Below are 50922 nucleotides of genomic sequence, written 5' to 3' on the forward strand. Positions count from 1 at the left end.
GACCGATGTGGGATAGCCTAAGAGTGGGCCGATGTTGTGTTTGCCAAGGGTGTTACATATTAGAACCACGTAACGTGGGGCAAACAAGTAAGTCCTAAACACTTTATATGAAGGCATAAGTCAACAAGGTTAGTAAGTCCATGGTTAAACCTTTACATATTGTTTGAAAGAAAAGTTTGCAAAAAGTCTATGAAGCTCAAAATGTTTTGATCAATCATTAGGGGGTCGGAGTCAATTCGGGGTGATACTGATGAACACAAAGTATGCCCGAGGTATGATGGAGTTTGTAACAAGCCGGATTAACAGGGGACCACACAAGTATTGTGCCTAATTAATACCTTAACGTATCACGGTGAAATCAAAATACTTGTTAAGTTTAAAGTGGACCAAAATATCTACAATCGACTTTGGGTTCTTGGCATAATAATATCTAAATAGAAGTGTGATCTAGGACATTATTGACAATGTGATTCCATGTTGTGATCTTTCTCGCAAAAATATTAAACCGATTAGAAAATTATGTAAATATTATTGTTATATAATATTAAATTCATCTTTACTCATATCTTTTCCCTTTTTCTTGTTTTATTTTATGTTTCAACTTTAAAATATTATGTATATATATATATATTCGAAATATTATAATATATGAAAATTTCAAAAAGATTTTAAGTTTTATGTGTTCGTACATAGTTTGTTAAATCTTTGTTTTATCCAAAATCATGTGTTTTGTTGTCAAGGTCGTTAATGCAAAGTTCGTTGGAAACCTGGGACTTATATAAATCATTTACAAGTTGAGGGGGTCATATTTCAAAAAAAAAAAAAATTCTTCTTTGACCCTAAGAGGGTCTGTGAATGAATCTTATTTGCTCTAAGTTTTGTGCAGCTGTACATGGACAGATAGATCAAGATCAAGTGTCCTGGGTTGCAGAGACTGAAGTTGCCGATGTTGAAGCGATTAAAAGAAAACGAGAATGTGACAGTTGGGGTTGAACCTAAAAAGGAGCCAGTCAGAAGACAAAGCAAAGAAACAAGTCGGCACAAGAAAGTCAACAAAAGAAAATTAGATGTTGAGCCTCCCGCATCTGATGTATCTAAAATTTGCTGCTGCCGATCCTTCCCAGGAAATAAGATTGAAGTTCAAGTCTTCAAGATCGGAAAATAAAGAACTGTCAAGATCCAATCTCTCTCTTGGATCAAGACAATTACTAGATTTCATGAAATAAAGACGAAGCAAAGAACTTGTTGAAGGTTTCTGGACATACACAATCCTAGAGGGAGATTGTAGGGCTAATATTCTATATTAGTTTTAGGATTGTGTATGTCTTTATAATTGCTTAGAGTCGGTGTATTACGTACCTCAGTACGTTTATTTTGTAAGGACAAAATGTAATTGTTGGAGAAATGGGGACCCTATATAAAGGGTCACTTAACCCATTTCTCAACAACCAACCATTGTGAATACAACCCCTTGCATCTTTCATTCATCCAAGTAACTTAAAAACTCTCTCAACTCCTCACCCTCATCTCTTAACTTTTGGTTCCCATAGCTCCACCACAAGATCCGAGATCTCGGTCCAACTAGTTGTTTCCGCCAACTAGTTGTGAGGTTGATCCAGAACGACTAGTAGTTAGGTTGTTTTGTTGTTTGATCCGGTTTCGGGACCTACAATAGTTGAATCATAAGATTCGACCCGCTCTGATACCAAATTGGTATCAGAGCGGGTCGAATCTTATGATTCAACTTTGCTCTTGATATTCGGGTTCTATTTCCGCTATTACCCGAAACGAGACGTTAAAGACCCGTTGAAGTTTTGGAAATAAAGTTTGAAGATCTTAGAAATAAAGTGGGAAATAAGCGTGTTTGAAAGATTTCCTTGTAGATCCGGATGTTCGGGATCTACAAGTGTCCGATCCGGGCGTTTCGAGGTCGTTAAGTCACAAGTCAAAATTCCGGCAAGCCTCGGGTTACGATATGTTTCAGATCTGGTGTTTTTCTCATACAAAGTTGTGTGTGTTAATGGAGGGTGGCGGTGGTGGTTGGAAATGTTTTTCCGGCCAATTGAGTTTCTTTTCCGAACGTGTGAAGGTGGTCGGAATGACGGATGAGAGCGGCTGCAATCAAGCATTCTCCTTGTAGATCCAGATCTTTTGGTGGCTGCTGTTTCCTACTTCATTAACAATTGGTATCAGAGCGGGTCAAATCTTATGATTCAACTTTGCTCTTGATATTCGGGTTATATTTCCGCTATTACCCGAACCGAGACGTTAAACACCCGTTGAAGTTTTGAAAATAAAGTTTGAAGATCATGGAAATAAAGTAGGAAATAAGCGTGTTTGAAGCATTCTCCTTGTAGATCCGGATGTTCGGGATCTACAAGTGTCCGATCCGGGCGTTTTGGGAACTGTTTTCTGGCGGTTGAGGTTGTGGGTGTGTTATACCGGCGAATCATTTTTCTGGTAGTTGTGTTGAGCAGTGGCGGCGGTGAACGAAGAAAAAGAAAGAAAGAGGAGAACAGCGGTCACCGGATCTCTTGGTGGCTGCTGTTTTTTTAGCCATCATAAAAAAAAGAAAGAAAGATGGTGATGGATGATGTTGGATGGTGATGGAAGATGGCAGCAGCTCCGGCACGTTTTCAGGCGCAAGTCGTCGAAATCGGCTTTCCGGCAGCCAATGGCCAGAATCCGTTTTTCGGCGGAGGAAAATAGGTGATAGGTTTGTTGTTGGCTGCTGGAGACGGTGGGGTTTAGCGCTAAGGACGGCGGCGGTGGTTGATCTGGCCGCTTAGTGGAAGAGTGGCGGCGGTGGAGTTCGTGGCCGGAGTCATCCTTCCGCTGCCGACGACCAGAGCCGTGTTTCCGACGAGTCCCCTTCCGGCTGCAATCCGGCTGGTGTTTGGTGGTTGAGGATGATAGGAAATTGATGGGTGGCAAAATCATTCTCCGGCGAGGTCATCGGAATTCAGCTTTCCGGCAGTATTTTTCCGGCGCCGAATTGACATGTGACGGCTGGTGCTATACATAACATAAAAGTATGTTGTGTTGTGCCCTAATATGAATATGGAGGAATGGGCTTGGGTTTGAAGTGTGGGCTCTCATTAAAATGAAGTATTTGGGATTTGGGCTTGTTATACTTTGACTGGGCCACTTTGTCTAGACCATATTTTTATTATGGGCCAGCTGAATTATTTTTATGTTTGAAAAATTCATGTGGAGCCGGTTCAAGCTGAGTATATTATTGTTTTTCGGGGTTGACCAACTGAAAAAGTCAAATTCGTTCGGGTTTTCGTCATTGTTGAACCGTGTTCAAGGTATGTTATTTCTACATTATTTTCGAGGTGTTCGAGAAGTTGGTGAACTTTGAACAAATTGGATACGTATTTGGACTTAAAGAGGAAATAACAAGCTTTGTTCATTTGATCGTGATCCCCGGTAGTTCTTCTGAACCTATAGTGCTTGAAGATCCAAGATGGATAAAGAAGCGATAACTCCTTCATGAATGAATTAGGTGGATCATACCTTTAGGGGGTGATTGAAGAGGCTTCGGCTTTATCGGGTTGATTCGTGAAAATGCGAGACACGGTTCAACAAAGTTTTTGATATCATAAGTCAAGGGGTGATTGTAAGGCCAATTTTAGTGACTTACGATATCAAATTATGAAATCCATTATATATTTATGGTCAAGTTAATAATTTATGTTGGCGAGAAAACCAGACACGAAACGAGAGCTTCGGTGCACGCGTTTAGCTTCAACGGTGAAGAGATCTTCTAGTTTACTTGTATTATGTTATAAATAGAGAATGTTGTTGTTCTTGATTTGTGTGTTTGTAAGATGTAAGTCACCACCCAAGGGGAGCTCACCTTGGGTGGGTCGGTTGTTAGTTTATTATATAAATCTTTTAATCGATTACGGAGTCTTTCACTATACTTATTATCTTTATATTTTTGTTCGATCGTTTGATTTACCACACCCGTCTTGACACGTTTCTCGAGAGCAAAACCGTTCGGTGGTCGTTTTGGGACCTACATACTTAATTATATACATTTTGAGTTTTTATGTCATTCACAAATTGCTGATATGTGATATGCATTTTGATTTATATTTACTTAGAAGTTTCCTTTTCTATAAAGATGTTAAATATTGTTTTCATGCATAACAAAAAGAGTGATTATCAGCTGATCACAAATGATTAAGTTTCTAGTTGTTTAGAAATGTTTGAACTTAGATATTATTTTTTACTAGTAGTTATGTACGTACACTTAATGAAACGATAACAACCTTTTATCGATAATACGTGTATAATAACATGATTACAAAAATAATGAGCTTATCTCATAGGATTAACGACATGATCGATTCTTCTAGGGAGCACTTTGCTAAGACTCGATCATATTTGAAGACACTAGAAGTTTTTACCAAATGTTGAAGAGCCCACGAAAATCTAGAAAGCCCATGATCAAGATTGATGAGAAGAACCCAACCGAAAAAACCGACAAAAGTTCCCTCCCATAAAAACCATGATTGTTTCTCGTCTACGTCATTTGTTCCTTCTACTGGCTGTATATCATAAGGACATGTGACCCAGATCTGCATACCACATAAACCAATGTTGTTTTCGTAATAATTCAACTCATCCATAGAGTCCATTTGCCCACCAACGGGAATCTTACCTGTCAGCTTGTTGTTGCTCACATCTAGAATTGTAAGCTGCTTGAGCTTCACAAGTGATTCAGGAATTGAACCTGAGATTTCATTGTGTGACAAATCCAAGCTTTCAATGTTCTCTAGATCACCAAAAGAGAGCGGAATATGCCCATAAATATTATTGTATGATATACTGAGCAGTTTTAGGGATCTGAGTCTGCCCAACGGTGACGGGATTTCACCACTTATATTGTTGTATGACAAATCCAACAAAGAGTGGATGCCATAGTTTTGGACTACTAAGCCTTGAAAACATCCCTTCCAGTTCACAATCAAGTCATAACCCCAAGAATAATACATATTAAAATATATATCATTCAAGGGTTCTGATTTGTGGAAAGGTTCAATCATTCCTAAAAGATCTGATGTTTCTTTTGGAACACCTCCGGTCAGGTGGTTATGGGAGAGATCAAGAATTCGGAGGGAACTGAGGTTGGAGATACTTCTAGGGATATATCCTTCAAGGGAATTGTTTCTTAACACAAGAACTTCAAGAGTTGGGATTTGTGGAAGGGTCTCATGTAGATTCCCCGTAATATTGTTTTCATGGATATCAAGAAGTTTGAGGTTGACCAATTTAGTCAAATTCCAAGGAAGATTTCCAAAGAACTTATTCCCCCCCAAGATAAAGGAATTCGACTCCTTTAGGAAAATACACAAAAATCTGACCAGTGAAATTGTTGTAGGACAAATCTAGGTAAATCAGCCCATCATCCAAAGAAAGATAGCTGACATCGGAAATATTTTGTAAGTAAATCTTGGAGATGGACATTGGAATTTGTCCAGAAAGAATATTATTTTACAGACGAAGAAAGTTCATTCTTATAGCTTTGCCTATGTTTTCAGGCAACTCCCCCGTAAACTTGTTTTGAGACAAATCAAGAATTTGTATATGCACACTTTCAAATAGACGAGGTGGGATTGGCCCCATGAGATTGTTTTCTGATAGATTTATTATTTCAAGTTTCATGTCCGTGAGAAAATCTGTGAATCTTCCTTCAATTTTGTTCTTGCTAAAATCAAGCCAAATCAGTTCTTTCTGTGCTGAAATCCATCTGGGAATTTGGCCAGAAATATTACAAGAAGGCATATAGATCTCGACTAGGCTACACCTTGGAACAATCTTTTCTTCGTTATTCCAAATCAAGCCGCTTCCACCTATAAACAATGCTTTGAGAGTTGTGAATTTGAATAACCAAGTTGGTATTTCTCCGGTGAGCATGTTGTTATGGAGCCTAAGGACTACCAGCTTGCTCAAGTATTGCATCGATAATGGTATCGTTCCAGTAAACTCGTTTTTGCTCAGGTCAAGTACAGTTATGTTGGATAGTCTTCCGATGGAGTTTGGAATATGCGATGAGAACAAATTTTCAGAAAAATCAAGTTTCTTTAGTTTATTGAGGTTCACAATTGATGATGGGATCTCGCCTGATAAAAGATTCTTATATAAAGAGAATTCCCTTAGCTTGGAGAAGTTTCCAATCTCTTCAGGGATTTTACCAGAAAGAAAATTAGCCCCCAAGAAAAGTGATTCAAGATTTCGAAGCCTACCAATTTCAGGGCTTAAACCACCCTTTAGATTATTAATACTCAGATCAAGATATTGAAGAGACCTGAGATCAAAGATCTGAGAAGGAATTGGGCCATGGAAACTATTGTTATATAAATACAGTGAAGTCAAATTTTGTAAAGACCCCAGTTCAGGCCCTAGTTTCCCCTCAAGATTGTTACCACTTAGATCAAGAACTTGAAGAAAATTTAGTTTGAAAATCTGAGAAGGAATCTGACCACGGAAATAATTATTACTTAAACATAGTGAAGTCAAATTCCCAAAAGACCCTAATTCGGGTCTTAGTTCCCCCTCAAGATTATTACCACTGAGATCAAGATCTTGAAGATATTTGAGTTCATAAAGTTGACGAGGAATCAAACCATGGAAACAATTGTCATCCAACCACAGGGTAACTAAATTTTGAAAAGACGCTAGTTCGGGTTCTAGTTCCCCTTTGAGCGAATTGTTGCTCAAGTCCAAGTAGCGTAAATTAGTCAACAAAAAAAGTTGGCAGGGAATGGAGCCGCTGAAATAGTTGTCTTGCATGTCTAGGTGAACTAGTTTTGTGAGATTCACAATCCCATCTGAGGGGATCTCACCTAGCAATGAATTGTTTGAGATATCAAGAAATTACAATGACATGATATGAAAAACCGGGGCCAAGATATCAGAAAATACTGGAGCATCTGGTAGCGGAACAACTAAGCCATGGAGGTGGAGCTCGGTGACGGTTTTGGTTCCCGTGCAGTTAACACGCTCCCAAGAGCAACAATCGGAAGTCTGATTCCATGATTTTAGTTGTAGGGCCTGAAAAGAAGTAAAATTGGTGATGGTGGCTTTGAAGTGAAGAAGTGCTTGTTTTTGATAGGTCGGACAAGAAAATGATTGAGCTGGAATAGAAGTGAGCATGAAGAAGACTGATAACATTAGCAGTGTTTTGCTTATAGTGGTGGCCTTGATGGTTTGTTTGATTCATTTGCACCAGCAACGTTCATTATATATAGGAAATGAGATCATGTTGGGTTACTTTTGTTTGTAATAGTTGGTTTGTTTGTTTAGTCCAGAAATGGAAATAAATACAACGCAGTTTCAAATGTACTCTTATTATAATTATTAGCTCGTTAACTATTCGATTAAATGTAGATTACAATTATTTACATCCAATATATTTGTAGCTTATGTTTAGACCTTCAATAATGGGCCTTCACATTAAATTTGCATCACCGTTTTAAAACACAATTTATTACTCCTTTTCTTATTTTTCTCCACTTGTGATTTAGTGGTAGGAGACTTGAGTTCTCTAGTGGAGACTTGAGTTCTCTAGTGGAGACTCAAGTTCGAATCTCACTTATGTCACTTTTTAGTGGATATTGACAATGAATGATTTGAGTTAAGCTTTGTGCAAAGGTTGTCAGTTCAAACCCTGAGCCCACCCGTGTTTTTATCCCACCGTGTGTTATGCTAGAGAGTTCTGCTCTTGTGGTGACACAACGTATGTCAAGTGGCAGTCGACGGTCTGGTTTTCCAACGGAACGCCCAAGCCAAACTTTGGAGAGTGAAGTAGCCTAAATACAAGAAAGTCGTCGTTCTAAAAATGATATTTACATACACGCTTTAGTGATTTATACATCGTATTTACTTTTAAGAGAGGATTCGTCTTTGCGTCCATGTGATTTGCTGGCGAGCACACATTCAGTCCCTCAAATGTAAAATGATGCGGTTGAGTCCTTTCGGATTTCGGGCGGAGCGGTTTGAGTCCCTCCGTCTATTAACAATGTTAGTTTGAGAAACAATATCGACTTTTCACCCGAATGGACGGGCTCAAATAGCTCCGCAAAAACCACATGAACTCACGTTTGAGGAACTCAACGTGCGCCTGTCAGCAAAGCGTATGATGTAAATGGGAATTCTCTCGAATTTGAATTTATATTTTTAGTCATTTTAATGTAGTAATCATGTAAAATAACAAAATTATGTATTTTTTTTATTTGAAGAATATTAATTAATATAAATTTTACACTATTGTCTTTTTATTTATGCAAAACTTAACTTATATAAGTTGTTTAACTAACAATGTTTTTATTTATTATCATAAGTAATTTAAATTTTAATTATAAATAATTTGATTTGGTATAAAAAATAATAATGTCATGAAAATAAATTGAAAAATGGTACTAATATGAAAAGGATTTGAAAGGAATATACTTGTATGGTTGAAGAGAAAATTAGTATTTCAACGTATTCTTATAAATCTGTTGTGACATATGAACCGAATGTGTTTCTCAGTGATTTTAAGAGTTTGCATTGGATATAGTCATATTGTTTTAGTCAAATATTGGATTTACACTCTTATGTTGAGAATAGATTATCTAGGTTAAAGATGTAAAAAATCTATTGATGGTGGTGTTATCATCTTATGCAATGATATTTCAGAACCATTTCATCACTCTAATAATCTTTTAAAAACTAAAACTAACAAGAACTTGTTTGTTTTTTATCCATCACTTCCATCTTAGAGTAAATCAAAATCAGTATTTTTGCAAAATATCGGTAGTATTTATCTTAAAAATAATGTATAATATATGATATCATATCTATGATATCTTTTCCTCTCATATATGGCCATATGGGTGAAACAAAATTACTTGATAACAATATTTCGTATACAATTTTGAATTTTCTTTCTAAAGCATCTGAATGGACTTGACCTCAAAGACAATGAATTGGGATGAGATCGATAACCCAAGTAATCGACAACAACCCATGTGTTGCTTGGCTTGAGTGAATTTATTGTCGTTGCAAGTATGTAAAGTCATGAGTAAACGTTATTATTTTATTATTTAGCAAGTTGCTTTAGTCTATTACATCATTTTGTTTGTATTTCTGTTTCAAATCAATTGTTTTGGTAAGTTATAAATGATCTTGTTTTATTCATAACACGTTGGTTTACTCTATTCACTCATTTCCTTTTATATGTATTCCAAAAATCGACGGTTTTGATTGAATTAAATGGTTGACACTCGTTCACTTAGAAAAAAGGTCTTCAATGACACGCATTGTTTGTCACTAAAGGGCCCTTATGGCACACAAATATGCGTGCCAATAAAGCCCCCATCATAAATTGAACATGACACGCGGGATACCCATTTGTGACATACGTTTTTGACATGCATTTTGTAAGTCCCGTGACCGGATCAAACAACACAAACAAACTAAGTACTAGTTGTTCTTGGATCAACCTCATAACTAATTGGCGGAAACAACTAGTTGGACCGAGATCTCGGATCTTGTGTGTGGATAAGGGAGGGTCGAAAACTAAGGGAGATGGTGAAGGAGTTGAGAGAGTTTGTGAGTAACTTGGATAGATAATAATGCAAGAGTTTATTCACAAAGGTTGTTGGAGAAATGGGTTAAGTGATCCTTTATATAGGGTCCCCAATTTCTCCAAGTTTACATAACATGATACAAAATAAACGTACTGAGGTACGTATTACATCGACTCTAAGCAAATATAAAGAAATACACAATGCTAAAACTAATATAGAATATTGACCATACAATCTCCTTCTAATATTGAGTATGTCCGGGAACCTTCATCAAGTTCCTTGCTTCGTCTTTATTTCTTGAAAACTAGTACTTTTCTTAATCCAAGAGCTTGAACGATCTTGAAGACTTGAACTTCAATCTTATTTTCTGGGAAGGCTCTGCAGCAACAAATTGTAGGAATATCAGATGCGGGAGGCTCGACATCTAATTTTCTTGTGTTGACTTTCTTGTGCCGACTTGTTTCTTTGCTTTTTTTTCGACTGATCTTCAGACACGATTAGTTCAGACACGATTAGTTCCTATTTAGGTTCAACAGCCAACTGTCACGTTCTCGTTTTCTTTTAAGCGATTCAGCATCGGCAACTTCAAACTCTGCAGCCCAGGACACTTGATCTTGATCTACATGTCCATGTATTGCTGCACAAAACTTAGAGCGAATAAGATTCGTTCACATACCCTATTGAGGGTCAAAGAAGAATATTCCTTTTTTTAAAACATGATCTTGGTTTGAAGTATTTGTATTAAAAACTCTGAAATTTTATTTTATATAGATTTCTCACAAAATACCAATTTCAGTCCCTCAACTTGTAAACGATTTGTTTAAGTCCCAGTTTTTCAACGAGCTTTGTATGAACGACCTTGACAACAAAACACATGATATTGAATAAAATAAAGATTAAATAAAATATGTACAAACACATAAAAACTTACAATCTTTTTGGCATTTTCAATATTATAATATTACGGATATATATGCATAATATATTTAAGTTGAAATAAAAAAAAAATGAAAAAGATAGGAGTAAAGATGAAATTATATTATATAACAATAATATTTACATAATTTGAGTAACATATATTTTTGGTGAGAAATGTCACGACGTGGAATCACATTGTCTATTGCGTCCTAGGTCACACTTCTATTTAGATATTATTATGCCAAGAACCCAAAGTCGATTATAAATATGTTGGTCCACTTTAAACTTAACAAGTATTTTGATTTCACCGTGATACGTTAAAGTATAATTAGGCACAATCCTTTTGTGGTCCCCTGTTAATCCAACATGTTACATACTCCATCATACCTCGGGTATACTTTATGTTCATCGGTATCACCCCGAATTGACTCCAACCCCCTAATGATTTATCAAAACATTTTGAGCTTCTATAGACTTTTTGCAAACTTTTCTTTCAAACAATATGTAAAGGTTGAACCATGGACTTACTAGCCTTGTTGACTTATGCCTTCATATAAAGTGATTAGGACTTTGTTTTGCCTCACTTTACGTGGTTCTAATATACCCTTTTTGTTTGATAAAATTATCAACATTTTTGTTGTTGATTTTGAATACTTTTTGAGTATTTTGCGGTTTCCTTGATTTTTCAATAATTTTTTTGATATTTTTCAATATTTAAAGCTAAAGTAAGAAATAATTTTTTATTGTGACAAATCACTAACGGGCTCGTGTATGACTAACTATTAGGATTTTTGCCTTCATTAATATGACTTATTTGGAGTCGGCAACCGCTTCATAAGAGTGTAACCACTAGCATAGGCAGATATTTAAGTTTATATCACTATGATACTTACACATTTGTAGCCTATCTACACATCAAGCAATGATCTTATTGGCTTTTGATATACTCTTTTCATGTGCTAGGATCATTAAAGAAAATTTCTTATCATTTTCCAAATGGTCGGGTCGATTTCTCAAAAAAAATTAGTTTTTATATTGTCCGACTCCCTTTAAGCAGGAGTTCCCTCTAAACAAGATAATATTTTTGATACTTTTTCAGATTTTCTTAGCAAAATAGAATTACAAAAAAATATAAAATATTTTTAGCAAGTCAAATGACTTATTTTTCTGTTTTTCTTAAAGCAAAAGTGAAAATCTTTTTGGTGAGTTAAACTTAACTCATTTCTCCCTCTAAAACTGTGACATATTTGAAAAATATTTACAATTTTATATACAAAAGATAGATAGGTTGTTTTAATAAAATTAGAACGATGGCTTTAGTGAAAAGGTCTTTAGCAAAGCTGTTGTCAGATAGACTATCCTAAACATGCATTATCACATCATATAACAAAGTTGAAGAGATTCAAACCGAAACCCAACAACTGATGCTGGATCATCACTTGAGAAACGCTCGACAAGTTGTGGTTAAACCATTTGAACAAGGTTGGCATTGTTGAAGCACAAATTATGAAACATTTCCCTTTCCTTGTAGTTCTCCCATGTCGCTTATGAAAGACTCGAATCCGCCATCGAATGGTTTAGCATCAAATAGCAAGGGTTCTTCTTCCATCATATGTTGGGTGCAACCACTATCTAAGTACCGAATACCCTTGATAGTCCTCCCTGATTGACCCTACATGCACTAAGCGTTTAAATAGACATGGTTCCCGAGACTTAGTTATCGCGGGAAAGTCGACTATAAATCGACAAAACTTGATTTTATTTCTTGAAAACAATTTATTTCTTGGCGACTCATCGCTTGAAGAACAGTCCTTAGGAATCCAAGCACAAGCTTGTTCCATGGTTTTGAAGATTTTAGACTTTTGTTTTCTAAATTTTAAAACTGTTTTTAGTGAATCCTTAGACTTTTCAGTCTTAGGATCCCTTTTGATTTTATCCCTTTTAGTTCTCCAAAAAGGTTTTATCTTGTGTTTTACTTTATTGACTTTGTATCTCACATCCACTTCACTGGCTTCACTACCAGCTTGATCAGTCCTTGAATCTGGACTACTAAAAGCACCTTTTGGGGACTGAGTAAGCCGCTTTTGAATATCAAGTTGTTGCTTGAACCAGTGCTTGCAATGTCTTGCAAGGTGAGAAGAATGACCACAAACAAAACAACACTTTCACGTAGGAGCACTATAGAACTCATCAGAACTATAAAATGGTTGGTGTGGTGGGAAAGGTGATCCGTGGAAAGGAACATGATTATAAAACACATTTGATGATTGACCCCTATCATCAAAAACATTAGTGTAATATGGATCAACAAAATTTTGTTGATAATGACCATAGTAGTTGTTATCAAAACAGTTGTATGACTGAGGATTTTGTGATCGATTAGTTGTTTGAGAAAATGATCTTTTATTTGGTGGCAAGTATTTACATGAAGTACTCGGTTGATTATAATTTTCAAACACTTTTCTTTTACTTGAATTATCCTCAGTCTCACATTTTGATTATGAACAGCTAGTTATGTTCACCTCAACAGGCCTTTCCACCGACCCACTTTCTTTTACACAAACTGCTGAAGAAGATGAACTACTATTAGGACTAACTGAAGGATTAATTGGATCAACTATTTTGGGAACAGCAGGAACAAATATTTTTAGTTTTGGCACGTGACCAATACCATAGAACATTTCGTCCTCAGGTGGGGAGTTAAAGCTAAAGTGAGGAAGGCTAGTATAGTTGTCGTTAATTGGAGGTGGAACTTTGGTACTATCATAGCCTATTCCTGTTTTTATTTTAACCCCATCTGTGCCCCAATTATTTTATTCAGCTTCTCAGATGCTAACTCAAAGTTTTCTATGGTAATTTTTCTTTGGGCTAACTCAAGTTCTAACTTGACAATTTTATCGTTTAGATCAACTACATGTGTTTTATGATGTTCAGCTAACTTTTCAGCAATAAAAACTTTTTCCTTTAGTTTAGCATGTCATTACTATGAGTTTTAATCCTAGTAGCATAGATCTTTTCAGCCTTTTTATATTCATCATTATGACAGTTGATGCTACGTATTTAATCTAGGATTTTAGCATTGTGATTTCTATAGTAGGACTTTATCAATACAATCCTGTGTGTAAAGTTTGTGTACCTCGGGAATGCCAGAGGCAGGTGTAGGTATTCCAACAGTGGAGCTTGACGAGGTGCTTGCTTGACTACTTCCACCTGCTGCACACTCGGGGATGATACGACTTGCTTGACTGCTTACACCCGCAACACTTATCTCATCTTTATTTTCTTTGCACCAAAACTTGATGGTAGAAGTCAACTCTAAGAGTGTTAAGGTACCCAGGTTTGTCGTTCTCTTGTTGGTAATCACACTGCTATTCCATGCGTAAGGCAATGAATCCAATAACTTCATGTTGATCTCAAACAACTCAGGGATGATACCGACACTTCTCAGTTTAGTAACGAGTGACTCAAATCTGTTGATGAGAGAGACAACTGATTCTCCTTAAGCATGTTTAAACATGTTGAATTCTTATTTTAACATGTCCTTTTGGCCTTCCCTCATGTTAGACTTCCTTCAAGCTTAGAATTGCAAGACATGTATCACTAATAAACTCCTCCTTGAATTACTCGTTGTCTCCCCCTCGGCCAGCCGGAACGCGTAAACAGTTGGCCGAAAAATATGACAATAAAATTTGAGAGAAGAGTACCCAATACACTAGGAGTATCCCAGAAAAATTTCGTTAATTTTTTTTTTTCAATTTTCCCGCCAAAAGAATCCACGAAAATTTGGAGATGTAAGCGACTTGGTAATGTAAGCGATGATGTGTAAGCGAATTTGGAGATGTAAGCTAATGATGATGATGTAATCGACTTGGGAAAGTTGTAAGCGAATGATGAGATGTAATGTAAGGCCCCGAACCCGGTAACCCTACTTTAGCGTCGGATTTACTCATAAACACAGTCCTTCAAATCAGAGTTTATTAAAACTTTTCGCGGAATATAAAACATCAATCATTTGTTACAAAACATTAAATCTTTTCTTTGATACCATAACACAAAACTTTATATTTAAAACATCTTTACTTCTTTCTTCAGATGCCAGCCGTTCAATCCATGCCGTGTGTCATCCTCATGCTAACTTTATAATCAGCTCACCTGCGTGCATACTAAAAGTCAGCTACGCTGAGTGAGTTCTAGATAATCACATAATCATACCATTCACATAGCATTATATTCTTTCATTCATACTTTTATACTTTCATACTTTCATACTTTCTTACATTCATACTTTCTTACTTTCATACTTTCTTACTTTCTTTTGTATTAACTTACTTTCATATCTTATGTTATAAAGAGCATTACGCCCTACATTCCTCGAGTATTATTAGGGCTCGGTACCCTCTTTCCTCGAGTATTGTTAGGGCTCGGTACCCTCTTTCCTCGAGTATTATTAGGGCTCGGTACCCTCTTTCCTCGAGTATTATTAGGGCTCGGTACCCTCTTTCCTCGAGTATTATTAGGGCTCGGTACCCTCTTTCCTCGAGTATTATTAGGGCTCGGTACCCTCTTTCCTCAAGTATTATTAGGGCTCGGTACCCTCTTTCCTCGAATATTAGTAGGGTTCGGTTCCCTAGTTCTCGAATATTAGTAGGGTTCGATTCCCTCTTCGTTACCATACAACCATACATCATACCTCGAGTATTATTAGGGCTCGGTACCCTTTTCGTAACCATACAACCATACATTATCATTTCTTTCTTCTATTATCTCTATCATGTTCATACACATAAACATACATAACATACTTACCTTATACATAGCGTTACAACCTGACAGTACGTGCAATATCCGAAGATCGTTCACGTACCATCAAGCAATCATTCATACATTTCACATTATCCACATAAGGCATACACTTATCTCTTAGGATAAGTGTATTAACAAACATATTGAGTATGCACACAGCCCCGAAAACGTAACACATAAATGGGGCTAGAAACTCACCTGGACTCTGCTTCTTCCTCTGGTAGCTGTAAATCCCTTCTTTAACTGAGCTCGGCTAACTGTACAAGTTACACGTATCAATACTCGCCTGACCTAATCTGGTGGCCTAGTATTAGCTTACTTTAACTTATCGCTTTTAATTCATTTTCTAAACGAACTTCACTTCAGGCGAAGTTAAACCTTAGGCGAACTTGGCTTCAGGCGAAGTTAAACCTTAGGCGAACTTGGCTTCAGGCGAAGTTAAACCTTAGGCGAACTTGGCTTCAGGCGAAGTTAAACCTTAGGCGAACTTGGCTTCAGGCGAAGTTAAACCTTAGGCGAACTTGGCTTCAGGCGAAGTTATCCTTAGGCGAACTTACGCTTGAAGGCGATGTTACGCTTGAAGGCGAAGTTCATCAGGCGAACTTAATCTTGCAGGCGAAGTTATCGCGCTGCAGATCTGTTTGCCCATAAATCCTTCGTTTCTTAGCCAAATAACTCGATTTTGGTACCCACGGAATCGTATGATCGGCGCCTACAAATCCCAACCATCAAATCGGCCTAAAATCGACGTTTTAGGGGTCCGATTTGGGCAGTTTGGGTTTCGGGTCCGGTTAACCCATCCAATCCTAACCATATTCAGTAATATTAGCTTTGTTGGATTTGTTCTTACCTTACCAACTCAGATCTATCAACAAAATCTCGGGTCTCGGCTTCGAATCTTGATCGGTTAGAATGTGTGTGTTTTGAGTGTGTGAAGAAATAGATGTAAATGAAGATATTTTTGGGATTTTGGGGGTATTTATATCCCTGAAATCCCATTCTTATTTAACCCATCTCAATTAATCCAAGTCCACAACCCACATCCATTACCCAACACTAGCCCGACCCATACCAACTCATATTCTATTATTTATTTCCTAATAACCCGGATAAACTTTCTCTCTAATATTAAGTAATATAATTAATATTATCTTGAAATTTCGGGATGTTACAAGTCTTCCCTCCTTAAAGAGGTTTCGTCCCCGAAACCTAACTTATTCCCTATAAAAGGAAAACTTCTTATATTTACACGCTTTATTGAATCGCCTTCGCTTTCTGAGTTACTCTTCTTACTTCCGACTTTGCAGTCATCGAATGGTGGTCATGTGTATTAGCTATTTAAGGTAGCTTGTCCATGAAGCCTTCGATGTACCAAGTCTCATTTCAATCTTCAAGAGGCTTTGTCTTATATCATATTAAATGCTAAAGCCTAAGTCGACACTCTATCACAACCCAACAATTTATCATGACTAACATGCATTCAGACAATTCGTACCATAATTAATAAACACCAGTCTAAATTTCAACATAAAACAACACGCATCGAGTCATCAATAAGTTACACATAGATTTAATACTTATGGCTAGCATCTAGCCTTCTTGAATGGCTTCTCTAAGCATACGGAGGAATCTGTTAAACCTCAAGCACTCTTTTCTCCTTCATGTCCTCCCTTTGGCTTCTTGCAATCCCTTGCTAGGTGCCCACGTCCTCCACAGTTGTGACACCTATGGTAATCATCACATTCCCAAGAGGAATGTCCTGCTCTTCCACACCTGTAGCAAACACCTAATCCCTTTCTGCACTCTCCGGGGTGTCTCTTCCCACATTTTTCACAAGCAGTGAACCCCTCTTGCCTTGCCTTCTTTTTGCGTGGATCCACATCATTGGCTTCCTCTGGTTCTGGGGTTGGGTTCTTTTTCTTCGGTTCCATCTTCTCCCCTTCAACGGTTCGTTCACGGCTTCCAGCAGATCCTTCGGGATTCAGGTTCTTCACAGCAGCAACTACAGCTTGAACAATGGCTGCTTGAACTGCAGGGCTAAGTTGAACTTCCTCGTTGTTGTTCTGGTCTCCTCCAGCTGCGCTTCCTTCATCTTCAGTGTGGGAAGCTTCTTCTACCGAGGGTTGCCGGACAAGACGAGGCCTGCCACGACGCCCAGTGCGACCCCCAGTTTCAACAAATTCTCCAGCTCCAGCCATCCGTATTCTTAAAGGGACAACACAAACATCATCACTCAAGGAACTATTTAGTACAAGGATAGCAAGGATAACAGGTAATAACAGTGGCCAGCTGTGACCAGCTGATCACGTTGCTTTCCGTGTCCTATACACTCCCCTTTATGAGTCTACTTGTGCTGGTTCTACTTAGGCAATTAGTCAAATCAAACAATCAATTATTCCTATCCCTATCGTTCACATATCTTTTCTTTCTCATTAACATATATCATTTAATCATACACTTTACCTTTACTGATCTTGCTTGAGCGACACATGGCATTCTTGAACTGGCATCTTCTTTCCTTTCTTACTTAAATCCCATTTTCTGTTCGAGTCTAAGCATGTAGGATGCTTAAATCTCTCGAACTTATGCTCTGATACCAACTTGTAAGGCCCCGAACCCGGTAGCCCTACTTTAGCGTCGGATTTACTCATAAACACAGTCCTTCAAATCAGAGTTTATTAAAACTTTTCGCGGAATATAAAACATCAATCATTTGTTACAAAACATTAAATCTTTTCTTTGATACCATAACACAAAACTTTATATTTAAAACATCTTTACTTCTTTCTTCAGATGCCAGCCGTTCAATCCATGCCGTGTGTCATCCTCATGCTAACTTTATAATCAGCTCACCTGCGTGCATACTAAAAGTCAGCTACGCTGAGTGAGTTCTAGATAATCACATAATCATACCATTCACATAACATTATATTCTTTCATTCATACTTTTATACTTTCATACTTTCATACTTTCTTACATTCATACTTTCTTACTTTCATACTTTCTTACTTTCTTTTGTATTAACTTACTTTCATATCTTATGTTATAAAGAGCATTACGCCCTACATTCCTCGAGTATTATTAGGGCTCGGTACCCTCTTTCCTCGAGTATTATTAGGGCTCGGTACCCTCTTTCCTCGAGTATTATTAGGGCTCGGTACCCTCTTTCCTCGAGTATTATTAGGGCTCGGTACCCTCTTTCCTCGAGTATTATTAGGGCTCGGTACCCTCTTTCCTCGAGTATTATTAGGGCTCGGTACCCTCTTTCCTCGAGTATTATTAGGGCTCGGTACCCTCTTTCCTCGAATATTAGTGGGGTTCGGTTCCCTAGTTCTCGAATATTAGTAGGGTTCGATTCCCTCTTCGTTACCATACAACCATACATCATACCTCGAGTATTATTAGGGCACGGTACCCTTTTCGTAACCATACAACCATACATTATCATTTCTTTATTCTATTATCTCTATCATGTTCATACACATAAACATACATAACATACTTACCTTATACATAGCGTTACAACCTGACAGTACGTGCAATATCCGAAGATCGTTCACGTACCATCAAACAATCTTTCATACATTTCACATTATCCACATAAGGCATACACTTATCTCTTAGGATAAGTGTATTAACAAACATATTGAGTATGCACACAGCCCCGAAAACGTAACACATAAATGGGGCTAGAAACTCACCTGGACTCTGCTTCTTCCTCTGGTAGCTGTAAATCCCTTCTTTAACTGAGCTCGGCTAACTGTACAAGTTACACGTATCAATACTCGCCTGACCTAATCTGGTGGCCTAGTATTAGCTTACTTTAACTTATCGCTTTTAATTCATTTTCTAAACGAACTTCACTTCAGGCGAAGTTAAACCTTAGGCGAACTTGGCTTCAGGCGAAGTTAAACCTTAGGCGAACTTGGCTTCAGGCGAAGTTAAACCTTAGGCGAACTTGGCTTCAGGCGAAGTTAAACCTTAGGCGAACTTGGCTTCAGGCGAAGTTAAACCTTAGGCGAACTTGGCTTCAGGCGAAGTTAAACCTTAGGCGAACTTGGCTTCAGGCGAAGTTATCCTTAGGCGAACTTACGCTTGAAGGCGATGTTACGCTTGAAGGCGAAGTTCATCAGGCGAACTTAATCTTGCAGGCGAAGTTATCGCGCTGCAGATCTGTTTGCCCATAAATCCTTCGTTTCTTAGCCAAATAACTCGATTTTGGTACCCACGGAATCGTATGATCGGCGCCTACAAATCCCAACCATCAAATCGGCCTAAAATCGACGTTTTAGGGGTCCGATTTGGGCAGTTTGGGTTTCGGGTCCGGTTAACCCATCCAATCCTAACCATATTCAGTAATATTAGCTTTGTTGGATTTGTTCTTACCTTACCAACTCAGATCTATCAACAAAATCTCGGGTCTCGGCTTCGAATCTTGATCGGTTAGAATGTGTGTGTTTTGAGTGTGTGAAGAAATAGATGTAAATGAAGATATTTTTGGGATTTTGGGGGTATTTATATCCCTGAAATCCCATTCTTATTTAACCCATCTCAATTAATCCAAGTCCACAACCCACATCCATTACCCAACACTAGCCCGACCCATACCAACTCATATTCTATTATTTATTTCCTAATAACCCGGATAAACTTTCTCTCTAATATTAAGTAATATAATTAATATTATCTTGAAATTTCGGGATGTTACAAGTCTTCCCTCCTTAAAGAGGTTTCGTCCCCGAAACCTAACTTATTCCCTATAAAAGGAAAACTTCTTATATTTACACGCTTTATTGAATCGCCTTCGCTTTCTGAGTTACTCTTCTTACTTCCGACTTTGCAGTCATCGAATGGTGGTCATGTGTATTAGCTATTAAGTAATATAACTAAGAGTGTAACCACTAGCATAGGCAGATATTTAAGTTTATATCACTATGATACTTACTCATTTGTTAAGCCTATCTACACATCAAACAATGATATTGTTGGATTTAAATCTACTCTTTTTATGTGCTAGGATCACCTAAGACAATTACTTATCATGTTCCAAAGGTCGGATTGATTTCTCAAAATTTTCTGATATTTAATATTGTCCGACTCCCTATAAGAAGGAGTTCCCTATAAACAAGTGATTATACTTTTCAATCTTTTTCTGATTTTCTTAAATAAAATAATAATATAAAATATATTTGGTAAGTCAAGTGATTTAATTTTTGGTAAGTCAAGTGACTTAATAAAATTTCAAATACTTTTTATTTGGGCATGCATGTATTCTTTTTTACTTTCAATCCCATCGGACACATCATATTTTTGCATTGTATAACAAAACTGGTTACTCGTTATCTTCCGGAAGCATTTCATGCACCTCTAATATATCTGTGAAACTTGTATCACTCAATCCTTGTTTAGTCTTTATGTTAAACAATCTCAACACATCACTAAGTTTGAAAAATTTCTAACAACCGGTATATAATGGTTTTTCTAAATCATCAAAAAGATGTTTTAATTTGTCTAGTTCGTCATCACCAGCATCAATTTCTAAATTGTTACACATGTCATTTAAATTGTCATTGGTGCCATTTATTGAATTACGTTTATCGTCATTCTCTAAATTATTTGACGACATGTCACGATCACCAAGTGACTCCCCGTGTATTGACCAACAATTGTATCTAGGCTTAAAACCACGAGTCATCAAATGAAACTCTATGTCATTGATATTATCAAATCTTTTGTAATTTTGACAGTCCCTACAAGGACCCAAATCATTTCATCTCCACATTTCACTTGATTATCTTTTGCAGCCTTAAAAAAACCTTCAACACCATTTACATATGTTTTGCTAGTAGTTGGAAGGCCATACATCCAGTCTTTACGATCCATTTAAAAAAAATAACAAATAAATATATGTATATGCTATAAATTGGTGCTATAAGGCGGCGGATCCTAACCCACTATTTGAAAATTATATCTCGTATGTATACATTTTAACAAGTTGGCTATTTAAGGAAAATCCGACAGCATTTCCCCTAAACTCCCCAAGTATGCGTATAAAACGCAAACTCGAAAGAGTAGGAGGAAACAACTACTGATTTTTTTCTTAAGTAGTCAACCTGTAAAAATGTACACATATCCTAAATGAGATATGATATCCAAAAAGCAGTCCCAAAAGGGGACAATCCAAAATTTATCTCTATTAGATAAATTTTGGACGGGTACATACTCTAAAGGGTTATCATATACGAATGCATACAATATACATAAACACACACACACACACACACACACACACACATATATATATATATATATATATATATATATATATATATAACACATACATATGTATATATATAAACCAGAATTAAAAAACCAATAATACTAAACCGAACCAAAAAATCCCGAGAAAATTGTCTTAACCATTATAACCATTAACCGAATGGTTTTGAAAAACAACACATAATTTATTTTCGGGTTAAGATTTAGCATAAAATTAACTACACCGAACCGCATCGCACCGCACACACACCTCTAATATATATGTACACACACATATATATATATATATATATATATAATATACATATATCCAAACACTTGAAACAACTAAAAAAATAAACAAAAACACTTTTTTAGAGAAGATAAAAATCAAAGTTTTTCATACCTCATAAATGCGTGTATCGGAAGCTTTTAAGAAAACTTGGATAGAGTAATAATGGGAGTTGATTAATTTGAGAAAGTGTATTAATTTCAAATTCCACACGGAAGGGGTGAATTCATACCTCATAAACGAGATAGCCATTACTGTAACTTGGAGGGGACATTTCAAATTCACGTTAAAGAAAAATTGCTTCTAATATGTTCAGCTGCAAGCTTTGAAGCGGTTTTTAGGCCGACTGCTTTATATCAATCATGGTGAACCGCTTCTAAACTATATATTTTGTAGTAGTGAGAAGACGTCACTTAATTTTGAAATCCATAAAAAATATGGGAATTTAAATTTTAAAAAATTGGTTGAATTGAAATAAATGTGGTTGTAAGTAAGGGCGTTAGTCGTGATGGACTGATGGGTTTGAAATGCCCAACCCGAACCAAACCCATATTGTTATTCATGTCAAAGATTTTAACCCTAACCCGTACACACATAAATTTGGGTCAACCTGAACACGATCTGTTTAACCATTTATCAAAAACGAATAAAATAAATATAAACAAAAATGATACGATTTATAGTCATTAGACTAATGACTAATACACACACACACACACACACACATATATATAACTAGTTTGATCCTCCTGGGTTACGAGAGTTTATTTAAGTTTTTGTTTTTAATTGTTTTGCTATTTTTTGATGATTTATTTTATTTTTTAACGTAGTATGTTTTAATTTAATACATATATTTTAGTTTTTTATTATATGTTTTTGCGTTTGAGTATTTTCAATTGAGATGTGTAGGTTTTTAGATTTTAACGAACAAAAATACACAAACACGAACATGTTGATTTTTTTAATGAACAAACATGAACACAAATATTCGTCTAATGAAAAAAGGGATGCTGATGTAGTTGACGATGGCGGGTAGTATCGGAAGTTAACCGGCGACGGAGATGATTGACCAGCAATGGATAACATGTAAAAAAGATAAACTAAATTAGGGTTTGAGGATGAAAGTATTTATCAATAAATAAGATCTTATAACCCATTTGATAGCTATTAGGGTTTGGTAAGATCCATAACCCGTTGAAATTATTCTTTGATAATTAAGAGGTTATTTCACAAATAAATGAGATGTTATAACACGTTTAAGGGTTATCCGGGATTGGTGAGACCCATGACCCGCGAAAATTATTGTTTGATTATGAAAGAGTTTCACAAATAATGGAGATGTTATAACCCATTTAAAGACTATATGGGTTTGGTAAGACCCATAACCGCGATTTCGGGTCAAATGCATGAGAAACCTCCATTTAGAAATCAAACAATCTGATGGCTCTAGAGAATGGGGGACAACCTGAGAGCGACACGTAGGATTTCATGGTAGGCAAGTATATAGATAGTTAGATTCTTGAAAGTGAATTGGCAATTACAGTTGTATGTTAAAACAATAGAAAACGATAAAAACACAAACAAAAATACAACTATAACTTTTTTTAAATACATAAATGGTCAACCCAAACCCGATTTATTTTTAATCGGGTCATGTTAGTTGATCCCAAACTTTTTTTTTTGTGTTTCGTCAATAATTGTCGACCTTATTTGTAAGTACTAGAAGTAGTTCACGGAAAGAAGATAATTAATGTTGTGCGGGCAATATCTTCATATAATGCAAATTTGGATTATCGAAATTCCGTAATTCATGCAACCATTTATTTGAGGGAAAAATTCCCATAATGTCTCTTTTTAGAGAGAGAAATTTTAAATATGTTATCTCAAAAATTAAATTCCCTCATTGTCCACTTACTAACACGTCATCATCACAATGTTAGAAGTTCGAGTTGACATGTTTCTAACCCCGTTGCCGCCTGTCATGTTAGCTCAAAACATGTCGCATTCTCGCTATGTTAGGTTAAAATACCCATCGTCTCCACGCTATGTTAGCTCAAAGCAGGACCGTGAGTTAATTTAAAAAATATTTTAATATTTTTAATTGAGTTAAGTGTCATTTTTGTAAGGCCTCGTTCCTAGTGCCTTACTTTAGCGTCGGATTTACTCATAAACACAGTTCTACAAATTAGAGTTCATTAAAACTTTCACGGAATATAAAACTTTAACCGTTTATTACAAAACATTAAATCTTTTCTTTGATACCATAACACAAAACATTATATTTAAAACATCTTTTCTTCTGTCTTCGGATGCCAGCCGTTCAATCAATGTCATGTGTCGTCCTCATGCTAACTCTATAATCAGCTCACCTACGTGCATACTAAAAGTCAGCTACGCTGAGTGAGTTCTAGTTAATCAAGCAACTTATCATACAACCACTACATGCAATTATATACGTATCCGAAGAGACATAGCCCACTATCTAACCTGCTCACCTTACCACTTAACCTCTTATTTACCCCTACATCTTAGCCGCTTTAATAACGAATAACGTTATGCCACTTTGCCACTTTAATAACGTACAACGTTATGCCACTTTGCCACTTTAATAACGAAGTCACGTGTAGGCTTACCCTACCACGTACTATCGTCATGCCACTAACACTCTTACTAGACTCTTGCCACTTCTAACACACTCTACCTCTACTTGTCTACATCACACTTCATATCAATTCATTATTTACATAATAAGCAAGTCACATCACAGCATTCATACACACTAACAACCACTTGGCAATCACTATCCTTGGCGATACGTGCAATATCCGAAGATCATTCACGTACCGACAAGTATTATATAATAGCTACCTCGTATAACATCTATAGCATACACTTACCACTTAAGGTAAGTGTATTCACATTTCACATCGAGTATGCACACAGCCCCGAAAACATAACAAGGAAATGGGGCTAGAAACTCACTTGAACTCGGTTAACAGTTACTCCTTCTTTAGTTGTGCGCGTCTAACTGTATAGCGATTACACATATCAATTAACTATTACTATCCATATCACGTTTCTAGTCTATTTACAGCCCTCAACGAACGGGGGTCCGGGGCAGCGCCCCTGGCAGCGGGGTCTAGGGGTGGCAGCTCCTAGCAGGGTCCAAGGGGCAGAGCCCCTGGCTGGGGTCGAGCTGCCAGGTCAGCTTGGAAAATTTTTATTTCTATTAACTGTCTTATCACATTTTCCACTAGGATTTTAAATTATTATTTTATTCACCATCTCATTTTCTATAACGAATTAAGTGTAATTCGTTATCAGATCACACTCTAATTCGCTATCCAGATCACATTCTGATTTGTTATCCTTCCATGCCGATTCGTTAATCTAGTTCATCATCTTCCATAATGAATTGGACCTTGTTAAGGAGCTGGTCCTTTAACGAACTGAACCCTTAACGAACTGGGGTTTCATTCGTTATCCTTGACTTAACGAATTGACATAACGAATTAAGGCTAATTCGTTATCTTCCCCTGGCGAACTGGCATTTCGTCTCCCTTGCGCTAACGAATTAGGTTTAGGTCAGAGAATGTCAGAACATTCTCTGAAATTTACCTCATTGTCGTACCAGCCAACTCTGGCGCCGCCTTCGCCGGAAAACCGTGCGGTGGCCGGGAAAACGTATTCCAACACCATTTTCACCGTTTTTCATCCCGTTCGATCCAGATCTGAGCAAGGGTGACCCCTAAGCTCATCTTAGGTTCGGTTTATACCCGATTCCACCCGGATCTCCTGGCTCTAATGGTTTAACGGTGTCGTCTCGTCGTTTCGTAACTAAATCTAACGGGTTTGAGTATAAACAACATCATACTATCATTACCTCGGGTCAGAAATCGATTCTCCTTCTTCTTTCTTGGTTTCGGCTAGAGAGAGAGAGAGTAGGATGAGAGAGAGCTAAGTGTGTGTTTTGGGTGGTGTATGGAGTATGAGAAAATGAATGATAATTGGGTAATTAAGGCTTTTATAACTATGGATCATGGGCTTAAGCCCATGGTCTCATCCTTCATTCCTTCATGACCCAAGTCCATAACCCATATCTATTAACCAACACTAGCCCGGCCCATACTAGCTCCTACTCTATTTTATTATTTCTCCGCTTACCCGAGTCAATTTCTCACAATTATTAAATAATATAAATAATATCATCTTAGAAATTTCGGGATGTTACAATTTTAGTACCTGTGGTTTGGCCAACTACGCAACTTTGGTACCTATTCTTTATTTTGTGCAAATGGCTACCTCAGTTTTAAAAAACTTGCATTTTTAGTACTTTTTTTCTAACCCCGTCTATCTTTTCCGTTAAGTTAGGGATAATTTGATAATTTCGTTATTTTCTTTGTTTTTTCTTTTCCTTTTAACGTTATATCTTGCAAACCCTAAATCCCTAAATCATAGCATCAAAATCCAAATCCTAAATCCTCAAATATCGTAAAAATTCAAACCCTATGATGATATGGAGAAAGGGTTTGGGGATTTAGGATTTGGATTTTGATGTTTTGATTTGTGGATTTTATGTTTACAAGATATAAGCGTTTAGAAGAAAAGAAAAAAAAACAAAGAAAATAACGAAGTTACCAAATTATCCCTAACTTAACGGAAAAAACAGGCGGGGTTAGAAAAAAAGTACTAAAATTGCAAGTTTTTTAAAACTGAGGTAGCCATTTGCACAAAATAAAGAATAGGTACCAATGTTGCGTAATTTTATTGGCTTTTAAGTTCGATTTTGGAAAATAATATGATTAAAGAAACTCATGCATACATCAAAATCATTTTATGTGTACCTTGTTTAAAGATAAAATTTTAAATAACAGGATTTGTTAGATTAATTTTTTAGGCTAACATGGCGGGGAGACAACGGGTTTAGAGCTAACATTACGGGGATGCGATAAGTTTTGAGCTAACATGACTGGGAGACGACAAGTTTTGAGCTAACATAATGAAGAGGCGATAGGTTTAGAAACATGTAGTCTCAAACTCTTAACGTAGAGAAGACAATGGGTTAGTAAGTGGACAAAGAGGGAATTTAAACTTTGGAGGGACATTTTGGAATCTATCTCTATATAAGACTTGTTTTATATAAAGATTTTATTTTTATCCCTTAAACATTATGATTCCAAAAATATCCCCTTTTAAGGCGATTCTATTTTTATCCCTTAAACATTATGATTCCAAAAATATCCCCTTTAACGCATCTTTGATCATGTGTTGAGATATTTAACACGTCTTTTACGACGTGTTTACAATTTCTGATAGAATTTGCATTTGGTAGTTTTTTTTGTTTTTTTGTTTTTGTTTTTACTTTTTAGAATCTCCCCTCAATAATTTTAGTGAAGAAGATGAAGAACGGTAAATTGGAATTCCTTGATTATAGCAACTCGATGTGAGGATAATTGTTAAGAAATATTATCAACTGAAATTAAATAATAAAAAATTGGGTGGACCAGATCTCTTCATACTCTTTTTACAATAATTAGAGTTATGCTACATGTTAAATGAAATCGAGACTGATAATAATGTTTGTATTGAATATCTCAAGTTTAATACGTAATTGTTGGTGGTTTTAGTCTCGTATATATGACTAAATCAATTGTTTGTATGTTCTCTTTTCTTTCTTTCTCTTTTTTACTTCTAAAGGACAGGGGTTACTTTGCTTGAACGATACGATAGGAGATCGTGACTTGAAGTAATTGATAACGTTTGTATAGGACTGGAAATCATATTCTTGTAATTATCTAAAATTTACATATATCCCTTTCCTAACTTCATTTATTACATATATCCCCAACTCAAAAACTAAAATTACATATATCCTCTTCTTTAAAGAATTACAAATTATGACAAAAATACCCCTTTAAACTTAAAAAAAAGTGAATTTTCTTTTTTCCTTTTGTAACCCAAAACCTAATCAAGATTTCTTTTTACATTCAATTCATATGACCATCGGTTTCTTGATAATTAGTATTTCTGTTTTTTCATATCGCTAGCAAGGGTTTTCCGATTTCCAATTACGGTGGCGTGGCAATGATGGCGGGATGATGCGATTGAAGGTGCGAAGGCGGCGACGGCACATAGCGGTGGCGTGGTGAGTGGTGATGAAGGCGATGTACAGGTCTGCAGATGTAGGTGTAGTAAGTTTTTGAAGTTTTAATAATAAAAATGAAGGGTAGAATTGTCATTATATATTATTTTTTTAATCAAATATATTAATATGGGTAAATATGATATTTTTAGGATTAAGGAAGGGGACATATGTAATTTATATTTTAGGCTTGGATATATATGTAATAAATGAAGTTAAGGAGGAGATATATGTAAATGCCCCCTTTTATTATTGACAATCTGTTCAAGTCAAGTGCAAATTTGTTTCTTTGTATGTATGGGTCATAATCAATTATTTATGGTTTTAATTGTCTATATTTTCAAATCAAACGTTTCAAGTAGTTCTAATTGTTGAGACTAATAGTTACAAATGCCTAAACTTAGTTATGTAGACGGTCCATCTTGTTCGGTCATATTACAGATTAGTCACCATTTTTATTTAATAACTTGTTAACTCATGATACTTTTAACTGTTATTATAAAAAACATGCATGGGTTGATTAGTGATGAACATACATGAAATTTATGTCACACGCTTCTAGTCAGGGCAGCTCAGCAGGCTTTGACACAAACCTTACGAGGCACTAAAATATTATTGCTCATTTCTTTATAAATTTGGTATACACTTTCTTAAGCCATTTTCGGTACTGATCCGATACCCACTCTTTGCGTTTTTCAAAATTGGTACTTTCAATACGGCATGGTACCTATTTTTGGTAGATTTACCATGTAACACGTATTGTACCGTACAAAGCATTTTCTGTATCCGTACCCATGTTTTCGATTTTCAGGATTGGTACTTTCGATACTGGTATAGTTCAATACCGAGCTCATCCGTGGTGTTGCGTGTCATCACTCACATGTTGCTCACGTCCAAAACATCTTTTCTCAATAACCATTCACTTTCTTGTGCCATTGACACCATAAAGCTACAAGCTTTGAGTACTTCAAAACGCACATTCACGTTTCAAAAATTGCAAATACCCGAGACAGGTTTTATAGGTTACGGGTTTTCTACCTTGGAATCTGTTTTAACAACCGAACCATTTTTTTCCCAAACTGGTTTTGACCGTGTTGGCAAAAAACCGGTATTTTAAAAACCAGTTAACCAGAATGTGCATCTCTACATGGGCATGAAACTTATGTCACACGTTTCTAGTAGGGGATCCTGTTACCCTCGACATGGTACACATCAATAAAATTGGGAAATAATATAAAAAAAACAATACCCCATCTAGCAACCAGATTCAACCCCATCATAAGTGTTGATCCTGTTCACTACTACACTAGTTAAATAATGATGCGTGTGTGATTAATAATTCGGTATTCTATTTTAACCAACAGTTCACTGCTTCGGTTGGATTAGTATTAGTCTGCAATTGCTATTTGAACAACCCTTATGATGGATAACCAATTTTCTTAAGCAAATAATGAACAAGGAATTGAGATAAACTGAAATTGCAGGTAAAGTAGAGAAATGATATGACGGATTTAGTAAGGGAGGAGGCACATTCAGTAAAAAAAAAAGCATTAGATGCGAGCACATTATGCTATCAAATCTAGTAATATTTTTTTTAATGTTTGATTTTGATTATAAGTCGATTGTGTGAATTTGCTTCAATTGGTAATTCGGTAATTTTGTAAAGTCATAGCAACCACCAAGTGTTTATACTTCTTGTAAAGAATGTCTGAGTTTTAGTGTGTGTACAAATTGGTAAGTGGGCCCAAACCGGTTTGGGTTGTAAACCAGACCGGTTTAGTCAACAGCAAACCGGTGCGGCCAAAAAACCGGTTTTGTTTTTCCAAATTGGGTTGGGTGTAAAAGACTAAAACCAGTTTGAGTCTCTGGGTCGGGCTGGAAACCTGTTTGGGTTTGGTATTGAGGTAGTTAAGGAACCGGTTTTTTTCTTGCCATCTCTTGTCACTTCAATAATTATAATTCAAGAGCGTCTTGAACTTGTTTAATTAATCTTAAAAAATAAGAATCTATAAGTTATTAGACCAGAACAAAAGAGTGATTATCCTACAAGCTCAATTAAGATGTATTATGCGTAGGAGGATTTGTTATTCTTTCATATAAGGGATTATGAAGGTAAAATGTAGCATATGTGTTATCCCTTTTTTATTAGAACTTCGTAAATGTTTATAATTGATAAACTGCGGGATAATATCTAAGGGAAAGATTCTTTATTTCTCAAACGTGATAAATGGTTTAGATTTTCTGAAACGGTTACAACATTTTATTTATGGCTTATAGTATAATAACAAAGATATAAGCACCTTGGATTGTAGGATTACTTCCTTGAAATATCCACATCTCACCGTATGAAGAACAGAAGTTTCACCAAATTTTGAAGAGACGTAGAAAATTTAGAAAGTGGCCTATGATCAAGATTGTCGAGAAGAACCCAACAGGGAAACCTACCCAAGTCCCCTCCCATAAAAACCATGATTGTTTCTCGTCTTCATCATCTTTTTCTTTCAACGGTTGGGTATCCTCAGGACATGTGACCCTGATTTGCACACCACATAATCCGGTGTTGTTTTCAAAACCAGTCATAGTATCCATTTGCCCACCAACAGGTATCTTACCTTTCAACATGTTGTTGCCCACATCTAGAATTGTAAGTTCGCGGAGCTTCACTAGTGATTGAGGAATCATACCGGAAATTTTATTATGAGACAAATCCAAACTTTCTATGTTCTCTAGATCGCCAAAAGACACTGGAACAAGCCCAGAAATCATGTTGTGTGAAATGTTGAGCACTTTTAGGGCTTTGAGATTGCCCATAGATGGAGGGATTTCACCAGATATTCTGTTACCTGACAAGTCCAACAAAGAGTAGATATTGAGGTTGTCAAGTGCTAGTCCACGAAAATATTTCTTCCAGTTTAAAAGTAAGTCCCCGGGCAAAGGTCTTGTTCTAGAGCTAGATTGATAAATGGAATGCGGGACATTGTCAAAGGACGTTGGCATGTTTTGAGTTTTGACCATTCCTGGGAGGTTTGTCATCTCTCGTGGAATACTTCCGGTTAGTTTGTTCCATGAGAGATCAAGAATCCGAAGAGACTTGAGGTTGGAGATATTACCTGGGATAAATCCATCAAGAAAATTGTTTCTTAGGATAAGAGCTTCTAGAGTTGGAATTTGAGGGAGAGTCTCCTGTATATTTCCTGTTATATTGTTTTCATGGGCATCTAGAATTTTGAGGTTGACCAATTTAGTCAAACTCCAAGGAAGATTGCCAGAAAACTTATTCCCACCTAAATAAAGAACTTGAATATCTTTAGGAAAATTCGTCGGGATCTTACCAAAAAAATTATTGTAGGATAAATCTAGGGAAATCAAACTGGAATTTTCTCCCCAAACAGAAAAACTGAGACCAGAGAATATGTTTTTGGACAAGTCTAGGATAACCAAAGTGTCACTCCTGGAGATGGACATTGGAATTTGTCCTGAAAGTTTATTTTCAGACAAAGAAACAAACCCAATTCTTTTGGCTTCGCCTATATTTTCTGGCAACTCTCCAGAGAAATTATTTTGTGACAACTGAAGATTAAGTAAACGCTCAGATTCAAATAGACGATGCGGAATTACTCCACTGAGTTGGTTTTCTGATAGATATAATACATCTAGCTTGATCGCAGCGAGCCAATCTGGGAATTTTCCCTCCAATTTGTTTCCACTCAAATCAAGATAATACAAATCTTTTTGTGATGAAAGCCATTCAGGAATTTGACCAGAAATTCCACAATAAGCCATAGAAAACTCATATAGACTGCATTCTGGAACAATCTTAGTTGTGTTATTCCAAATCAAGTTGTCTCCTTTTGTATTGATGTGCAGTACCCTTAGAGTTGTGATTTTAAATAGCTCGGTTGGGATTTCTCCACTGAACATGTTGGCATCAAGCCGAAGGACTTCTAACTTGCTCAAATTTTGAATCGATGAAGGTATTGGACCAATAAACTTGTTCCGGCTTAGGTCAAGAGCAATCAAGTTAGGAAGTTTTACAATGGAGCTTGGAATTTGCGTGGAGAATGAATTTTTAGACAAATCCAGTGTCTCTAATTTCTTGAGGTTTACAATTGATGATGGGATGTCGCCAGAGAAATGATTGTATTGTAAGGTCAATGCCCTTAACTTGGTTAAGTTTCCAATCTCTTCTGGGATTTTTCCAGATAGAAAATCAGCCATTAGAAAAAGCGATTCAAGATTTTGAAGCTTACCAACTTCAGGGCTCAAAACCCCATCGATATCATTGTTAGTTAGATCAATATCTTGAAGAAACTTGAGATAGAAAAGTTGAGGAGGAATCGGACCCTGTAAGTGATTATTATATAACCATAGGGTCGTCAAATTCTTAAAAGACCCTAGTTCGGGTCCTAGTTTCCCCTCAAGATTGTTAGTGCTTAGATCAAGACTTTGGAGAGATTTGAGTTCGAATAGTTGAGGAGGAATCAGACCATGGAAATTATTGCTACTTAAACGTAGGGATGTCAAATTCCTTAAAGACCCTAGTTCAGGGCTTAGTTCCCCCTCAAGATTATTATCACTGAGATCAAGATGTTGAAGAGATTTTAGTTCATAAAATTGACGAGGTATCATACCATGGAAACTATTGTCATTTATCCAAAGTGTAGTCAAATTTTGGAAAAACCCGAATTCAGGCCCTAGTTTCCCCTCGAAAAAGTTATAACTTAGAATAAGAACTTGTAGAGATTTGAGATCGAAAAGTTGAGAAGGAATCCGACCCTCGAAATAATTCCTACTTAAACTCAGTATAGTCAATCTTGGGAAAGAGCCAAGTTCAGGTCCTAGTTCCCCCTTAAGCGTATTGTTGCTCAAGTCCAAGTAGCGTAAATTCTTCAACAAAGAAAGTTGGGGTGGGATAGAGCCACTGAAATAGTTGTCTTGCATGTCAAGGTATACCAGTTCTGTGAGATTCACAAACCCGTCTCCAGGGATCTCACCTTGCAATGAATTGAACGAGATATCAAGTACATTCAGTGACTTGATATAAAAAAGCGGAGCCAGGATATCAGAAAATACCAGAGATGGATTGATATCAGGAAGAGGAACGACTAAGCCATGGAGGTGGAGCTCGGTGACAGTTCTGGTTCTGTTGCATATAACACGCTCCCAAGAACAACAATTGGAAGTTGAGTTCCATGAATTTAGTTGTAGGGGCAGGAAATAAGTAGAATTGGTGATGGTGGTGAGGGTAGATTTGAAGTGAAGAAGTGCTTGTTTTTGATGGGAAGGACAAGAGAGTGATGGGACTGGAATGAAAGTTAGTATGAAGAAGATTGATAACTTTAGCAGTGGTGTGCTTACAGTGGTGGCCATGTTGATTTTTGGGTGGTTCTATGTCTGCTTCATTTGTATCAGCAGCAAGGATGATGATAATATTTATATAAGAAATATGTGAAGTGGGGTCAAAAAATTTGTTTCTTTTAATTTATTTGTTCCAGAAGTTACAACAAAAATCATTAAAAAAAACAGGTTTTGTGATGTTATTTTTATAAAAGTCAAGTCAATAAGTAGTAGTGGAAAATGTCTTATTATAATATTTAACACATTTATTTAAATTACATATTGTAAGAAAATGACCTGATCTATGACCACAAATTCAAATATGAGACATCATTATTTATTATTTTGTGTTTTTTTTTCCTAAAAGACTCGGGTTTACTTTGACTTATTGAAATTAGTGTGGTCTTAAATGTGATTTGAAGCTGTCAATGGAAATAGAGCAAAAGCTACAAGTTTGAATTTTTCTTGTTATTGATTGGTAAGTTGTTTTAGTCTTTTCACTCATTTTATTTGTATTTACTATTTAGGGTTTATATCAATTGTTTAACCAACAAACACGGAGAAACGATTATATAGACGAACTAGAACAATGATTAAAGGGGTAACGTACGTTGCATGCAATGAATCGTTGGCATTAAATTTGTTTGTAAAAAAAGCCACAAACACCAAATGATGTATATTCGTGTTATCAGGTCACAAGTTCCCATGTGTGACTATCTATTAGAGCTTGGCATTGACTCATTGCAGGTATGAGTGGAGGACTGGAGTCTTGAGTAAACGATATTGTTTTATTATTTAGCAAGTGGCTTTATCATGTACATCATTTTGTTTGTGTATTTATGGTTCAAATAATTTGTTTGGCTAGTTATTACTGATCTTGTTTTACTATCAACTAGGATATAGTCTGTGTAATACATGGGTGCTTAACAAAATATAAAAAAAAAGAAAAAAGTTAAATTTAATAATATACTATAGACAGGGTCGGCTCCGAGAAGGCGGAAATCTCTGGACCAAAGGCGAAATTTTTTTTGGTCCTTAGGTGAAATGAACATTTTATTGGGTTTAAACCATTTTAATTTTAAATGGCCTTACTTGGTTATGATTTGAGTTGTTTAAAAAACTTTTGTATAAAAATAAACTTAAAAATGTCTCAAAAAAAAAAAACCCACAACCTCTTGGTTAGATGTCATACCTCTTTGCCACTAGACCAAGTTAGGGGCTATTTGTTTTTCCTCAAAACCTCTTCCAGACCACTTTTCGCTTCGTCGCGCAGAACACGCGCAGAGGTTGTAGCCTGCAGTGTGTTTGTTTTCCCGAAGCCATTTCATTAAAAAAAACCTTTTCGCGCCCTCTTCTCCCAGAAGTGTTGTGAATGCTACTTCTCACCTCTTCTACCCTTTTCTTATTTCTTCCATCTTCTTCTTCATCAGACCAAAGTCCAAACCAAACCCAATCCTCTCCAACCCTCCTCTCCACTGCCGCCTAACCACCGCTGCAACCCCGCCACCCAACCACTGTCGCCGGTCCACCCATCCACCGCCGCTGCAAGGTGCTCGGGAACGTTGCTGTGGCTAAGTCGACTATTATCCAAGAACGGATCTTGACTATATGCAGAATAAAGAAAAACAAATATTGCTTCTTTTCAATTGTTTTCTTTGTGATTTGTTGCTGTACGTACAGCAAAGAAACCAAGAACCAAAAACTTGACTTTGGTTGGGCTGCACAATTATTCAACTTGCAAACAGAATGAAATTATTTTTGACAAACAAAAAGACTTCGATATTATTATTAAGAAAACGACACCAGAAAAAAAACTTATAAACCTATGTGAACCAAGAGTTTATATAACACCCTTAATTCGAGTCCTACTCGTATTCAAACATTAACTTGTTATATGTCTTCTGAGATTAGATTAGATTTAGAATAATTATAAGTTTCGGTAGTCTGCAGATGTTAAAAAACAAACAGTCTTCTTGTTGCAGACTGCAGAGTTTTGGTCCACCTCTTCTGCTACAGATGTTGACAGATGTGATTTCGCAGACTTCTGGCATTTTACCTCTGAAAAACAAACAGCACCTTAGTGGTCATGTAATTATGTTGAAAAATTGATTATACATATTTTTTTTCATAAATATATATATATATATATATATTTTAAAAAAAATTCCGAGCCTAGCAGGGTGTCGGGCCAATGGCCATCGACTGACCTGCCTCCCCTCATGGCCGAATCCGACTATAGAGCCCATTTCAAAGTATTAAGTCTTTTGTATATATATGTTTATTTACCGATAGCATTTTGTTAACTTTTGTTTTGAGACTATGTATATATCTTTGGCTCAAGGCCATGTAAACAAAAGTCCATTGGGTCGAAATAATATATAGATGCATGGCTTGCTCTCCCCTACATAAGATGAGGCATGCCCATGCATACAAAGATCTTTTTTGACAAAAACCACTTCTATAAACTCTCTCTCTCTCTCTCTCTCTCTCTCTCTCTCTCTCTTAATTTTCCTTTATTTAACAAATAAGTCAAACACAACTCAAGATCCGAGATCTTGGTTAGTTGTTGGTGATTTCCGCTAACCAACAACCGAGATTGATTCAGGAACACGTTGTGAGATTCGGTTTATGGACCTACATATACATAATAACATAACGGGTAGTTAAAAATGCAACAAAAAAGTTAAATTTAATTATATACATAATAACATACTTTATGAATTCAATATAAATATTAAATAATAATAAATAAAATTTTATAACTCATAAATATTTAAACAACATATCATTCGTTGACTTCTTTTGACGCTCCATAGGGATTAGGCATGTTCACGAGCCGAGCCGAGCCCGAGCCAAGGCAAGCTCAAGCTCGGCTCGATATTCAATCGAGTTGGCTCGGCTCGAGCTCGAGCTAAAAATTTGAGCTCAAGCTTGGCTAGGTTTTAAATCGAGCCAGCTCGGCTCGGCTCGATTTGGCTCGAGTTTACCTGTAATAATAAAAATTATATGCAACCATCAAGTTAAACTAAATAAATATGACGTTGAGATCAACACCAACCAAATACAAACTAAATAAAAACGTCTAATAACACCATCGAAAACAAAATATGTTCAACAAATCTAAACCAAACAAAATACAAAATTAAGCAGAGAAGTATTATCTATGAGCGGCTGCCGATGGCGGAGGTGAATATGAGTGGCGGCCGGCGGCGGAGGTGAATATGAGTGGCTAGGGTTAGGGTGGAAAATGGAACGTATACTGATTATTGAGTGTGTGAACTATGAAGTTCCATTTCTCAGTTATTCGGTATATGAAATTATGAATATGGACTATAGAGTGAAAAAAGAAATTGGGCTGGATTAAAGGAAAGCCCATGTGTTAAAATAATTGGGCTCGATAATTATATGCATGTATGTATATATATATATATAATAAATTAAAATAAAATGGTTCGAGCCAATCGAGCAAGCTCGAGTCGAGCCGGGGCTAGCTCAGGCTCGGCTCGGCTCGTTTAGAAATCGAGTCGAGCTAGGCTCGGCTCGTTTACAATCTAGCCGATTTCGAGCGAGCTTTCTCCGAGCTTTTTTCGAGCGAGTTTCGAGCGAGCTTCGAGTCATGAGCTTTTTAGACAACCATAAAATATAGGGATACACATTTGTGCATGGTGTAAACAAGTGACCCCTAGCTAGCTAATTAATCCGGTAGTTGATATGTTTGCGTAGGGGTGTTCAAAATTTGATTCGAATTCGAAACATTCGAAATTCGACTCGAGTCGTATTCGAATATGAGGATTCGAATTCGATTTCAAAATATTCGAATTCGATTAGATTCGTATTCGGGTATGGTAATCGAATACGAATTCATGACTTTTTATTCTATTTGATTCGAAATTCGAATTCAAATTATATAATATATTAATATATATTTAATTTATTAATTTGGATCAAATCCTTAAATAATAAATGTCAAAACATAATAATAAATCCCAATAACCCATACTAATATTTCTTAATTTTGTCAATACTTAACTTTGAACTTATTTTCATGTGGTATTATAGCTATTTTAAACTTATATTTATGTGTTTTACATTGATGATTATGATTTTTGAAGCTTTTGACATATGTAAACTTGAATCAATTCAAATTTATTCGAATTCGAGTTTCAAATACGAATAGAATCGAATTTCGAATATTGGATGTAATACGAATACGAATCGAATAATCCAACTTTTAAACGAATACGAATCGAATATGAATACCAGCAAAAAAATAAATTATTCGAATTATTCGATTCGATTAACTTGAAAATTCGTTATTCGATTCGATGAACACCCTATGTTTGCGTTTCGCAAATAATCACATGAGGTACATGTACCAATGTGAAGATTGCATATATGACATTCATGGCCACTTGTAGGGCTATTTGTAAGGCCGGAACAACCAGGTGTGTAATGGCAAGCCATACCACAATCAGGGGTGGACCTATGTTAAGGGTAGAGAGGCGGCCGCCTACCTTAATTTTTTTTAACGTTATTTGTATGTGTAAATCTCGATCGCTCCCCTTAAAGTTAATGTTAAGTTATGATGTCGCCCCCCAAAAAAATAATTTATGGGTCCGTCACTGACCACAATATGTCTTAAAGATTGTGGATGAAACTAAAGCCTTTAAGTTACAACGGGTCAAGCACATACGAAACTCACAACATTGGATTAACCACGTACGTCATTTCATTCAAAAGCTCATTTCGAATAGGAAACCATAATTTGCTTTTCCATTTACAAAATGTATAAAACTAATAAAGTTATATATATTAGAATATTTAAGTTTTGTGTATACGTATAATTGGCTCTATAAATTATTCAATAACTTAAAAAATAAAAGAAAGTAAATTAAACATAAATGTATACAATTGATTATTGACGTTAATACCGGACAAAGGTGCTTTTATTCTGTGTGACGTGACAAAACAACACAATCAACTAAATAAAGTATAATATCTTATATTACATTTTCTTCTCTGTTTTTAACTGCACTATGGAAATTTAAAACATTAAGAAGAGTAAGTAGCATTTGAAATGGTCCACCATCGACTAGAATTTTGGTCTTTTGCCGTCCACCCAAAATAATAATAATAATAATAATAATAATAATAATAATAACAAAAATAAAATAAAATAGATAAATTAATCCTCATGACTGTGTAGGTGGGTCACTTGTTTGGCTGTTACACATAAAATTTGGTACATTTTTCTCTCTAATTCCAGAAATCGATCTTTAATCTTGGATTTGGTGATTTATAATGCTGGGCCTGGGCTTAAAGTGCCTAACTAATTCATAAATAAAGCAATAAGCTTTGAGTACTTGTTTCAAATGTTGCAAATAATACCCCTAAAGTTCTGTTTGTATAATAACCATAAGGGGTTCAAAGGAGACGAGCCCACAAAAGATCCATTACCCCTAAGTTTTGATTTGAGCGAGATAATCCGGGAGCATGAGACACATGCAAAATTGTCAGTCAAGCATTAGAATTCCTACGAGACGTCTCTGCGGAAGAGAGCATGGGTTGAATGGTCTCGAAACAGCTTCTAATAAGGGCACCGAGTAAGATTTGGTATTGTCGGTACCAAGATCGAAAACTTGGATTTGGCTTTCCATATAGAATTTTGGGTGGTGGTTCGGTTAATCCATTGACGTACTGATCGAGGTCAAGTCTAATGAGGGCGGCTAGGGCCTGTAGTCGTGAGTTTGATGTGTGTGTGTATGTTGGGGGGGGGGGGGGTGATGAGTATTAGTGGTGAGTTCAACAATGAAGCTCTTATTTCCATAAAATATTCTGAATATTGCTATATAATTTGATGACTACATTGCATAATACAAGTGCCTTATATAGGCAAAATACAATAAAGAGCATATTTACTAGAGTGAAACATGGTCTTAAGTTAGGTAAGTAGACTAATAGGTTTGAACACAATATAATCATTACACATTCCATCTTATTTGCCTTATAATTGGATATTTTTTGAAAACGCTACATTTTCAAAAACGCTACATTGGGTGTGATCGGCTGCTCTGGACGGGACTTTTTCGGTAAGGTCGGTGCGTTGAATGTTAGAAAATCAGTCCACGGTAAACGAACCTTGTCCATAGGAGTAGATAAACTGGGTCATGAGAAAAGTTAATTTTTTCTGGTGGACAGCTCAATTGGAAAGAATCGCCACTAAGACTAATCTTTTGAAGAGAAACGTGAACACAGGAACTGTGGTCTGTCCATTATGTTTGGAGTTTGATGAAATAGTTCACATTTGTTTCGTTGTTTGAAGACGGACTGGTTTGGAAGCATTTTCCTAGATGGTTGACTAATTCGATAGTTGAGCTTTCCTAGATGATTCGTGTTTTCTTGTTTGATGGTTGTATTTTAATAAAAAAGCTATTGTGGCGGTTTGTTTCTCGACCTGGTGGGTGCTATGGAGATATAAAACACTTCTATTCTTCAGCTGAACAAACTTAGGAATGGAGAGATTTTATTCTATTTTACATTATTCGAACCATAAAGCGGCTTTTTCTTGGGATGAGCGGTTAAAAAAACCTTATTATGTTGATGTAACTTGTTTGTTTTTGATTCAGCTCCTTGCCAAAACCCATTTTCATTTTAATAATATCTCTGCAGTTCCAAAAAAGGTTCTTATTCATACATGATTACATGGTTGCTAGAGAGAAGTCCATATCACGAGAAATATGTACAAACACAAATATATTTAAGACTAGATATACAATTATTTATAGACAACTTATTAGAAACTGTGTATGATCCCAAGGATATAAACATTTTACATTTTAGGATAACTTGAATAACATGTCTGGATATCATTGAATGAAGAGTTGGTCATTGAAGAAAGTTTCACCAAATTTTGAAGAGCTGAAGAAAATCAAGAAAGTTGCCCATGATCAAGATTGTTATTGAGAAGAACCCAAACGAGAAACCAAGCCAAGCTCCCTCCCATAAAAACCATGGAGGTTTCACATCTTCATCATCTCTTCCTTTTAACGGCCGAATCTCCTCTGGACACATGACTCCAATCTGCATACCGCATAACCCGGTGTTGTTTTTAAAACCATTCAAAGTATCCATTTGCCTACTATCAGGAATCTTACCAGTCAACTTGTTGTTGCTCACGTCTAGAACTGTGAGTTGGACAAGTTTCACTAGTGATTGAGGAATCGAACCTGAGATTTCATTGTGTGACAAATCCAAGCTTTCTATATTCTGTAGATCACTGAAAGACACTGGAATGTTTCCTGAAATCCTGTTGTGTGAAAGTTTGAGCAGTTTTAAGGCTTTGAGATTGCCCAATGATGGTGGGATTTCACCAGAGATTTGGTTGTGTGACAAATCCAACAAAGTGTAGGTGTCAAAGTTACGGAATGCTAGGCCTTGAAAAGATCTCTTCCAACTTACAACTACGTCCCTATAGCTATAATTTCTACCTACATACCAAATGGAATAGGAAATGGGAAAGGTTGTAGAAAGGAGATGAGTTTTGGTCATATTTGGAAGTTTTCCAATTTCTGGTGGAATACTTCCGGTTAGTTTGTTCCAGTAGAGATCAAGAATTCTAAGAGAAGCGAGGTTGTAGATATTTCTTGGAATATATCCTTCAAGTGAATTGCTTCTTAGGATAAGAGCTTCCAAAGTTTGGATTTGAGGGAAGTTATCTTGTAAATTTCCTGTAATACTGTTTTCATGAATATCAAGAAGTTTCAGATTCACCAATCGAGTTAAATTCCAAGGTAAGTTGCCAGAAAACCTATTCCCACCTAAATAAAGATTTTTTATTCCTATAGGAAAATTTATGGGGATATTACCAGTGAAATTGTTGTAGGACAAATCTAGGGTTTCCAATTTGGATTTATCCCCAAAAATAGGTAAGGTGTCACCGGAAAATCTATTTGTGGACAAGTCTGGATTCCGTATACTGTTAGCCCTGGATATGGACAATGGAACTTGTCCTGAAAGATTATTTTCCGACAAAGAAAGGTAACCAATACTTTTGGTGTTGCCTATTTTTTCTGGTAACTCCCCATAAAAATTGTTCTTGGACGAATCAAGTTGCAACAAATTCTCAGATTCAAACAAAAGAGGTGGGATTAATCCGCTAAGCTTGTTTTCTGAAAGGGATATCATTTCAAGGTTCCGCCTTTCAAGAAAATCTGGGAATCTTCCCTCCATATTATTCCGGCTCAAATCAGGATATTTCATATCTTTTTGAGATGATATCCATTCTGGAATTTGACCGGATATGTTACAAGAAGATATAGAGAGGAACAATAGACTACAGTTTGGAACAATCTTAGCTTCGTTATTCCAAATTAAGCCGTTTCCTTTTCCACCAATGAACAATGCCTTTAGAGTTGTGATTTTGAATAACCAAGTTGGGATTTTTCCAACAAACATGTTGTTGTCGAGCCGAAGACCTCTTAACTTGCTCATATTCTGCATCGATGATGGAATTGTTCCCGTAAATTTGTTGTTACTTAGATCAAGTGCAGTAATGTTGGGTAATGTCCCAATGGATGTCGGAATTTGCATAGAGAACAAATTATCAGACAAATCCAGTGTTTCTAGTTTCTTGAGGTTTACAACTGAAGATGGGATTCCACCAGAGAAATGATTTTTTTGCAAAGATAATTCTCTCAACTGGGTTAAATTTCCGATCACTTGCGGAATTTTTCCAGAGAGAAAATTGCCACCCAAAAAAAGTGATTCAAGATTTAGAAGCTCACCAGCTTTAAGGCTTAAATCACCCTCAAGAGCGTTATCACTCAGATCAAGAACTTGTAAAGATTTGAGGTCGAAAAGTTGAGAAGGAACCCGGCCTTGGAAATGATTGTCATTTAACATCAATGTTGTTAAATTTCGAAGAGAACCGAGTTCAGGTCCAAGTTCCCCGGTGAGCAAGTTGTAGCTCATGTCCAAATAGCGTAAATTCGTCAACAAATAGAGTTGGCTGGGAATGGAGCCGGTGAAATAGTTGTAATATTTATCAAGGTGAAACAGTTCGGTGAGATTCATAAACCCATCTTCTTCAGGGATGTCTCCATATATATAATTGTTGGAGATATCAAGCAGTCTGAGTGACTTGATATGAAAAAGTGGAGCCAAGATATCCGAATTTACCGGAACTGAGTCAATTTCAGGAAGTGGAAGCGGAACGACTAAGCCATCAAGGTGTAGCTTGGTGACAGTTTTGGTTGTCGCGTCGCAATTAACACGCTCCCAGGAGCAACAATCTGAAGTTGGATTCCATGATTTTAGTTGTAGGGGCTGAAAAGATGTGGAATTGATGGTGGTGGTGAGTGTGGATTTGAAGTGAAGAAGTGCTTGCTTTTGATGAAAAGGACAAGAGAGTGATGAGATTGGAATATAAGTGAGTATGAAGAAGATTGATAGCATTAGCACTGGTATGCTTATAGTGGTGGCCATGATGGTTGCATATCTTTGATTTTACACGAGTGGTGATTATATAGGCTATTTTCAAATATACTACATAATAGTTAACTTGTTAATTTATTCAATGTATTTGTAACTTATGTTTAAACATTCTATAATTGGAGTTGTCGTAACCTACCTGGCCGGGCCGGCTGAGAGGAGATGCATGGTGGTGGGTCCAGGTTGTTTAATTTATTAAAAAAAATTTATATATAATTTTTGGAGTTGATGTGGTATTAATGGTGGATGTGAAGTTGTGATAGTTGTAGTTTTGTTCAATAGAATAAAAAATAGTAAATAAAATTCTCTATTGAAATTGAAGAGAGAAGTTTAAGAAATCCCTCCACATAACCCATCTCCATCAAATATGTTTGATAGGCTACAATTTATTTCCCCTTTAAAGTACAATAAACAAAAAAAATAAAATAAGTGTTTCTGAGTAACATAGGAGATTTATGAAAATGTTTCTATATGAAAATTCAAAACCGTCTAAATTATATACACACATATTTTACTATTCAACAAAGTCCATGCTTCCATGCGTATTGTACAACTCCCTACATTTACTTTTCAACATGTGTTTTGATACGTTCTTCCTTTTTAAGATCAACAACCCACACTCTGTGCTGTTAACTTTTCCACTTTTTCGGATCGGTGCATTATACAATAACTTGGTAACCTGCGCAGGCTTTGCATTTTTCATCCGTCATAGGTTCACCAGGTGAATTGACCGATTGCCTTTTTATTTATAGTAACCTAGTTTATTTTTAAAATTTTGTTTATGTTCTAAAAACCTCTTAAATTACATTCCCCATCTCTTACTCTCGCTATTTTTTATTATATATTTTACATTTTTTATTATGCTTGAAGTATAAACCGACATGCTTGATGTGCATTTTTTAAAATTTTTTGAGATGTAAATAGCGAGTCTCTATATTTAGATTTTTTTAAGCTAAATCTTAAATTTCGAAGATAAAGATTAAGAGCATTTACATCCTATCCCTCATATTTTGTGAGGGTGTTTTTTATAATGTAGGGTCGTAGGGAGTGTTTTAATATATATGAAAAGTTACTATTCGAATCATATAATATTTTAATATATTTTAAAATGGGTAGTGAGTCAATGATAGAGAAATGTATAAATTTTATATTAAATTGAAAATGGGAGTATAAAAAGTACCATGTCAAAGTTAGAACATTTAAGTTTTATATACGTATAGGTGGCTCTTGGCCAAAGGTGCTTTTACTCAATGTGATGCGACACGACACGACAACACAATAAACTAAATAACCAGAATAAACTATAATATATTATCTTACTATTATTTTGTTTTTAACTGCACTATGGAAATTTAAAACATTAAGAAGAAGTAGCAAGAAAATTACAAGCAGAACATATATACCAACAGATCCAGACTAAAAGAACTGGACAATATTTTGGTTGTAAGCATTTGAAATGGTCCACCATCGACTAGAATTTTGGTTTTTTGCCATCCACCCAAAAAATAATAATAATGATAATTACAAAAAAAAAATAGATAAATTAATCCTCATGACTGTGTAGGTAGGTCACTTGTTTGACTGTTACACATAAAATTTGGTACATTTTTCTATAATCTATCTAATTCCAAAAATCTTTAATCTTGGATTTGGTGATTTGTAATGCTGCATTTACTACTCTCTATCTTTATAAATATTTACATTTAGTTATAAGTTTCCTTGTCTGCAGCAGATGTTTTATCACTCCTGTAAATTGTTAACCCTGGCCTGTTGGTGCTTAATGTTATCTTGATGGTCGGGTCAAGTCGGGTCATGAATTCGTATTCAGTTGTAAACCGAGTTTATCCGATATGAGAAATGAAGCTTCGTGGGTCAAACGAGTCAGATGGTGTTGTGCACTCTAATTAACACAACAAAGATAATCAATTGAGAAGTAATTACAATGAGAAATCAAACGATAACAAAAAAGGAGATGGGAAACGTATTCGAGAAGGAGAGATGAGAAGACCAGAACCAACTGCTAACAATATTAATTCATTCTCTACACTCGATTATCCGTCATAATTTGTTGGGCCTTGCTAACACTTGAACTGGGCTGTTTACTTTGGTCCATTATGGTGTCATATACATGTGTGAATTAGGCTTGCGTATGTTTGTTTTGTTTATTATAAACAGGGACACGGGCATCTATTAAACATTGGTAATAAATATTACAAACATATGATACAGGTTGCAAACATGTTAGGTCTTTAGTTTCATATACATACATCCGCTTAAATAGAAGGAATAACAAACGAGCAAATCATACGACATGGACATTATCTAACAAACTAGATGATAACATTTATTCACATAAAATGACTAGAAAGTTGAACAACCACCTGCATGCAGAAGCTTCCAAAGCCGTTCAAGAACACGTGCATCTCACATGATCAAGAATTTGAATTATCCTCAATAATTTTCACCAGACCTTGAAGAGCCGAAGAAAATCAAGAAAGTGTCCCATGACCAAAATTGATGAGAAGAACCCAACTGGATAACCAACCCAAATCCCTTCCCATGAAAACCATTGTTTCTCGTCTTCCTCGTCTCTTTCTTTGGGCTGTGTGATATCCTCAGGACATGGAGTCCTAATCTGTATACCGCATAACCCACTATTGTTTTTGAAATAATTCAACTCATTCATAGTGGTCATTTGTCCACCAACAGGAATTTTACCTGTTAACTTATTGCTGCTCACATCTAGAACTGAAAGTTGGCCAAGCTTCACCAGCGATTGGGGAATCGAACCTGAGATTTCATTGTATGACAAGTCCAAGCTTTCCATGTTCTCTAGATCTCCAAAAGACATTGGAATATGCCCAAAAATCTTGTTGTGTGCAATGTTGAGCTCTTTTAGGGCTTTCAGTTTGCCCAATGATGGCGGGATTTCACCATATATTCTGTTGTGTGACAGATCCAACAAAGAATATGCGATAAGGTTACGGAATAATATGCCTTGAAAAGATTTCTTCCAATTTACTATCAACTCCCTAGCCTGAACAGTGACAACACTAACGTCATGGAAAGTGTAAAATGATGTTGAAACGTTCATATTGCGGATGATCATCCCTAAAATGTTTGATATCTCTGTTGGAATACTTCCGGTAAGGTTGTTGTAAGAGAGATCAAGAATTTGAAGATTAACAAGGTTGGAGATACTGCTAGGGATATATCCTTCAAGGGAATTGTTTCTTAGTATAAGAGCACGAAGATTTGGGATCAGAGGGAGAGTATCATGAAAATTCCGAGTAACATTATTTTCATGAATATCAAGAAGTTGAAGGTTGACCAATTTAGTCAAATTCCAAGGTAGATTGCCAGAAAACTTATTCCCACCCAAACAAAGACCTTGTATTCCTTTTGGAAAACTTGTTGGAATCTTACCAGAGAAATTGTTATAAGACAAATCTATTAACAGCAAATTAGATTCATCTCCAAAAACATGTAAATTGCCACCTAAAAGTTTATTTCTTGACAGGTCCAAAATTTGTAGACCGTTAAGCATGGAGATTGACAATGGAATTTGACCTGAGAGTTTATTTTCCGACAACAGAAGTGTATCGAGACTTTTAGCATTTCCTATACTTTTTGGTAACTCTCCATAAAAATTGTTTTGGGACATATCAAGAAAAGTTAAATAGACATTGTCGAATATACGTGACGGGATTGATCCACTTAGGTTATTTCCAAAAAGGGATAATTTTTGAAGGTTTTTCTCTGCAAGCCAAACTGGGAATCTTCCCTCCAATTTGTTCCTGTTCAAATCAAGATAAACCAAATGTTTATGAGATGAAACCCATTCAGGAATTTGACCTGAAATTCCACAATAAGGCATCGAGATCTCGATTAGACTACATCTTGGAACAATCTCAGCTTTGTTATTCCATATCAAATTACTTCCTTTTCCGCCGATGTATAATGCCTTAAGAGTTCAAAATTCCAATAGCCAAGTTGGGATTTCTCCACTTAGCATGTTCTCATCCAGCATAATGGTCACTAGCTTGCTCAAGTTTTGCATCGATGATGGTATTTGACCTGTAAACTGGTTGTAGCTCATGTCAAGCCTTGTCATGTTGTGTAATGTTCCTGTGGATATTGGAAATTGCATTTGCATTTGCATTTGCATTTGAGAAAACATTAATCTTCAGATAAATCTTCTTCTAAAAGTTATTTGGGATCTTTTAATATGACAAATATATAATAGCATGATATAGTATGTACTTTTGCGAGTTGCATTTTTTTTTTCAAATTCATAGAGATTAATAACAAGTAAAAAACAATAAAAGAAGTAAAAATAAAAAAAAAATCTGTTTTAAAAGAAATGTTTTTAAAAATTGGTTTATACAGAATACCGGATACTTGGCAAATGATCAACACATTTTATCCCGTAAATTGGGCGAATGGTTTGTAATCTAAGCCACCGGAGTTACCGACATTACGGTTTATACCCTATGTCATTTTAAGGGCAAGATAAATATTATTGTATAGACTTTAAACCAATGATTTTTAGCGGCCCATATTTACTTCGATTAAAAGTTTTAATCTAGCGGTCTTATTTCCTATACCACTTAATTGATCACTTTTAACCTAGCGCCCTTTCATATACTAGGGAATCATGTAAGTTTGAATGACCATTTGTCTTGAAGTTTTACTTTATGGAATTACACAGTTGAAACCCAGTTGAATCATTCGGTGCAACTAGTTGTACCAATATTTATGAGCCCAATGTGGTAAGGTTCAAAAACTATTGTACTTTTTTGAGCTTTCAAGTGTATCAGTGGAAGGATAAATTGATAAGTTGCAAGAACTTTAAAAACTAGTATAACCATATAATCAATTAAATAGTATTAAATTTGTGACTTATATTAAATTTGATTAAAAAATTAAAAATGAGAGAGAAAAAAATATTTTAAATATGTGTAATGATTGTAGTTATATATAAAAAATAGTGAGGTGGAGGTTTTATATTACCAACTTCAACATGCCTCCACTCATGCCACTCAAGGGTGGTCTTCCACACCTTAAGAACCTATGTGACAGGCCACTCATGCTCAAATAAAAGTTTTAAGCCATTTTAGTGAAACAATTGAAAAGGTTATTGTAAAATCAATAGTTTTGCGTGAAGTAAAATAATATATATATATATATATATATATATATACTCTTGGATCTAAGATTGAGATTAATAGTCTTCAAAGAAAATGTATTTACTTGGTACGCTTTATTTTAAAGTATTCTTATAAAAAATAGTTTTTTTATTTGAAACCTCTTATTGTATTATAAAGATGATAAAAATAACTAAATCGAAAATAGGAAAATTTTCACCAAATAATAAGCAACCTTTTCAAGTTGTAACATCCTAATTTCGGTTTTATTAATAGAATAAATATCGTCTATTTTATAGTGGGTCGTTATCGGTTTAGAGAAATAGAATACGAGTTGGGCTAGTGTTGGGTTAAATGGATATGGATTATGAACTTGGATTATGAAAGAAAGAGGAAAGGACCATGGGCTTAAGCCCATGATCCATAATTATATAAACCATTAATCCCTCATTTAATTCATTCTCACACATTCCATACACCACCCAAAACACACACTTAAGATTTCTCTCTAGTTCTTCCTTATCTCTAGCCGAAATCAAGAAGGAAACCGAGCACCGGTCCGAGGTAACGATAGTTTAATATTGTATGAGCTTAACCCGTTAGATAAAGTTGCGAAACAACGAGCCGACACCGTTAAACCGTTTAAATCACAAGATCCGGGTGGAATCGGGTATAAACCGAACCTATGATGAGCTTAGGGATCACCCTAGCTCAGATCTGGATCGAACGGGGCGAAAAACGGTGAAAAACGAGTTAAAAATCGTTTTTCCGGTGAGTTCGCGTTTTTCCGGCGGCCTTCCGGCAATGACGGCGCCGGAAAAGTAGTACGAGGTTAAGGGTATGTCAGGGAATGTTCTGACATTCCCTTACCTAACCCTAGTTCGCTAACGGGAATTTAGCGAATTAAGGGTGATTCGTTAAGTAGATTCGCTGAGGAAAGATAACGAACTAGCCTTAGTTCGTGTCCTGATTCGTTAAGGAAAAGATAACGAATTAACCCCCCCCCCCCTTCGTTATAGCCATTCGTTAAAGGAGATAACGAATTAGAAGGTCCAATTCGTTACTTGAACTGATTCGCTATGTGGACTGGTTCGTACAAGGACGGATTCGTCAGAGGTCCAGTTCGCTAGAGGGTTCAGTTCGTTACAAATGACCAGTTCGCTAAGATAAGTCAATTCGTTAAAGATTGAATAACGAACTAGAAAGTTTAATAAAATGACAGAACAGTCCCTGGACCCCGTTCGTTGTGGGTAGTAGCTAAGACTAGAAAGATGATATGAGTAGTGGTAGTTAATTGATACATGTAAATATTATACAGTTAGCCGTGCACAGCTCAAGAAGGGAATAACGATTAACGGAGAGCGTAACAAGATTCAGGTGAGTTTCTAGCCCCATTTATGTGCTATGTTTTCGGGGCTGTGTGCATACTCAATATGTTTGTTAATACGCTTATCCTAAGAGATAAGTGTATGCCTTATGTGAATAATGTGAAATATATGAATGATTGTTTGATGGTACGTGAACGATCTTCGGATATTGCACGTACTGTCAGGTTATAACGCTATGTATAAGGTAAGTATGATATGTATGCTTATGTGTATGAACGTGATAAAGTTAATAAAAGAAGGAAATGATGGTTGTATGGTTGTATGGTTACGAAAAGGGTACCGAGCCCTAATAATACTCGAGGTATGATGTATGGTTGTATGGTAACGAAGAGGGAATCGAACCCTACTAATATTCGAGAACTAGGGAACCGAACCCTACTAATATTCGAGGAAAGAGGGTACCGAGCACTAATGATACTCGAGGAAAGAGGGTACCGAGCCCTAATAATACTCGAGGAAGGAGGGTACCGAGCCCTAATAATACTCGAGGAATGTAGGGCGTAATGCTCTTTATAACGTAAGATATGAAAGCAAGTTAGTACAAAAGAAAGTAAGAAAGTATGAAAGTATGAAAGTAAGAAAGTATGAAAGTATGAATGAAAGAATATAAGTTTGTGTGTATTGTATAATGTATGATTAACTAGAACTCACTCAGCGTAGCTGACTTTTAGTATGCACGCAGGTGAGTAGGATGAGGCATGTAACACCCCGACCGAAGGCGGATTATACATCGGGGCGCCACATATTGTTTCATTACTCGTGACACTATTGGGTGTCAATATTTAATAAATACATTCATTCGCGCACGCGCAGGGTAAACACAAGATAACATAAATCATCATAAATCAATATATTATAAATCATAATATTCGAACAGCAATAACTTGTCTTGATACATTTTAATCTAGGTCCAAAAGTAAAAACGTCCTATGTGTCCACAAGCTCCAAAAACAGCTACAGCAAACCTGAACATGTGTTAAAATAAATGTCAAACACTTGCGTGTTGGTGAGAAATCAAGTTTAATAGATAATAGATATCAATAAATCTGCGCGCAACATGTGTATGTCTGGTTTTCAACAAGGGTGTAATCTGATCGGGACCAACTCTAAGATTCATAAGACTGCCAGTGCTCACAATTGAGCTCACAAACAAGACAAACTGTGCATGTGTAAACAAAAGAGAAAATCATAAACGATAGTTCTCCCGTGTTCATCTAATGGTACCATGAAAACTGCGGAATAGACCGACAAGACGGTTAATGATCCACACATACAAATAAACAGCAAAGTCTACGTCCTCAACACATGGGATACTGCGCGACTAAAGTTCATAAACAAGTTTAAGACTCTAAGTTTGTATGAACACATGAACATCCCAAAACATTAAAAGCAAAAAGGGATTAGGTACGAGATTACTCACTTGATAAACGATGCGGTGTAAGATAAAGCAAGAACCAACTTTAAACAAGCACAAGTTAACCTATAAATAAGATTATTGTTTTAATGATTGGTTTAAGTCTTGATTATAAGTTAGCATAATTAACAAGTAAATTATTATATATA

The 50922-nt window shown here is 36.0% G+C and overlaps 2 protein-coding genes and 1 pseudogene across 2 annotated transcripts; all 3 read right to left on the reverse strand.

The window, feature by feature from the left end:
- Positions 1–4414: 4414 nt before the first annotated feature.
- Positions 4415–25555, reverse strand: LOC143535050 (uncharacterized; annotated as a pseudogene).
- A 4163-nt stretch (positions 25556–29718) lies between these two features.
- On the reverse strand, positions 29719–33476 carry LOC143535022 (uncharacterized). Its single transcript, XM_077029369.1, has one exon. It carries the CDS (start codon positions 33366–33368, stop codon positions 30360–30362), a length of 3009 nt encoding a protein of 1002 aa, XP_076885484.1. The 5' UTR covers positions 33369–33476; the 3' UTR covers positions 29719–30359.
- Positions 33477–39602: 6126 nt separating this feature from the next.
- On the reverse strand, positions 39603–43002 carry LOC143535023 (uncharacterized). The gene has a single exon (XM_077029370.1). It carries the CDS (start codon positions 42816–42818, stop codon positions 40236–40238), a length of 2583 nt encoding a protein of 860 aa, XP_076885485.1. The 5' UTR covers positions 42819–43002; the 3' UTR covers positions 39603–40235.
- Between the last annotated feature and the right edge of the window lie 7920 nt (positions 43003–50922).

Source organism: Bidens hawaiensis, unplaced genomic scaffold (genome assembly GCF_021521415.1).
Source record: "Bidens hawaiensis isolate Kalapana, Puna unplaced genomic scaffold, B.hawaiensis_p1.1 tig00010384_1, whole genome shotgun sequence".
In the NCBI taxonomy this organism is placed as follows: Eukaryota; Viridiplantae; Streptophyta; class Magnoliopsida; order Asterales; family Asteraceae; genus Bidens; species Bidens hawaiensis.

Excerpts from the sequence above, each read along its gene's own strand:
- LOC143535023 (XM_077029370.1), bottom strand. The coding sequence starts at position 42,818 with ATGGCCACCACTATAAGCATACCAGTGCTAATGCTATCAATCTTCTTC.
- LOC143535022 (XM_077029369.1), bottom strand. The coding sequence starts at position 33,368 with ATGGCCACCACTGTAAGCACACCACTGCTAAAGTTATCAATCTTCTTC.